We start from the raw sequence: 71,530 nt of genomic DNA, 5'->3' as shown, positions 1-71,530 counted from the left end.
CACACAGGAATCCCCAGGGGCTGTGGCGGTCACAGTCCAGTTCCACGGAGAAGAGAAACCAAAAGGCTGACTCAGGAGAAGTAACACATTCCCTGTGCCGATTCAGCCAATGGCGGACTCCGTGTACGACCACAGTGTCCCCACTATATCACTGGTACCGCCGTAACTGCTTAGTTAGTACAATCCGTGATGTTCCCACAATGACTGAACCGCCTGATACGCGTTTCTTAGAGCATGCCCTTCAGCATCACGTGACTGGACACGGCACATTGCATACATGTTAAATGACCATTAATCACTCAAGGTTGCACTTTAATAGGAAATAAAAAGGTTTTTATTTTATTTATTTTTTTTTTGTTTTTTGTTTTTTTGGGTTTTTTTTGTTTTGTTTTTTCGAGACAAGGTTTCTCTGTGTAGCTTTGCGCCTTTCCTGGGACTCACTTGGTAGCCCAGGCTGGCCTCGAACTCACAGAGATCCGCCTGGCTCTGCCTCCCGAGTACTGGGATTAAAGGCGTGCGCCACCACCGCCCGGCGGTTTTTTGTTTTTTTTTTTTTTTAAATATTATTATTACTGCAGGGAAAAGCAGAGGGCTTCACCCTGGCAAACATGGAAGCCGAGCATCTGAGGGGACCCTGCCCTTGAGTCAGGGACATCTAACCAGGAGCTCTGTCGGAACGGAGACTAGAGCTGAGCTCCAAGTAGGGATGCTTCTTTCCTACCGGGGTTGAGATTAGCACAGCCTAGAAGGGGACACAAGAAGACCAAGTTTGTCAGAGTCTCCCTGAAATCAGCCCTGGCTCATGAGATCAAACAGACCCACCCTCACCTTGGGACTGGAGTCACCAGACCAAATGCGACGATTTTCTCACCTGAGACTAGATGGCACTTTGCAGAATACAAAGACATTTTCATGGCCAGACTCACACATCCCAACCATGATGGCCTCCCCCAGAGAAAAGTGCAGAGACTTTGGCTGAGGGATAAGGGAAGGGGCTTAGGCTTTCCTGGAGACAAAGGGAGAGGCCCAGAGCTCTGCTCAGCCAGAGGGACCTGTAGAGAGCAGTGGTGCTAATTCAGCTGGAGCCCCTCATCATGGCTGCAGGCATTCCTGGGCATCACTCAAATGTCAGCACGTAATCTTGAGACGTTATCGTTGGCCTTTTTGTAAGCTTTTCTCCTGTCTGTCACTGCGATCTCAGGCTGAACCCCTGCGTAGAGGGGAGAATATTCTAGAGAGATCTTTGCACCTTTGTCTTCCCCACCAGTCTGTCACGTTATTTTTTACTTATAAAATGATCGTATTAATGTGGCCTGCCGGAGTCAGAGCTGAAGCTGGTCACCAAGGAAAAGACACATAAGGGTTCTCTGCCCTACATCTGTCAAAGGAAAGGTCTACCAGATGAAGAACTGTACCAAGACCAATCTGGAAAGAATGGGATCCTACACTCCTTAGGACCTGATTCTTTTTCTCTTTCATAATGGATGACCTTTTTTGAAGTTTATTTTTATTTTATGTATATGAGTGTTTTGTCTGCATGTAGGGCTGTGTAGCACACGCATGCAGTTCCCACAGAGGCCAGAAGAGGGCGTCACAACCTCTGTTGCTGGAGTTACAGATGGTTGTCGATGCTGGGAACCAAACTCAGGTTCTCTGGAAGAGCAGCCAGTGCTCTTAACTGCTGAGCCATCTCTCTAGCCCCCTCATAATGGATGATCTTTTAGATTTCATTTTCCTCAGCCCAAACTTGAATTTAAAATCCTCTCTGTAACGGAGAATAGCTATAGCCTAGGACCACGTCCCCCACCCAGGAAAGAGCTGGTCAATATGTCTCACGTTTCAATTTACATCAGTTTTATCTTTCCTTGGAGCTTTTTGTCAAGGATAAGGTGGTTATAAGGGTGGTGAGCAAAAATTACACTTCTTTCTTACCCCATTTTGGCCAAACTGTAAATAACTTAATTTTCCTTTGCCAATTCCTGGTTCCTAATTTCTTTTCATACACTACGGGAAACCATGGCAGACACAGGTGCTAAGTAACGTTGCTGGAGTATCGTGTGCCTGATCAGGTTGTCTGTGCCTTAAACACATCCGGAACCAAGTCACCCTCCTCATCTGCTCCCTTCCGCCCAGTTAGTCAGCATTATTTCCTTTATTAGAAAAGCTAAATTATCAGCCAGGCATGTAGTTCATGCCTTTCATCTCAGCACTCAGGAGGCAGAGGTAGGTGGATCTGTGTTGTAGAATATCAGTTTAACTATGTAAAGATGTGTTACATTTGTTTATGCTGCGGGGTATTACTTTAACTGTGTAAAGGTGTGTTACTTTTGTTTATGCTGCATTTGTTTAACGATGTAAGGATGTGTGTTTAATGACGTAAAGATGTGTGGCATCTGTTTCACCTTGCCTGCCTAAGGCACCTGATTGGTCTAAGAAAGCTGCCCAATAGCTGGGCGGAGGAAGGATAGGCGGGGCTGGCCGGCAGAGAGGGAATAAACAGGAGGAGAAATTTAGGCTCTAGAGGAACAAAAGAAGAGGGGAGGGGAGGGGAGGGGAGAGGGGAGAAGGGAGGGGGGAAGGAGGAGAGGGGAGGGGAGAGGAGGGGAGAGGAGGGGAGAGGAGGGGAGGGGAGAGGAGGGGAGAGGCGGGGAGAGGAGGGGAGAGGAGGGGAGAGGCGGGGAGAGGCGGGGAGAGGAGGGGAGAGGCGGGGAGGGGAGGGGAGGGGAGGGGAGGGGAGAGGAGGGGAGAGGAGGGGAGAGGGATATGCCCGGGGCCAGAAGCCAGGAGTCCACGAGCCAGACAGGAGAAGCAGTGTAAATAAGATATACAGGAAGAAAGAAAAGTGAAAAGCCCCAGGCAAAAGGTAGATAAAGAGAAACGGGCTAATTGAAGTTAGAAAAGCTGGCTAGAAATAAGCTACCCTGAGGCTGGGCGTTCGTAACTAAGAATAAGTCTCTCCGTTCTTCCAGCCTTAGCTACTGTCAACCGCCATCTTATTCTCTGCTCGGGAGCTTTGACAAGTGGTCATAAATACCTAGAATATGGTTGAAAAAAAAATCTCCAAGGGCTCATATAAAGACTTGGTCCCTAACACCGCTCAACTGGGAAGAGGGTGGGACCTTTAAGGGGTGGGTTCCAACGGGAGGCTTTGGGTCAATGGAGGTGGGTGCTGGAAATGGAAACCAGACAGGGGACTCTGTCTTTTTCCCTTCCATGAGATGAGCCTTGTTGCTCTACCACACACTCCCCACGGTGAAGTACTGACTCACACCGACCAATAGCAAGAGAGTATGGGCTGAAACCTGTGATGTCAAAAGCCAAAATAAACCTCTTCTGATAAGTTTCTTAACAGGCCAGTGCAAACGGCCAGTGATGTCCCTGTGCAGGGGCGTCAACCCAAACCTTCGGCTGGGTTGACAAGCTGACATGCTGACCTCTGACCTCTCTGCAGGCACCCGGGTCCTTCATTCACACATCTACAAGCTCTGCCTCATCTTGAGTGCCCTGAGCCAGCTACTAGATTTCAATCTCAGCCCTTGCTGGTAGCTTTATTGGTAAAACTTATACCTTTCTTCTTTTTTAAGAAAAAATTATTTTTAGATTTACTTTATGAGTATTTGCTTGCATGTGTTTATGTGCACCATGTTCATGCAGTTCCCACAGCAGCCAGAAGAGGGCGTCAGAGCCCCTGGAACAGGAGTTACAGGAGGTTGCAAGCAACGTGGGTGCTGGGTCCTCTGTAAGAGCAGCAGGTACTCTTAACCACTGAGCCATCACATCACCCCACCCTTTTTTTTCTTTAGTAGATTTTTTTTTTCAAATACAAAGTTTTAAATGACCACTCTTAAATACTTTGTAAAATCCTATTATTTTGCTAAGCAAAGTAACCATCGTGTGCTTCCCACCGTGCATCGTGTGGTGGGGTGGGAGCTTGTGAGAGTTTACAGGGGAGGAGCACAGTGACTGCCCCCAGCAGGTCTGTTGGGTGACCCTGTAAGAGCCTGGCAGAAAGGACAACGTTCTACAGAGAAATGTGTGCCCTTCCCCTTAACTACCAGGGTGTTGAAAGAGCAGCACTCAGGGAATTGAAATTTCCCAACATTCTCTTGCTGGGGGCGGGGAAATGTTGAAGCCTGATGCTGGCCACAGGAGAAACTTGCCTTCTAGAGAGAGAGTCTACACAGTTCTGACAACTTGTCTGACACCTTGCAGGAGAGACTGGAACCACGACAATGATAGGTCAGCGATGAGTGGGACCACACCTTAAGACTTAAGACTGCTTCGCTATCCGAATCTTCCTTGTGTTAGACCTGAACCGTGTATTAGAATCCTGAAGATGAACTTGGGGGAGGGGGGGTCCACTGGGCCTCTTTGCTTATCCCCCTTCCTGATGTGACCACACTGAATAAATCTCCTTTTTCTGGCTTTCACTATTACGTGTTTCTTTAATTGATCTATTATGGATGGGTGCCCAAGCTTAGCTTGGTACGGCTGCCAGGACCCAGGCTCCATCCCAGCAGCTTTAGCAACAATCTCACAGGAACTTTACCAACATCCAGGCTCTCTGGACCTTGGGTTTCTCCTTCATCTTCCCGTGGCTTGTCTTCTTGCCATAGTGCTCAGGGTTAAATGTCGCTCTTCAGAGAAGTCCTCCCAATTATCCAGTCTAAACTAACCTGCCTCATCATTGCTTTGTTGGGCATGTTAATTGGCACAGCCAATTACGTTAGCTGAGCTAAAAATATAGGCTAACACAAACAAACAAAACTAACAACATTTTAAAAAAGATTTTAAAAAAATCCCCAGGGCTGGAGAGATGACTCAGTGATCAAGAGTACTTGCTGCTCTTGCAGAGGCCCCGAGTTCAGGTCTCAGTACCTCACAAGTGTAACCCCAGTTCCAGGGGATCTCACACTCTCTTCTGACCTCTGAGGGCACCAGGCATACACATGGTACACACACACACACACACACACACACACACACACACACACATATACACACAAACAAACACTCCTACACATAAAAATAAATACTTTTATATGTCCTATTTTTATTCCATGGTGAATTATCCCATAAAACTTGGCCCTTTCCAAAACTGGTAGGTCTCTGTCCTTGATACAAAAGCTCTGTCATATCTTGCCATCAGCAAAGAAGTTTTTACAAGAATGAAAATAAACACACATCTACGCAGCTATAAATAAGGAGGCGCGCAGGGCCAGCTCAGAGGCATTCCAGCGTTCTGAAAGCACAGAAGTTCACCCAGCAGCTGTTTAGGGCAGCACAGCACACCCTTGACAATGAACTCACTGGGCTTTATAACTAAGTTTTGTTTTGTGCTTGGGCCTCATTGCGCTCGTTGTCTGTCAACCTGAGGCTTCACACGTCTGAATTCCTGAGGACAACACAGTGAATACCGTCTCATACTCAGGTGTAATTGGCGTTTAATTTTTGGAAAAGAGGAACATCTCCAACAATAACAACGGAGCCCTCCTCAGAGTATTTTTGGGCCTGCAAATTGGCCCTTTCCAAAGGAGTGGCCTTATTTATAGTAGGGCAGTCTGTTAATTTAGTTCCTATGCAGTGCAAGCTCAGTAAAACCACAGTCAGGTGTCCAACAAAAATCACCATTCATTGGGCTCAGAGGGCTTTACTTGTATCCTTGGGTCTGGACAAGAGAAGAAGGGGTAAAAAGTTACCAGGTCTGCTCAGTTAGAGTACCAAAGATGTGCCTAAACCTGCCCTTGTTTTTTCCTAAATAACTATTAGTGGTGTGATTCATTTTAAAATAAGCAATAAACATTGATTCTGTCTTTATAAAACTGCCTCACGATGCGGAGCCACCTAAAATCATACTTACATAGAGATAGAAACACTTTTCTAGGAAAAAGACAAGCCCAGGAGTGGATTTGATGAATAAATCATAAGAGAAATCCAAAGGCCAGCATTTCACTATGCTAATAACTTATTTCTGGATCCCAGGAACTCCTTGCCCATGTTGTCTGTTTGTGGAAGAGCAACGTACTTACAGGCATGAGGTACCGAATGGGAAGCCTGTGTTCTGAGGCTATAACTCAACTCTGTATTACTGAGTCAGTACACACAGCCATATGGTGCGTCTAAAAAGATGTTTATTTTCCCTTCAAGACAGAGGCTCACTCTGTTCTAGACGGTCCCGCGGCACACACTGTAGTTCAGTCTGCCCTTGAACCCAAAGAGATCATCTTGCTTCAGCCTCCCCGGGGCTGGGATTACAGGCACACACCACCATGCCCTGCTTAAACGGCACTTGGCCTAACCATCCCCTTCTTCATCCTCTCAGAGTGAAACAGACTTGAGTGTGAACTTCAGGAACTACAGGGGGATGCGTGAGTCTCTAGTTGTCACTTCCAATAGACACATGCACGTTCTATGACAAGACGTTTCCTGAGGAGACACAACACCCTGTGTCTCCTCACCCCAGACAGGGGACCCACAACAGACCCAAGTACAGATACCACCAAAGTCGACCTTGGTGAACCAATGAGTTTTATGGGGTTGCTGACAGGGGTAGATATGACTCACAGACAGCTGCATCCCCAAAGCCCACCCCAGCATGGGTGACAGCTCACAAAGCTGGGAACCTGGAGCTCACTGCACAGCCTGCAGGCAGATCAGCCAGATCAGAGTGTCCTGTCCGAGCGACTCTGGTCCACGTCTCTTCCAGGCAGCTGGTCTCTCTCAGAGTCCTCGCTGCAGCTCATCTCCCTTCTGTCTGAGGGGACTCTAAGCTTTGATTGCTCACTCTGGCAGGGTTGGGAGCCTAGTGAATCTAGTCAGTTTCGGGAACTTCCTGAAGCTGCTTTGAGTTGTTCACCTTCTTGTTTAAGGAGGTTCCTGCAGAGTGGAATGTTTTAATCTCAGAGGAAACTGTTTTGCAGCCGCCTGACACAGTGATGTTGCCGAATTGCTTGCAAAGCCCCAGAGACTCTCTGACATAGGGTGGTCACTTGGGTCTAGCCAATGTCATCAATGCCCCTTCCTTTTCCTTCTACTCCTCTTTTTCTTCTTCTCAATTTGTCCTCACCACCCCCACCTTACCACTACCCCTGCTCCCAACACACACACACACACACACACACACACACACACACACACACACACACAGATCTGTGGTAGGATTCAAGAAGGTTTGCCGGGCACACTCTAGGCCGGTGGTTCTCTGTTGGAGCACCCTGCACTTAAGGCTGCAGCCCACCATGACCAAACAGCTTTCTGGGCTCAGTGCAGGATGGAGGACACCCTTTTCAGCAGGACTCCCTCCCTACCTGGATAGTGTCTCTAGCCTTGGAGGCCTGACCTTATTTATCCAGAAAGTGTCCCTAAGCCTGGATGCTTGACCTATCTCAAGCGAGACCTTTGACTCAGATCCCTGCAGACCAGCTGCTCCCCGCCGCTGCCACCCATACCATACCTAGGTGTTGTGCTCCAGCTGTATGGTAGGACCATCCATGCAAATCAGGTGTCACCCCAGCTGCTGTCCCCATCCTATATATCTCCCTTACTCTGGAATAACGCTGGGATGTAACACTGAAAACTGTCTCCCAGAAAGGGCAAGCCGTCTGAACCCCACTCCCTCTTCTGCTCCCTCCTCCCTCTCAGTCAGGTGGCCAATGATCCTTGGGGAAAAGGAGACCTACAGCTCTCCACCTTCCTCATGCTGCGACCCTTCAATACAGCTCCTCATGTTATGACGACCCACCCCCGCCCTCATGGAATTATTTTATTACTACTTCATAACTGTAATTTTGCTACCACTATGAATCATAATGTAAATACCTGATATGCAGGATATCTGATATATGACCCCTGTGAAGGGATCATTTGATCCCCCAAAGGAATTGCAACCCAAAGGTTGAGAAACTCTCTTCTAGGCTCTTTCCCTTCTGCTGAAGCCTCTGGAGCTGGAGGATGAGGGAGAGGGAATGCACAGGGCTCAAGCATTGGTAACCCACTCATGCCCTAGGGATGGGTGCAATTGAACAAGGTAACTAAGCAATTCAGAACTAAGCTGCAACATGGGAGCTCAGAACCAGACTGATGGAGAGAGTCAGCATCTGCCCCTGGGTCCTCAGAGGAGGGACAAGGTGGGCAGGGGTACCCATGCCCTTTTGGCCTCTTGCTCATATTGGCTGCTGTTCTCATCAGTTGGCTTATTCCTCTGAAAACTTCATGCCTGGGTATATCATTCATCACTCTTCCATTTCTGTTAGTGTCCAACCTGGATTCAATGTTGCACCCAGAAGTTTCTGGGGTGAAGCTTGCTCTGAGCTCACTAAGAGCTAGGGGAAGATAATCTGTTAAATGTTAACTGTTGATAGTGGAAATTGCTGGGCGTAAAGTTTTATATCTTCCGATCAGCACCCGATGTCGCCTAATACATCCTTATGCAAATTGCTATAGTGTTTTCTAGCTATAAAAGAATGTATTTTAGGGAAACCCCTCACGTTGAATGGTCTATGAGTGATTTGAATCCGTGTGTTTCAGTTTCAAGGTGAGTCTAAGTGTTTGTAACTTCTACTCTGTTCTAGCACTGCTAGAACTGTGAAGTTCTTGGCTTGTAAGACAGCAGCAGGGATTGGAAAGGTGGCTCCGGGGTTTAGAGCGCTTGGTGCTCTTGCGGAGGACTCAGGTCAGGTTCCCAGCAGCCACACTGGAGCTCACAGCAGTTCGTAAGTCCAGTTTCAGGGGATCCAACACCCTCTCATAAACTCCGTGTACACCCAGAACACATGTGGTGCACAGATATGCATGCAGACAAAGCCCCTATACAGAGGACAAATCAAATAAAATAATAAAAAAGGATCCAACAATAACAGGGACTGGAGAGGTGGTTCCTCAAGACGGCCTACTGCTGCAGCTGCAGCGTAGGACTGGAGTTTGTCTCCCAGCACCCAGGTCGGATGGCTCCCAGCTGCCCGGAACTCCAGTTCCAGGGGAATCAACGTCTCTGGCTTTAGTGGGCACGCATGCGCATATGCACAGACCCACTCATACACACAGTTAAATTTAAACCCCCGATCACGGTGTGGCCGTCTCTTCCACGAGCACCTCGCTGAGGTACTGCTCGCTGTACTTTAACGTCACTTGGGTGCACAGTTGGGTCAGTCAGACAAGGGACAATAGGGAAAGCGACACAGAAAGCGGCATTCTGAGAAGAACCCGCCGAGCCCCCCCAGAACCTCAAAACTGCCAGGCTGTGCCTACTCGGGGGCAGAGGCCAGCTTTGATCTTGAGTCACAAACAGCAGCCTCCCACCCACACCCCATTCCAACCCCATCTCCACCCCTGCACCTCCGCAACCTTCTCCTCCGCCCCGTCCCCTCCCCACCTCTGTTTTCCCGCCTACCCCAGGCAACGCAATGAATGTAATAAAGGAATGCTTTCCCATTGGGAGGAGGGTAGGAGATTCTCAAAAGATGAAACAAAACAAAAACAATTTCCCATCCAATTCTCAGTGTCTCCTGAGCTGTTACCACTCCTTAAACCCTGACGGCACAGCTGGGCTTTAGGATGTTTTCACACAGCTACCTTATAGGCTAGGATCTGCACATGAGGGAGAACAGTCAAGTTTTTTCTTTCTGAGACTGGCTGATTTTGCTGAATATTACATCCTCTAAGCCCATCCACTTTCCTGCAAAGTTTCTGATTTGAGTTTGGAAGCACCGAGAAACTGGCTGTTTTTCATGCTGTTCTCATTCTAAAATGCATCATTGTTGCTGAATGAATGCACTTTCAGATTAAACACTGCCGGGCTATCATCAGGGATGTGTGCCTCCTGCAGACCACCAAGCTGGCCAGAGATGTCCAGGCCCTGGGTGGGACCAGCGATCCGTACAGTGTTTACAGTGGGCTGTGGAATTTGCAGATGTGAAAGGTGTCGCTCTATTGGAGTCAGAGCAAGAGAGAGGAGGCAGCCCTGATAGGGACTGGGGCCCTACATATAGATCATTTGGCCCACAGGAAGATGGGCAACTGTCAGATAATGTACTTCTATTCTGTATAAGATGCATATTTACATATGAGATAAAGATAATCTATAATAGTGTCTTACATAATCTAAACATATTTGAATCACTCACCTTCCCATTTACCCATTGCCCTCTCTTATCTCCCACCCACTCTCATTGATCCTCTTCTTCCCAATGAGTTTCCTCTTACTCTCATGTGTGTGTCTATGTGTGTGTCTATGTGTGTGTCTATGTGTGTGTATATGTGTGTGTGGCTCTGTGTGTGTCTGTGTATATGTGTCTCTGTGTGTCTGTGTCTCTATGTGTGTATGTGCATGTGTATGCATGTGTCTGTGTGTGTGTCTGTATGTGTCTGTGTGTATGTCTGTCTATCTTGTGTCTGTATGTGTCTGTATGTGTGTGTGTCTGTGTTTATGTCTGTCTATCTTGTGTCTGTGTGTGTGTCTATGTATTGTGTATGTGTTTATGTGTGTATATGTGTGTGTCTGTGTGTATAACTAACCAGCAGCTACACCACTGAAGAAAAAGATTCCCCTTTCTCTGGAAACCACTGATTTCCACTTGCTCCCCTGGTAGGTCAGGGTGGACACTTATGAACCCTTCTTCCGTCCCTGATGGACTGCAGATGGATCCAAGCTTCAAAAGCAATAATTTTAACATCAGGAAGACAGGGAGGAAGGAAGGGTTGTGGAGAGGGCGCTGTTATATTCTTGCCTTGAAAGCAGGAGGATCTGAGTTCAAACCTCAGAATGCATATGAAAGGTTAATACTATATTATGCTTGTAAGGTAGAGACAGGGGCGTCTGAGGGGCTCACCGTCAGCAAGCCTAGTCTATCTACTGAGTTGGGGGGGGGAGGGGAAGGGGAGGGGGCTCTGCCTCAAAACAGTGGTGTTCCTGGGAAACCACACCCAAGGTTGTCCTGTGACTTTCACACACTCACGTGCACACACACTTATGCACGTGAACATGTACACACATATACATACACTCATCAAAAAAGGAAGAACATTCTTTTTAAATAAAGAGTAAATGTGTAAATTGGAAAATGTTTTCTCTGTGAAAACTGCATTGTGTTATTTTCAACATTTCATCACAGATTAGTGAGCGTTCTGTCTGGTGCTTGGGACCTCTGACACCCAGACTTAACTAGATGATATGAGCTTGGGTACACAGGAGAGCATCATAGACGGCAATTTATCTCAGGAAAAAATGGTGGAAATGCAAATTAAGGATGAAAAAAATGGGTATGAAATGTGACTGGTCAGCTTCGGATATATTGAGAGGTAGATTGGGTAGGATGTGGGTGTTGGAGTTGAGCCATGGGAAAATGCTCAGGAAAAGGAAGATGGACAGCAAGGTGGAGAGAGAGGCTTGGGACAGTGTGGGATGCTTTGGTTTGCAATGTGTTGGCTTTGGGATTGCAGCCAGACAACCCCATAAAAGGTCTAGTAGGAAGTCAGGGTGTCTGGCTGGAGCCCAGGGAAGCAGGCTATGCCTGAGTCGTGAAATCAGACGATGTCAGTGAGATGTTGGCAGCTGGTGAAGCAGAGGAAGGAAGGGAGGGAGGGAGAAAGGGAGAGAGGGAGGGGATGAACAAGAACCTACCATTAGCCACGTGGGTGGAGACCATCAGCAGCCAAGGGTCAGGTATAGCCCAGATAGTAATGAAAGTGAAGGAGAAGGAACAGAGAAGTGGTTCAAGCCCAGAAAAGGGGGTCCGCATTTAAACCACGTGCCAGTCTTAAAAAGATAACCATCGTGATGATTCAACATTTATCTCTCCTGCACTGTGCTAAATGCCTTCCAAACCACTTCCTGTGACCCCACAGCAGCCCTATAAAACAGAGTCTATTGTTGGCCACATTTCACAGCCTAGATGCTCACATTTCACCTAGATTCGGTAAATGTGTCCATGGTGCCAGTGAGTGGTAAAGCTGGAATCCATTCTGACTCCAGAGCTAATTCACAGGTGAGGGAGTGGCCCATGATGTCAAGAACTCAGGGCAGTGATCCAGGGTGACAAAATGTTAAAGACGTCCTTGGTATTTGGCAGTTGAACATCTTAGCTCACGAGCTGGAGTGAAGTGTGCAGGATGTGAGAAGTCAGCTGCTCCCTGAAGTGGGCAGGGCCCCAAAGCATGGCTCTGACCTTGGCTGCTGCACTGTTCCCAGGGACACCGTGCATGTGGATTCCAGGGTGACCCCTCCTACATGCTGCCATGCAGCAGCTTTGAGTTCCAGCAGAACGCAAGACACTTCTTTGCAAGTGGGTCCAGAATCACCGCAAGACGCCCAAAGCCTCAGGTGCTCAAGTACCTGTATAAAATTCCACAGTAGTGCCTGGCCAGCTACACACATCTTCCCATGTGCTTTAAGTCACCCGTCATTCATTTATAATACCTAACATGGTACGCATATCGGGAACCACGACAAGAGAAAAAAGTGTGCAGCTATTCAGTGCACATGCAGCTTTGCATTCCTTTTCAAATATTCTCAAGGCATAGTTGGCTGGCTCCGTGAATGTGGAAGCCTTGGCTATGGAGGGTGGCTGATGTTCAGGGAAGGAACGAGAGTGGAGGAGAGCATCCAGAAACAAGTCAGCCTGGTTTCTTTAAAAAAGACAATTGCAACGCGTTCCCGTTCTAAGGAGGAGTCCCCTGGCTTATGTGGGGTAGAGCCAGCTTGCCCGCTTTTCTAGCGTCTTTATCAGTGGCGTTCCTTTCTCTTCTACCGTTTCCTCGGTGGAACTATGCATCCTCCAGACAACTCTCAGTGGAAGAGCCATGAGAGAAGGCAAGCAGGCCGCTGTAAGAGAGGACGGCGGGTTTGTTGGGTCAAGTTTCTGAAGACAGAGCAGCTACCTAAAGTGGGTAGAGGGGGAGACTGAAGGGAAGAGGGAGAGGCTCCCTGTGAACTACTGGAAGGGCGGATGCCGACAGCTAAGCCTATGCTCCAAACTCGTACAGTCCCTGACTCGACCCCCTCCCCTGTGACGGGGGGCACCCACGGGGCTTTCGGTTGGAGTGTACGTTTCCAGCTTTGTTTGCTTTGCTGCTTCAGCCCTTGAGGTAACCTCCTCACAACGCATTCCCATGGCTGTCTATAAGGAAAGGCAGACAGCCTGGGGAGAACCGTGCTGAACCTGAAGGAGTAGGTTAAACACAGAGTGAGGGGCCAGCTCGGCTGAGATCTCAGCTCATGTGAAAACCGGCACCTTGCTTCATTCAGACGATTCCAACAGTAACTTATTGAAGGCTTATGACATGCTAGAAAGTGTCCTAAGCTTTCCGTTGTCATGCTTTTCAGAAAATATTTAATTTTATTTTATGTATAAGAGTGTTTTGCCTACATATATGTGTACTGTGTGCATGCAGTGCCTACTGAGGCCAGAAGAGGGCTTCGGGTCCTCTGGGATTGGTGTCCAGGTGGTTGCTGTGCCACCCCGTGGGTGCTGGGAATCGAGCTTGGATCCTCTGAAAAAGCAGCAGGACTCAGTCTCTGAGCCATCTCTCCAGCCCCAAATTCACGTGTTTTTAGGAAATGGTCCAAATATATACTTTTCTATTTTAATTTTATTATTTCTTTTTAAAAACATTGATTGATGAGAAAACAAGTAAGTTACCCAGCTTCTCCATCTAGTAAATGTCAATCCTGTTTTGCAAGGTGGGCCTGCACTCTTAGTCAGTATATTCTCTCTCTCTCTCTCTCTCTCTCTCTCTCTCTCTCTCTCTCTCTCTCTCTCTCAAGTTCATTTCAGGTCCTTTCTTCTCTGTGGCATCAAGTCAAAGGTTGACATCCTGATCAATTAATCATCTCGGAATCTTGCAAAAAAGATGAGCATGTAATCTGATAGGCAGGCTCCTGGCAGCCAGACCAGATGCCAAGTGAGAGGGTGATCAGCTCTTTATAGCATGGCCCTGGGAGCCGGTGAGGATTGGTTCTTACCTAAAGTTTCTGTCAGTGTGCTGCAGAAGGTGCATGCTAACTGGATTATTCAGTTTAGGAGACATGGTCATGAAATCCACACACGTGGGCCCTTGCCCAACAAGGCCTGACTCAAGAACTGAGTCAGCCACGCCAGAGAGGCCACTCTTCGGCTACAGCCATCTTCCATGTCATGACCTCTTGTCAGTGGTAAACCTTCAAGAATAAGCTGGAGGTTTGGAGAAACATATCATTGATTCTCAATGAAGCTCTTTTAAATGTCAATGATAATTTCAGTAGCTTTACTTACTTATGTATTTATTTGAGCTCAAACTGGCCTCAAACTTGTAACCCTCTTATTTTAGTTTCCCAAGAACTGGGATTATGGAAGGATATTGCTACACTTAGAACTTGGTGTCCCCTTGGTGACTGCAAAAGAGCAAAATTTGAACATGCAGAATAATGATGGATGATAATTCTATTAATAAAAAAAATAATAAAGCACTCACAAAACTACATACCATGACTAGGCTAGAGTTTATTGGGGCACAGAGAAACACGATTATAACCTCAGTGTTAAGGAGAATTTGCTCGCCTACACTGAGGGGAATATATTGCTTACACAGAGTTGGAAAATGTTTTGAATAGAATTTTACTACTTTTGCTGGGCGGTGGTGGTGCACGCTTTTAATCCCAGCACTAGGGAGGCAGAGGCAGGCGGATCTCTGTGAGTTTGAGGCCAGTCTGGTCTACAGAGCGAGATCCAGGAAAGGCGCAAAGCTACACAGAGAAACCCTGTCTCGAAAAAAACAAAAAAACAAAAAAAAAATTTTACTACTTTTGGCATTAACATTTTTTCATGAAATAGCCTTATAATTGTGGGATGATTGCTTATGACAATGTGAACCAGGAATAACGATCATTGTGTCTTCTGATACTAATTTGGTAGTGAATTCTATACTTGAGGGCGTATTTGTCATGATTTCATATAAAGCTATGGAATAACTCAACAAATCCATAAGGCCCACCACAGGAGTCCTTCTGTCTTTGTTTCTCGGAACATCTTAGAGGCAACACATTCTCAGGTGCCTTAAAACTTACCGAAAAAATGTGGCTGCTTCTCCAGAAGTCTTCATTTCCTCATTTGTTAAAAAGAAACAAACTGGAGATGATGTCATTGCTAAGCTTCCTTCCCATCAACAACTGCTGTTTGAGTGACCCCATAGCATAGACAAAAGTGGGGTCACGTCAGGAAGAAGTGCATCGTGGGACATTGGCATAGGACAAAACGTAAGCAACCCTTCTCTGGTGTCCCTGGGTTCTTGGGCCACCCAGTTTAAACCAAGATGTACTTGTAAAGGTAGCTGTGGCCGTACCTCAGTGGTCCGAGGAGAAGCATGTCCCGCTGCTCTTTGCTTTCCCCTCCTCACTGTATCTGACTACAAGACGTTGACTTCTCCCTGACACGAACCAAGTCCCTGTCCCAAGATGTTCCCCACCCTCCTTTACTGAGGGTCCAGTAAAAGATACAGACGGGGTGAAAATGAAAACACATCGTCATGAGGGTGTGGACACCCCTGTAGGAACAAGGTGGGCACTGGAAAGCATAAGGGAGACAAGGCCGAGACCCCTTGAGGTGTGTGGCATTTGGGCATGAGGAGGACAGGTGATCAGATGGGCTGGTCAGGAGAGGATGCCTGTCCTTACCCCAGTGGCCGCTGGGCGTTGGGGTTGCATGGGGGGGGGTAGGAAAGGCTGGAGGAAGGAGGCAAATCAGGAGGGACGGTGACTCAGGTGAGCTGCCTGGGGTTAGTCTCTGAGAGGAATGGGAGACATCGAAGGATTTGGAGTCAGGTGGGCACAGTCCTGATAAGCTGGGTTTTCATACTAGTGTGGAAAGAGGCTTCCACACTCATAGAGAATCTTTCATCTCTAGGTCCTAGGTCATTGCATAAGCATGAGGTGATTTTACAGTTGAATATCTGAAGTGACTCTTACGCTGGCTTGAGTCAATGAGGAGACTTGAGAACGTCAGGTATGACGAGAGACCTCTTTGGTCCCAAGTACTCTTCACTGGAAAATCTTGGTCTGTGCCTAGGTTCTGGGCACCTGTAGACTGGATCACCTTGAGCAGACTCAGATAGAGGTGGTCTAGACCTCTGAACCCCGTGGTATATGGCATGTCCACTGGGTCCCCTCACCCCCAGGTACTGAGAAAGCCTTTCTCTGCCTCTTGTGGCATTGACCTACCATCTGATCATTTTATAAAAGACAATGAACAGCATAGTGAGGTGACCACGTGAAGAAATACCTCACAGAAGGACATGGGTTTTCCCCCTTAATTTTCTGTTTGTTTTATTTGTGTGTGCAAGCACATGTATGTGGAAGCCACGGGGCAACATCAGGGGCTTTCCTTAATCACTCTCCACATTTTTTCAAATTTAATTTGTGTGTGTGTCTGTGTGTTGTGAGTGTATATGTGTGTGCATCTGTGTCTGTATATGTGTGATGTAAAGTGTATGAGTGTGTACGTGTGTGTGCCCATGTGTGACTAGAGAGTTTGTGTTCATGTATGTGATAGGAAGAGTGTGTGCATGTGTCTTTGTGTGTATGTGAGCATCTGTGATGTGAGAGTGTATGAGTGTATATGCATATTCTTGTGATTTTGGTGCCCCCATGCCCTGGCCTGTGTGTGGCAATCAGATCTTCCCCAGCCAGTGTTTATCTTTCCACTTGTTTTAGATCAACAGTTCTCAACCTGTGGATTGTGACCCTTTTGGGGGTCGAATGACCTTTTCACAGGGGTCACCTAAGGCCATCAGGAAACAGATATTAACAAGTCATAATGGTAACAAAATTACAGTGATGAAATAGCAATGAAAATAATTTTATGGTTGGGGGTCACCACAACATGAGGGACTGTATTAAAGGGTTGCAGCATCAGGAAGGTTGAGAACCACTGTCCTAGATGATCTGATCTGTTCCAGTTTGTATAACCCAGGCTAGCTGGCTAATGAGCTCCCAAGCTTCTACTGAGTCTCCTACAGACCCTTAAATGACCATATTTGGCTTTTCCACAGGTTCTGAGGATCTGAACTCAGGTCCTCGGGCTTTGTGGGAAATGCTTTTCTGCACTGAGCCACCTCCTTATCCCTCTACCTTAGCTTTTGAGATGCAATCTGAGTCCAGTGGTCATTCACTGGCTGCAGAGGCAGGCTAAGGGGTCTGTCTGTCTTCCTCCCCTGCCCCAGGGTTCCATGAGCACTTGGCTTTTTTACATGAGTGTTGGTGGTCTAACTCGGGCCCCATGAATGCTTTCCTGACTGACCCGTCTCAATATAAGTCAAGTCCTTCTTTAGATACAGGTGGTTATCTGGGTCTGATGGGCATGTCCAGAAGGGTTCTAGCTAGGCCTTTGTCTTAGAACAAGGAAGTAACCAGAGAGATAAACTGATGGTAGCAGAAGCTGGGGTGGATCCTTAGGACCGTGGCAAAGGATGAATCAGGCCAGAGCAGAGACATTTAGAAACACGGCAGCTGCTCTGTACAATGGGTTAGAGCTTCTCTGTCACACAGCAGAGGCTTTGGGGGCCGTTTGCACAGTGCAGGCTTTTCCATGCACGCTCTGTTCACCTAGCTCTATGTATTGCTTCATGCATCACATGTCTAGTTAGTGATCTTATATCTCCACCCAGGGGTGTGCAGCTTGGTGTACCATGAGCCACAGGTCACCTTCAGACAACCCTGGAGTGTCTCTGTGACTGTACCAGTGGCTCCTGCCGTTTCTAGTCTGCCTTGGCTGGCAGGTTTTTCTCCTATGCTAATTTCGCAGCCTGCTCGGAAGGCCTTCCAGACCTCATCCTCCACCCTACTCTCCAGCCTCACTTTCATCCAGTTTCCTTGGGAAAACAAAGCATGACTCTGAGATGAGAATTGCTTCAGACCCTTCCCATGGCAGCTAGGGCGGACTTTGTGGAAACTGCTTTATGGAGATATGACTTCTATATTGTTAAATCCAGCCGGTTCTCAATAGTGAGAGGGTCTGTCCATGGATATGCATACAGTGACGTATAGCTTACCCTTAAAAAAGAAGGGAAAATTTTCACAGGCTACAACATGGATGAACCTTGAAGCTATTATGCCAAAGGAAAGAGGTCGTTCACAAGAATACCAATGCTCTTTCCCTTCCCATGAGGTACTGAACAGAGGGGAAAACAGTTGTCTAAACAGAGAGTAGGGAGTGGGAGAGAGGAGTTACTGTTTAATGAGCACAAAGATGAAGAGAGATGAGTGGAGGGGCAGTGAGGATGATTCCTCCACAAGTGAATGGACTTCACGTCACGACTAAAAAGGTGACGATGGTCGCTTTTATTTATGTGTATTTTTCTGATATTAAAAACTAACTTCAAAGCCATCCTGGCCTACAGAGCAAGATCCAGGACAGCCAGGGTTACACAGAGAAACACTGTTTCAACAAAACAAAAGAAAACAGAACAAAAACCTTAGAGGGCTAGAGAGATATCTCAGTGGTTAAGAATACTGGCTGCTCAAGCGTGCAAGCTCACATGCACACGCACATACACACAAGTAAAATTTAAAAGCTTTAAAAAGAACTTCTAAAGTGCCCAATTCAGTAGTTTCTAGAATGTTCACAGTTTTGCAAATTTTTTGCTTTGTTTTGTTTGAGACAGGGTCTTGTTATGCAACCCTAATTGCCCTGGTGTTAATGTGCAGCCCAGTCTGGCCTCTAACTCAGGGCAATCCTCTCCCCTCGGCCTCTGAAGTGCTGGGATTACAGGTGTCTGTCACCATACCCAGCTGTGACCATTGCCATAACCTCCTTTTCTAACATTTTCTTCATCCCCGTGTCCCTCCAGAAAACCCTTTCACCTCTACAAACTGGAGGGAGCTATTTTTGACAGGCCTCCACGGTGTCATCAGAGACTCAGAAGGGCCCTTGGAGATTTAGATGAGGCTCCCCGGAAGAGGTTTGGAGAGGCGTAGCAGATCAGCAAAGGCCACACAACTCGTTTGTGGCAGAGTTAGCTCTTTGATTTCTTGGGAGGTTAGCTTTTCCGTATCAAAAAATGCTGTGTCACTCACTTCCTCCCGAGTGATGCTGACAAGAGCACATGGACAGTGTTAGATGTTCCCAGGCTCCTCTCCGCAGCCTCTCCCTCCACTCTCCAGAGCCTGGGAGCCAACAGCGGAAAAGTCTGTATGTGTTCCGCAATGCTCCTTCACGCCTTAATTATGTCTGAGAAGGGTTCCAACGAGTTTTGTTGATAATAATATCTCAGCCTGTCTTATCAGAAATGCAACCAGGCTCAGTGAGTTCACTTTTGAAAGTCGTGGCCTTTTACAGCAGGGGCAGTGGCGAACAGTATCTTATAGCAGAAATGCCAAGGGCGTGGGCTCAAAGTCGGGGTCATTTCATCCCTGGAGCGAGGCTGGGGGACAGCTGGCTTCCTCCTGCCACGGTCCGCCTCTTGCCTTTTAACAGCACTCAGGTCTGGCAGAGCCATGGTCAAGGAAACTACAGGGAACATAGGTATGGTGTGGGGAATTACCATCGGGGAGTGTCTTTAAATGGTAATCCAGTATTCCTCCAGAATCTGTTGGCGGATTGAAGGTTTTCAATGGTCGGGTTGATGGTGGAGAAGGGTCCCACGGTTATTAAACACAGAGAAAGAGAGACCACGTTAGCAGAGGCTGTGGCAAATGGCGGAATCCACAGATGCTGAAACAGCGAGAGTATGGAAGCCTCACTGGGTCTGTATTCCTGTGATGACGGCCCCTAGGAGTGCATGGAATTTCTTCAGCCAGGCCACTCAAGTGACAGGTAGGTACTCTCAAGTGTCCCGTGAGTTCCCATCGCATGAGGAAAAACCTGACTGAGGAGATGGTTATGGGGGATGACACAGGCTTCTAGACAATGAGCTCCCTGCGGACAGGCACTATACAGCTCATGTTTGAACTCTCAGTGGCCAGAGAGTGCTTGCTTGCTACGTGTGTCTGCTGAGAGAGAGAATGAGTAGCCACAGTTCACGTCAGGAGATGTGTTGTTATTTACAAGATGACTGATGGGCGCCATGCATGAACTCATCTTCAGCCAACACTCAGCCCTGGAAGGTAGGTAAGGCTGCTTCGCAGGTGAGGTCACACAGTAGGTGGGAGAGGTGGTATCATGTCGAGACTGCCCTCCCCAAAGGCCTGAGATGTGAATAAGGCTCAACTGGATACCTGTGGTTTCTGCATTCTAATCCCGGATCGGTCCGTGGTAGACATATTTTTCACCTAAATCTTCCAACATCAGCACTGTATTATGCCGATTAAATTGTCATAAGACGATTACATCACCGGGCCAGACAGGGGCTAGGCCGGCAAGTGGGTGAATCCACATGCGGTCTCCGTTACAGATCTAGCATGATAGCGCTGTTGTGCCTAATGCAGTTTCTAGTCCTTTCGATGAAGTAGCTTGTAGCTTTATGGCCCCGGGTCTTCAGGAAATGTGTTCAAACATTGCCTCTGCTTCATGAGAGCCTTGTTTCTGTTGAACTTCCACGGCCTTATCGGAAATCAATGATTGCTTCAGATCTTCCAACTGTCATGTGGAGGAGACCTAAAGATGAACTCACTCACAATGGTTTGAGATTGCAGAATGTGGAGAACTTGCAATCATTGAAACGCGTGCTCCTGCACCAAGGTGTGTGCCCCATTTTAACTGTGTCTACGTCGTGCGCGAGGGAATCTCTCCATGCAAATTGTTTTCCTCCAACAATCCGCACGATCACAGCATTTCAGGACAATGGTAGGGGCTAACTCCTGGGCAGAGAGCGGCCAAGCTGAGGCGAAACAAGGGAGCTATCCTATCCTAGCAACTGTTGCTATGCGGGGGCGTGGCATCGATGCCAGCGAGGACGCCCTCGCGACCCCGTCCCCTCACCGGCACGAACTACATTTCCCATGATGCTCGGAGAGGGCTCCGTTGTGACGGAGGGAACCAGCGCGCACGGGGGCGGGGAGGGGGGGGGCGCTATTCCCAAGTCGGCTCTTGGGCTTGGGGTGCTGCCGCCGCCGCCGCCGCCGCCGCCATGTTGGGCTGAGGCGATGACAGGAGGCGGCCCGGGCGTGTGGGATTGAGAAGTGGCGGAGGAGGCGGAGAGTCAGGGCTCCGAGGGGGAGCTGTTTCCCTAGCTGAGGGAGGAGCCCCCGGAAGACGCCGCGGAAGGCAGCGAAGCGGAGGCGGCCGGAGCCCGGACGCGATGCAGCCCGACCCGCGCGGCTGCGCCGAGGCGCCCGCGGCCTGAGCCCCTCCGGCGCTGCGCTCGGCTCGGCTCGGCTCGGCTCGGCCCGGTTCGGCTCGGCTCGGCTCGGCTCGGCTCGGCGACCGGCGAAGTCGATGCCCTTGAGCGCGGCTGCGCGCGGCCCGGCTGTGCGGCCCCGCGGCGCGCGCTGAGCCTCTCGGCGGCCGGGGCCGCCCTCAGCCCCGCGCTCGATGTGTCGCCACATAGTTATCTGTGCACTTGGTCGCCGGGGCTCTAATGAGGACCTGAGTCGCGAGCGCGTGTGAATCACCGCCTGGGCCCGGCGAGGAGGACGGCGCATTTAACCCCCTCCCACCCCGCTCCATGTCCGTGTGTCACTCGGCTCCGTCCACCTGGCGCGGCGGGTCCTGGCGCTGCCACTGCTGCTGACGACCAGCTCCCCTCGCGCCTCTCGCCCCAGAACCTCCTGGGCTCCCACGGAACTTGTACTTGTTTTGTTTTCTGTCGTTTTCCTCCTTGGAAAAGCTCAGCAAGGAACCACCGATCGGAACTGTGAAGCTTTTCCATTTCCCGTAGCTCCAGCACTTCGGCCCTTGTCTTTTCTGTTTTGTTTTCTGCGTAAACCTCTGGCCCACTCTCAAAAGGCAAGATGTCCAGTCATGTCCCGGCGGATATGGTAAGTGAACGATAAGTTCTGACGTTCGGATTGCATTGTGGTTTCCAATCTGATTTAACCCGAAAACGACGCCGGCGTCGGGGCGAAGGTTTCTGGGGCCGGGCGGGGGGGAGATATGGGGGGCACCGGTGTCAAAGCCACTTGGCTTTGGGGAAGTTGTCGCTTCTGCTCCCCCCCCCTTTTTTTTTTTAAGGAAGCGCTGGTTTTTGGTGTGGTTTTGCTGCTGCTTTTTTTTCTTTCTTTCTTTTTCTTCTTCTTTTTTTTTTAACCACGGGAGTCACTGGCTCGTTTGTGTTTTCTAAGTCGCCGGAGGCAGGGAAATGCAGCTGGAAGCGGAGGAAATTCCTCCCCGATTGCTAGAAGGCTCTGAAGGCTTGGGTTTAAACGCTTCGGGAAAACGTCAGGGGCAGTGTGGGCAGAGCCGGGGACGGGCGCCCTGCTGGATGCCTAGGGCAGGGAGAGGAGATCTCGCTCAGTGACAGACAGAATCATTCGGGCAGTAGGTGCACACCTGATACGTTTCAGGGACAGAGGCGCACCTCTTTAGAAAGTCTTGCTGCGAGCGAGCCCTTCGAAAGGTCTGGCTGAAGAGCTCTGACAACCCGAGCTATTTAGGATGTTTTTCGACTCTAGGCTGATGGCATAAGAGATCCTTCCTTATCTAGATATTCCGATATTTAGCAGGATTGCATTTTAGGTTTTTTGTTTGTTTGTTTAAGCCAACGAAACATGCTTATTGAGCTGGATCACTGGGCGTCGAGAACTGGAAACAAAAAGTGCTCTTGTTTATTGAGGCTTTTCCCTTCGGTTTCTGAAGGTTAGGGTTGTGAGTGTGTTGACTGACAGTTACTTTGTAGCCTTACAGTGCTGAGGGGGTGGGCTTGTGGGAGTGTGAAGCGACACTTTGCAGTCCCGAGGGCAGACAGAATGCGTTTAACAGGGAGATGAATGATCCTGTTTATGAAAGAATTGAAGTTAATGTAATCATGCCCACTTATGTCAAGTTGACATTTGAATGTATGCGTATTTCAGTGCAAAACCAGAGTTGAACTTTGCTAATGATTACATTTTTAAAATGTCAGATATTTCTATGGAGGGGACCACTTTTACTTTTGTAAAAGAAAAATGACCCATAAACTGTGTTTTGACCTTGGCTTAAAGACATTTTGTTTGTTTGATTTTCCACTTAATAACCTATTCAGATGCAAAGGAACCTCTGGGTCTGTCTCCTGGGCGCCACACCGCACACAGCCTTTGCTTCCGGAGTCTTTAAACCCGGCTCAGCCCTTTTAGTTGTTCCTTCCTTCTTGATGTGCACAGGGGGAGTGGTCTCTTGCCTGCTAGAGTGGCTGCTGCCATGCTTCCCTTTACACTGTTCTCAAAGTTGCCTAGAGAGGTCTCTGCACAGAACTGCAAATGCTGTTTCCCGTTTGATGAGTGATCTATGGGCTCACAGCCTCCGGCAAAGATTTGCTCTTCGTAAAGCCTCCATTTTACATCATCAGCACAGTGCAGGCTACACCACCTGAGTGCCATTTACTCTGTCAGAGAAGTTGTAATGGAATAGGTTTGTGTCATTAAAACGGTGCCACTACTTTCTTCAGGCCCAGTGATAAAAGAGAAGTGGGGCGGACAGCATCAGCCACACATTGAGGTGATTTGGGGGAGTGCCTTCTCTGAAGACTGGAAGCTGTGTTGGGGCTGGGGGGCTGAAGTAGGGGCAAGGTTTTATTAATAGCTGCAATTACAAACTGTAACTACTTGTCTGTTTGAGATTGTGTGTTCAGGCCCGATGACTCAGTGGTGCTTGAGATCCCTGATTAAAGGTGATATGCAAGGGCACAGCAGCATTATGTAATAAACATAGACTGCCTGATGATGCTCTTCAGAGGTAGCCTGACGCTGTGCGGACTTCAAGCTCCAAGTGGGTTTTGTAGCTCGTCTTCATCTTGCTGGAGGATGTGATTGTTTGTGAAAACCTTTTAAACCTCCATTTTCCATTACTTCAGTTTTAGTTTTCCTTCAGACGTGCCTTTGTTTGATAAGTTCCTAGACTCCTCAACTTAAAAAAAATACTTATAATATATTAAATACTGGCTTGAAGTTGTTGATTTAATGTTTCCTAGTTAAACTCCTCGTACTAGTAACTGACAATTAGAGTTTGCGTCGGCGACTTACAGTGAGGACAGTTTACCACTTTTTCATCTGAAAGCCATCTCGTCACTCCCATCCATGTGCCCACAAGGTAACATTTCCTTGCAGCCTGACTCTAAATTGATTAGGATACAAACTGTCACAGACCTCTGAGCTTGAACTTGCAAGTGCAGGATCCCTTCCTGTTAGGTGCTGTGATGTGAACCTTCAAGTGTTGACAGCCCCTCTTTGCTGTTTAGACACAAATGTTCTACTGTCCTTTACATCTTAATGGTGCTTGTCAGCCCGAGGAAGGTCCTGCTTGGAGGTGGGGTGGAGCATGGTGTTAGAACCCCTGCTCTGTTTCATGTGCGGTGATTCCTTCCAGACGATGATAATTGCTAAATCACTTGACATGTGGGTAAAGTCTTCTTATGGCTACCATTGTGACTCATTTTGCAACCTATATTTTAACACCAGTTTTAGTTTTGTAAATAGAAGTCTCACTTAAAATTTACTTTTAACCATTAAGTACATTTTTGTTTTACTATAAAAAACATTTTTTATAATCCGAATTTAGAAAGTGCCCCCATAATGAGTGGATTTGTTGCACCTTCTATAAAATAATTTGCCAGGAGCCTTTTGCAAGGAGCCTTCTTATCACCACACACACACACACACACACACACACACACACACACACACACTCTGCCCATGTGTGCACATTCTAGAAACATAACTGTTTCTATATACAGGATATATGCATACAGGAGAAGCTGATGTTTTTCTTGTTGATAATGATAGAGTTGGAAGTACTCTATTTACTAATATCTCAGTGTAGCAACCTGCCTCTGGGGGGAAAGCTGAAGATACTGGCACAGAATTTCATTATAATATGTCATATTTAAATGGATTCCCTTTATGTTTTTAAAAACTGAGTTCACAGTTTGTGGTCTTCCTTGGGCATTAGCCATTGTTTATATTTGTGTAGTGACCTGTGAGCCGCTCTACAAAAAGACACGTACTGTGAAGACAGGACTGGGGAGGAGAGCATGCGAAGGTGTTGGAGCACATGGGCACGTGCTCATAAAACTGTTCCTTCGCTTGGGAAACCACTGAGGACTTTGGACTAGAATTGGACTGTATGACTTTAGGACGTCTGTTACGTCAAAAACTATCTGCAAACCACCTGTGAGCCGGATGTGGCAGCGCACGCCTTTAATCCATTGCTCTGGAGGTGGAGGCAAAACCTGTGAGTTCAAGGCCAGCCTGGTTTGCATAGTAAGTTTTAGGCCAGCAAGGGCTACATAGTTAAACCTGTCTCAAAAACGGAAAGAAAAAGAAACTACCTGCAAAGGAAACTGTATGAGGACAGTGGACTCGGGCTGTTATCTAACTGCTTGTTGGGTTGCTGAACAGTTACTGATCAATAAATTGTAGTCTGGGGACAAAAGATACCCTGACAGTTTTGTCAGTACATTTCATGTGTTTAGTAGAATATTCTAATTGTAATGCTTGTTTTATTTCTTCTATTCACGAAAGAAATATTTTTGGAGCCCTCTAGTGGGCAGGAAATAAGTAGAATAAATTTTCTTTCAATGTGAACTTTGATCAGTTTCCTAAGTTAAAGTAAAATGACGTGGGAGGAGGGGCCAAGCCCAGAATGAGATCCCGAGAACAGAATTGGCTATGGGAAAGTATCCGAGATAAAATACCAGACTCCCTCCTTGCTTACAGTTCCTTTTTCGTTTCCATCTCCTTCCTCGTACACTGTTTTCCAGTTGAAGTCGGAAGAGCCCTTCCAGCTCAGGTGTCGAGTGAGTACGGCTTACCAGCCTGTGTGACTTGGTAATAGCGCAGTAAGCAGCCTCTCCCTGTGGTCCTCCGGTTGGTTTACTTGACTGTGATTCCCAGTTTTTGAGCTGAAATGGATCATTCTAGGTCCAGGAGGACTTTCCCTTCTCTCCGAAACGTTTTCTTCGGCGCTTTTGTTGATGGTCTTATACTTGGTCAAGGGTGGGGACAGGTGTCTTAGATTTGCTACGTCTTCCATGATTTCTAAATCAGAATTGGTGTTTTAAAACTGACTCATGAAGTGGTCCAGTTTGTTACTTAGAGAAAAATAAAAGTGTTCCACCTCTGCTCGTAGATGGGAGTTTATCTTGTCCTCTCTGACTAGCGCTTTGAATTGGAAAGCACGCTGTTACATGTTAAAGCTTGGGTGTCCTTCTGTTAGTGAGAAGCCGTGCTGGCTCTGCTGGTCTCAGTGGGGAGCACATATGTGCTTTGGTTTTCAGGGTTCGTTTCGTTTCTTTTTTTCCGTTTTTGGTTCTTTTGAGACAGTTTCTCTGTATCCTTGGCTGTCCTTGAACTCACTCTGTAGACCAGGCTGCCTCCAAGTCACAGAAGCCTGCCTCTCCTTCCCAAGTGTCAGGATCAAAGGTGTGAGCCACTACCACCTGGCTATCAAGTTTCTTTCTTCTGGGAGAAGAAATTGAAGTGAGTTCAATTTGTAATAACCTGGGCAGGCACCTTGGGTCATTCTGAATTGGGGATTTTTTTCCCCAGTTCGTGAAGGTTGTGTTTTGAAACAGCCCAGTGTGATCGTTTTGAGTTGCTGCTTGGTTAAAATAGGATGTAGTGTGCTTAGTCTGACTTCCCTTGTTTGGGCTTTTTGAGTCAAGTACTGACTGTGTTGCCCAGACTGGCTTCCCACTAGTAATCCTCCTGCCTCAGTCTTAGTGCTGACACTATAACGTGGGCCACAAGCTTGTCTAGCTGAGTTTTGGTGGCTGTCAATTCTGTGTGAGTGTACTGCAGACACTGTAATTGCAAACTTCTGTATGCACATGTGAGGAGGCCCTGAGCTTTCTGCCCCTTCTGGATCATTGCCTTATAAAATGAAGTGAGGCAAGTCAGTCAAGGTCTGAGAGTAAGAAGATTAGAACTTGCTGTTGGTAGACTTCTGGCCCCCACAGTGTGGGTGAGCTCTCTTCCTCCTGTCCTCCCGTCCTCCCGTCCTCCCGTCCTCCCGTCCTCCCGTCCTCCCGTCCTCCCGTCTAGATTAACCGTGAATGGGGTTTGCTGAGGAAGGTGGGAGAATTGTGGGATGAGGAAGCCAACAGCAGCACTATGACGTCAACTGCTCGGAGGTTTTGTGACTGATCCGTTCCTGCAGCTAGTTAGTAGAACCTGCTGTTGACTTAAGATTGAAATGATGGGCAAAGCTGTGCTTTCAAAACTTTAAATCCCAAGTGAGGAAGTTCTTACTGCACTGAAGAATCTAGTGCTGTGGAAGGAACATCCAAGAATACATTTAGATATTGCCCATCTGTTGAGAGGCCTTCTCTGCAAACAATTCTGGGGAATTTTGACTCAGCAGAAGCAAAAGACAAAACTAGTTTTCCAAAAACTAAGAAAGACATCAGGAAAAATGAAATTTTATTAACAATATCATTAGGTGGCTAACTTCTAAGATAAACTAAGTTGATAATAGAATGGAAACTGTCGTGACTTTGTGAGCTGGTAAGTGATGTGCCCTCCTCTGGATCTGCACCTCTTTGTGAGCTAGGGTTAGGACAGCTCTTAAAACCACATGTCAACAATCCCAGCCAAAGGGAGGCTGAGGCAGGACAATTCCAAGTCGGAGTTCAGCCTGTCTACGAGACCTTGTCTGAAAACCCAGAACAGATAAAGTAACAATAATGGAAGAAAAACCCGTGTCAAAATAAACTTACCTTCTTCTGCTAGAAAACTAGTTTTAAGAACTAGAGAGGCATGTTCAGAAACAAAACAGATTCATACGTAGTTAAATATAAAGTGACTCAAGCATTTTACTCTTTTAATTTGTTTCAGTTCTGTGAAGTACTTGTGTTGTTTGACTTACGGGTGGATATACACACGTTGCAGGTCTGTGCACTGTATGGCATAGTGCAGAAACCAGTGTAGTAAGTGACCAAGCTTCCTGGGCGTTTTAGCTGGTGTTTGATATGTATTTTTCCTGAAATCAGGATGCCTGCTTACCCTTCTCTTTTTGTGGGTGTTGACTATAATTTGCAGTAGATGTAAAAGTTAAGCGTTCTATAATATAATGCATATTAAGGCAGAGCAAAAGATGCCTGGGCAGGTTGCTCAGGAGTGTGTCTTCAGTAAGGTGAAACGTCCTGTGATGTTGTCTTCAGTTCATGGTCTTGCCCTGTCTTTGGTTGTCTGTACATTTGGGAGTCTGCTGACTGGCTCTTGCTTGTGTTTGGGTTGGTGATGTTTGAGCCAGTAGTCCCCGTTACGTTGTTAAAGGGAGCCTCAAACTCCTGAACTCCAGAGATCCTCCTGTCTCAGCTTCTCAAGAAGCTGGAACTACAGGTGAGATTCCTGGTAGTGAAGAGCTAGGTAAATAAATGAATTAAAGGTAAAGTTGTAGCTATTGTTTTCCTTTGAGCTCATAGAGAACTTAAGCTTGTTGGGTCCTTGCTGTTTACTGGCGGATACTTGGTACTTTTCACGGTAGTATATCATTTGCAGAGACACTGCATAGACAGACACACTCAGGAAGAAATTGTTGGTGCCCACCTGGAAAAGACCACCAAGGATACACGTATAGTGAAAGAATTGAAGGTTTGCTTTCGCAGCAAGGACACTGCTTAAGGAACTCTGCAGAGTCTCCTGAAGCGGGGAGTGGCCTGGGCTGTCTGTGCCCGAGGACTCTAACTCCGTACTAGGAGGGACCAGGATTGACCGTCACCATGCATGAAGTAGAGTAGGTTAGTAACTAGGTCTTCCTGCTCAGAGGCAGGGGAGATGAGGGAGGCTGGGGAGACAGTGTCACAAAGTGGGAACCACTTGGACGGAAGGAGTTGTAGTGCAGCCTTAGAAAAGCTTCAGTGTGCTGCTTTTCTGCTGGTCTCCTCTGTCCTCCAGACTTGAGTGGGATTATCAGCAGAGCTCCTGCTACCTTCTTAGAGGACGAGAAACTTGAGGTCTCATAGCTAGGAGCACTGAATCATGGTGGGAATTTGGGTCTGATGGCATCGAATTGGGCGTTCTGTGCCTCCCCTTCCCAGGCAGTCACTGCTGAGTTCCTCGGGCACATTTTCCTTCTAATGCCTCAGATTCCTTCCCAGACTGTGCTTCACGTTTGTTACATGGTAAAACTTCCTGTACAGGTGCCTGTTGGAGTGTCTCATGTGTAGCACGTAAGTTGACATGTAAAGAGCTGAGTTAGTTCTACTGAGCTTTTTCCTTCTGTCTTCATGCTGAAGCTGCTTATCTGCAATGTGGACTGTCTGTTGACTGAGTCAAACCTACTAGCATTTTCTAATGGTCTCTCTTCTCTGGGCAGTAGTCCATGACTGGATTTTCTTTTTGTAATGACTAGCTTTTGAGGAAAAACATGTTCTTCCTGGTGAAGAAAACTGTTGAAGTTCGGCATTACATCTCATTTAGGTGCTTAATTTAGGCAACACTTCGCTATGTCTAGACAAAAAGCTCTTGCAATATGTTTAATTTTCTTTAGTAGAAAAGTAAATTTTGCTTTATAAATACTCATTTTTGTCATACATGCACATATTATAAGCATCATTCATACAAATAAGGATAGAACTGCACTGTAATTTTAAACTGATTCTAATAGATGCCAGTTATTTGTATATTTACATCTAATAGATGCCAGTTATATTGCGAATATAATTGTATATTCGCAAGCATCGTTTTGTTGCATTTCCTGTTGCTATAGTCTAGAGAACACATACATGCTGAAGGAGAAGAGGAGAACAGGAGGAGTGGGGAGAGGGCCTAATCCCTTTTCTAAGTCCCTACCACTCCCCATGCTACTTAGGGATGGAGCTCCTAACACCTGACTCTTCAGGACATATTTAAATCACAGCAGGAATTTAAAAGCTGTGGGAAGCCATAGTGTAAGGACTATTCCCAAACATGTCTCCTGTCTTGTGAATAGTTCTTAAAGTTCTTAGGATTGTAGTTGCTGTGCCAAAAGACATGTTAATTTATTGAAGTCATAGATGGGGAGGGTACCAATTTCATAATTAAACAAAATTCTAGCCTTCCAGATGAATCTGGCCATTTCACTATGCCTTATCTCTTCCCTCTTCCCTTTTGTTTTTGTTTTGAGACCAGGGCTCCAGTGTATCTGGATAGCCCAGGCTAGCCTGGAACTCGATCCTCTTGGTTCAGCCTTCTGAGTGCTGCAATATGCCACCATGCCTAGCTGCATTCTCTTTTTAAAAATACTTTATTTTCAGATTTACTTCTTTACTATGTGTGCATGTGTTGTCTGTATGTGTGTGTGCACCACATGCATGCCTGGTACCCGAAGAAGTCACAAGACGACATTGGATCCCCTAGAACTAGATGTACTGATAGTTATGAATGACTATGTGGGTGCTGGGGATGGAGCCTGGATCTCTGCAAGAGCAGCAAAGTGCTCTTAACTGCTGAGCCATCTCTCCAGCCCCACAGTTTTTAGGATGCTAGCTTATCCCTCACATCAAATGCTTGCATTTTTGTTCATGGAAATGGTTGATTAGCCATTTTAGTTTCTTGTAAAAAAAAAAAAAAATCTTTGGGAGATATAAGTGTCAAGATTATATTGACCTTATCAGATGATCTGGGAAATGTTTCTGAATTTTTGGATGAGTTTGTGGGTATTGATTTTATTTCCTCCATAAATGTTCCAAGGAATTCAGTAGCAGGGCCATCTGGGGTTTTCTCTGGAGATTGCCGGTACTGTTTCTTCAGCACATGCAGCACTCTGCATTCTTAGTGTGTCAGACTTTGCTTTTTTCGGGGTTCTGACCATTCACCTGAATTCCACTTCCCCTTGAATTTTTTTAGTGTCCTTGTCATTTTGATGACCCCTGCTCTCAAGATCTAGCTGCTTGTTGGTAACTTGTGTCTCCTGGTGATTTCAGGAAGGCAATTTAAAGTTTATTGTCTGCTGGTTTCTATTTGCTCTTTCCCCTCTACTTGAACAGAATTTAACATGCTGTTCTTAGTCAGTCATCGTTACCAGCCACTCCCATTTTAGTACATACATTTGTTCATGTAGGAAATCTCCTTCTAACTACAAATTAGCTCGATCACACAGGTTCAATCTATGTTCTTTTTATTATCATTTAATTCAAAACATTTTTAGATTTCAAAAAAAAAAATCAATATGGTCTAAAATTTCCACTCGGGTGTTTCTATTGACCCATGGGTCACCTAGAAATGTGTTACGTAACAGTTAAGATTTTCTACTTGTGTTTTGTTATTAACACCAGTTTGTCCTATGACTTCACAGATGGGTCATTTGTTGAAGCCTGTGTGCTTTATAGTTTCTGAAACCTGGGTGTGATGTACCATGTATATCAACTAAGTTAAATTTACTAATCATGCCAATCTGCTATATCTGTATTGCTTGCTTTTGCTTTGTGATTCTGGGGGTCACACTCAGGGCTGTGCATGCTAGGCAGCCACTGGGCTATACTTGTAGCTTGCTATCCCCCCCCCCCCCAACATTCAGTTGAAAAAAGTGCATTACAGTTTCCAGGCTTGTACACACTGTATGATCTTTCAGTCCTCAAGTCCTGCCTTATGCCTGAGGCTGGGTCATTGGCTGAGAATGAATTCATGGGTGTTCCACTTTCCTGCTGGAGCAGTCTGCTTACAGCCTTTGCCATCTTTTCACGGTCATCCTTGGCCTCTACAACTTAGCCTGGAAATAAGTTTGAGTATCGCACAGTGGCTCTGTTACAGTGTGATAACTACTGTGTGCCTTCCCTGGGTGGGTCTTCCACGCCCACCCTCAGTCCTTCCTGTTTCTGACTTCCTTTGGGAAACGTAAAGTACTTACTCTGAGCAGCCCTCAGTGTGTTTGTTACCGGTCCTCTTCCTGTCTTCGCTGCTTACACTGAAGGTGACCATGCTCTTTGCCTTACTTGGCCTGGGGTAAAGTTCCAGCCTCAATCCCAGGAAAACGGAAGGGCTTTACTACATCTTAGTCCAGTCTACTCCTCTTCAGCACTTTGCTCTATTTGAAATCCAAAGACATTGTTGTTGTTGAAATAATAGTAGCCATGGTAATAGCAGTAATGCTGTTTAGGAAGTTTGTACTTAAATTATTCCAACAATTATACTCTGGGGTCTTCATTTTTTTTTTCTATATTACTGCGTTTGCATATGGGTGATCTTCCTTTCGGTGATGCTTTTAGTGGACACGTCTCCTGGTAATGAAGTCTCCATGTCTGTGCAAACATGTGCATTTGCTTTCATCTTTAAATTTAGGTTCTGTGGCTTGAGTGCCCTCAAGGTAGTTCCCAGTGCACACGGCCTCGCTGTGCCCTCAAGTCAGCCTTTGTGCCAATCAGCCTTTGGGATGATTATTTGTCTTTGGTTTTCAGGGTTATGATTAAGAGCCTTTCCTGGTAGTTCTTGTGCAGTTTGTAGACACCTTTCCTAAGTTTGCCTTGGGCTTGCTACCTTTTGTCACTTGGAAATTTTCCTGGTGTGTTCTCTCCTTTAGTTTTTGAGACAGTCTTTCTGTGCAGCTTTAGCTGGTCTTAAACCCATGATCCTCCTGTCTCAGCTGAGTGCCAGGTTTAAGACACCCTATCTTAAGTATGTGTATTTTGTTGTCTTCCTTCCCTTTTAGACTTGAGTTATATGGGTATCTCCCCACCGCCCCCGCCCCGTGTCAGTTTGGATATTTTCTGCCAGCCTGTCTTGTGATTCATTTATCTTCTCTTTCTAGTACCCAGTGACTAAGTTTTGTATGTGGAGTCCTAAAGTACTTGTAGGTTCAGTTTCTCATGACAGGCTCATGTTTTCTTGGGTGCCTTGACAATGATAGGAAATGTTTCTATGCTCTTGTTTTTAATTATCTGATTGTTTTTCCTTGGATTGTGATGAAAAAATATAGAAGATCTGAATAACAGTCTATTTCACCAGGTAGGCTCTCCTATTCTCACTTGGCAGTTAGAGACACATTCTCAAGTGCATACATCAGTGATTGAGATATGACATGTGGCCGAATTCATCTTATTCTGATATCCTCTCTTCTGGTGTGTGGCCCTATTAAGGTCTGAGTTGAAGTGTGGTGTCTACAAGATGCCTCTTCTTAGTAAATTCTGGATTTCAAGTATAGTGAGTAAGGCTAGATGAGAGCCCTTTTTAGCTTTCTTTCTTTCTTCTTTTTTTTTTGGGGGGGGGGGCTGAGGCGGTTCAAGACAGGGTTTCTCTGTGTATCCCTGGCTGCCCTGAAACTCACTCTGTAAACTAGGCTGGTCTTGAACTCACAGACATCCGCCTGCCTCTGCCTCCCAAGTGCTGGGTTTAAAGGCGTGCACCACCTCCACTGGCTCCTTAGCTTTCTTTTTAGCATTTTCCTGCTTTCCCAACTCTCAGCTGGGTTATGTGTGATTCAGCACATGCCTTAGGGACAGAGGTTGAGTGAACGCCAGGCTTACACATCAAAAAGATGGTCGCTTTTACCTGGGGTCCTCAATTCCAGGCTACTTTGGTAGTACAAAATCCCAGGGTTTGTCTTTGTGGGTTAGGAAGATGGATTAAGCTCTCTCTGGCACCTTTCCTAGTCATTGGCAAGTGCTCGAAGATGATGACATCTTCCCATGCCCTTGCTTTCCCCCGCCCCATTTTCAAAGAGGTAGATTATCGGGGACGGGATGGTCATAGCGTGTTGTAGTTGTTTCAGTGGAAAGTTAGGTGTGACGTCACTGGTCCCTCATAGTCAGTCTTCACTGTTTCTTCTGTCAGTCCTTTAAAATTAGTTGTGCTTCTGGCTTTGTCTATTGCTAATGTAAAGTGATCTCACTTTCTTCCTCATTAATTTGGGCAGCAAACATATTTAGCTGCCACTGTGCTGGGTAGAGCCTGTCAGTAGTTAGAGCCAATTACTTTCCTTTAGGTCCCTGAAATCAATTCCCTTGCACTGTCCTTAGCACCTTTACCCTCCAGGAGACTTCTTTCTGTTACTGTATGCTGTAGCTAGAGTTTTCCTGCCTGGCCCACAGTCAGGACAAGTCTCTCTCACCTGCTAGTCCCACAGCCACTCAGACCCAACCAAGTAAACACAGAGACTTATGTTGCTTTCAAACTGTATGGCCGTGGCAGGCTTCTTGCTAACTGTTCTTATAGCTTAAATTAATCCATTTCCATTAAGCTATACCTTGCCACATGGCTCGTGGCTTACCGGCATCTTCACATGCTGTTTCTCATCGTGGTGGCTGGCAGTGTCTCTCTGACTCAGCCTTCCACTTCCCAGCTTTATTCTCCTCCTTGCCCCGCCTATACTTCCTGCCTAGCCAACGGCCAATCAGTGTTTTATTGATTAATTAGCAACACATTTGCCATACATCCCACAGCAGTATGCCTTCCATCCTTTCTCCAGGTTTGCTTTTTGAAAGCTTCTTTTATCCGGCTGTTTTACTTAACAGTGGCTGGTCTTCATTCCTAGCTAATGGACCAGGCTCCCAGCCAGGGAAGCATTCAGGCTCCAGCACTGGGCTTCCAGGCCTGTCTCATGGCCTGCCGTCGCCCTGCTTGTCCACAAATCTTGCCCTTTGCTGGTTGCTTCTCTTCCTTTGCTTCTCTTTCCTCCTCCAGGCTAGTCTGCCTCAACTGTGCCTCTCGTCCTTTGCAGTTAGCTCCTCCGTGCTGTCTGTAGTGTGACCAGGCAGCAGTCACTTAGTAAGCCACATGCTGGGAACTGTAAACCAACCGAGACAGTTGGTCAAAGCTGTCTCCTTGGAGCTGTCTCCTCGGAGAGACAAGAAAAACACCAGAATGGCAGGATGGCTTTTCCCTTTGGTATAAAGCACCCGAGGGACAGAACTAACATTCTGCTCAGATGTTGACATCTTTGGTTCTGATGGTTCAGGAATATGTAGGGAGCAGTCACAGTATCACTTGCTGTGGAAGGCTGTGTGAGCCAAGTCCGGCCTGCAGAGAGAAGGCAGGTTCAGGAGTTGATAAAGGATGAGAATGTTGCTCGTTGGTCTAGAATTCAGAGTAGGCACCACAGAATCGGTTGCTCTCATAAATACTGCTACCTCTATTCTCTCAGTTATAACAATTGCTGTTTGCACACCAGCAGACAGACATGCTTTAAGGACGAAGATGGCTTATCTTTCTGTACCGCTGCCTGTGCCTAGCACAGTACTGTTAATCCCAAAGATCTGAGGAGAAAGACCACCAACCCAAATTATCATGACCAAATTCATTAAAACAAACAATTAAGTAAAGCAAGCTTTTTTATTACTATACAATGGTTGCTTCCCCCTAAGGTGGCGTTTGTGAGGTCAGCATTGGATGTGTGGAAAACAAGGCTTATAGCTCAGGAGTCAGGGGTTTCCAAATGGAGGATTTGGTGGGCAAAATAGGTGGGTTACAGGAGCAGAACATAAGCGTAACAAGGTAGTCCTTCCTGAAACAAAAGATGATTGCCAGGTGGTCATAACAAGGTAGTCATAGCAGCAGGTTGTCAAGGTAGTCATAACAACCTTCTGAAACAGAGGTAGGTTTGCAAGATGGTCAGTACAACTTTCTGAAACAAAGGCATGATTGCCATTCCTGGCAGTGCAAAACCATTTGTAGTTAAGGTTACAGGTACGGTACAGCCCAATCCTTGAGAAACAGGTTTAATCATAAACAGGGATGAACCTAGTTTGCCTTATTAGAAGATGGCTTTCAGGCCTAAGATGGAGGCAGGCTGGTTTATCAGTAGTACCTAGCACAGTGAATGCTTAAAATGTAGACTAGCCCTGTAGCTCTGTACAGTAAGCTAGTCACTAGTGGCCTGAGACTGTTGAACATTTCTAGTTTGGCTAGTGTAATGGAGGACTGTATTTAGTTAAAGTAAAAATAGGAACATGTAGCTGGTGGCTGTTTTGTTGGACAGGGTAGTAATGTGATTTATACAATTAACCTTCATAATGAGGTAAGTGGACTTCTGTGACTTTTTTAAAAAGTGTGTGTTTGTGTGTGTGTGTGTGTGTGTGTGTGTGTGTCTTTTCTGTGTCACAGGCTAGGCATTCCATTGTTCTCTGTGGTCAGTTTAGTGGAGTAAGGCAGACTCTAATGAAGCTGGTGTAATCAAATGCATATCTCGTTAGTAGGTTAAGGCAATGGCAAACATTTCTTAGCTTTTTATCACAGATCCTTTTCCTATCTACATCTCCTTGCCTCATGTCACTTTCAGCAGTTAAATACAATTCAGTGAGCAGGTATTGATGGGCCAGGCCAGCACTAGTCTAAGTGCTTTATACATGCTATCGGAAAAGTTCTCTACAGTTCTCTGAGATCAGTATTACCCTATTTTACAGGTAAGGAAGCTGAAAAGAGATTTTTGAGCAATTTGCTGCTGCCTGATGAAGCCAGGATTTAAACCCAGGCATTGTTTGCAGAACTTGATAGGACTCAGGGAAGGTGTACTGAGCTATTTACTATGGGCAAGAAGGCAGCATACAGGCTTGGGTGTGGTGCTGTCCACCATGACCTCAGCACTGGCATCTGAGCAAGGAGGACTGAGAGTCGAGGGTTGGGCTGCATGACCTGGTAAGCTCTGTCTGGAAGAAGGAAATCAAAGCAGCAAAGACAGCATTCATGCAGCACAGAAATGGAAGCATTACAAGGGTCAAGTCGGGGTCTTCAGCATGTGGTCAGTTCACTGCACATAGAACCTAGTCTGCTGTTTTTAGTGCTGCTGCTGTTCATAGTGAAGGCTTTGGGACGGCGGCCCGCAAATAGAGTAGAAAAAAGTTACACATATTTTTTAATGTTAAACGAAGTTTCAAATAATAGGACCCATGAGTGAAAGTCTCATGGGTCGCAAAGAATGTGGAACATCTGTAATGTGGCTGAGGGCCCCTCCCTGAGACCCTGTGGATCCTGGTATACCTCATTGTGGGTCACTGACACACTACTGTCACTAGGAACTTGATAGAGCTTTCCACCCAAGGGCAGAAAGTAGCCTGGGTTAGTGCTGTGAGTTAAGTAAGAGACCTTTATCTCAACACTGGAGACAGCCTTTAGGGTTCTCAAGGGTAAACTGACATTCTATCCTTGTAGTTTCCGACAGAAAAGTTTGGGAGTGGGGATGCCCTTGAGTTATCCTGTGACAGGTCTCAGATCTTGTCCATTCCTTGACGTTGATGAAGGTTGGTTATTAATTCTTTGTGAAAGCACATCCTTGGATTCTTTCTGAATTATTTCTAATTTGCCAATATGCTCTTTTCTAACTTTTTTCTTTATAAAAAATGGTGACCTTACTGATTGAAGAATAGTTTTGAAAAAGGCACATAAAAGGAAACTGACAAAATATATGATTATATAACTACGTTGTATTTATTTTCAAAACATCCATAATCCCTAATCATGCCTTAAAAATCATCAGTATTAATATTATCAAGAGTTCAAATCCAAAGCTTATATAGTCACACTTTCTGTTAGCAATTTGAAAGGAAGGCTTTGAAAAGTGGAGCATTTGAGATTGTCTTTAAATGGCTTTTATTGGAAGCATCGAAGAAGGGGGAGAGCCTTACAGAGGAAATTTCCAGTTCTTGGGTTTTTATTGAGTCTGCTCTCTGAGTGTGCAAACTGTTACCTACTGCTGGTGTTGACCACGGACACATTTGTTCCATACATGATGTATGGAATAAGCACTTTTAAAAATATGGTAACTTTAACAGTTACAGAAAGTGCATCATTGTTTAGAAATAGCTCTTGGTCAGAGAAATATCTTTAAAGTGATTGATTGGCTTTATTTGAGAGCTCATTAGGCCTCTCTCTGCCTGTTTATTGGCAGGAAAAGGAAGGAAGCACACAGTGTTTATGCTCTGGTCAAGTGACCTACCCCTCTTTTCCTCTGCTCTAGAAGAGACTGGCTGCTTCTTAATAATTGATGTGAAGTGTCTCTGAATTCCTGTGGTCTGAAGGCTTTACGGATAGTAACTTTCTCTTCCTGACTGAAAAGGATGCGTGTGATAATATCCTTTCCCCTTAGTTTAAATTTAGATGTCTTGATCGTGAATAAGAAAGCTTGTGAGGGGTGATCTGGGCTTGTTTTCTTACTTTTCTTCCTTGCCCCAGCTAAATGGTGGAGTAGGGCAGCGTTTGGGCGGTGCGTTCGCACATACTATGTGCTGTACTGGGGACCTGCCATGAGGATCGGAGATAGTTTCTGAATGAACCACAGTCATTTGCTAAACTGGCAGCTGTGGAGGAAGCATTGAACACATACAGATTCACACATTCATTCATACATGTATGTGTGGATTTGTACTTAGATATTCCATTTCACAGACTTGATTCTAGGATTGATCTGATGATGATGTGATTTTTAAAAAGCATCTATAATTATGCTCTACTGTAAGGCTTGGGGTGCAGATTATATTTTTTAAAACAACTGAAAGACCAGCCCAGTAGCATTGATGGGGCTTTTGTCTTTGGGGACTCACAGCATGAAGCCAATAAAACTTGAGTTCTACCTCTTGGAAGACAGGCTAGATGATTCCAGTTTACAGCAGTCTCTGCTCTCCAACAGCAAAAACACAGACTTTTGTAACCAGATTTATAAAATACACTCCTAGAGGTTATCAGAGGTCAACGTGGAGTGTGCTTTTTTGCTTTTATTTTTGACATACTTGCTGATAGTTTAGACATTAATTTAAAATTCAGCCCATCACAAGAGCTTTGCAGTTTATAGTCTTGACAGAGAGCTTCTGTGAGAATGGTTGCTTCCCAAGATAAGTACTCCACAGTCCATGGTTGTTTTCCTAACAGCATCCTCAAGGCCAAATAGCTTTGAGAGAAGAAAGGGACTATACACAAAATAGCATAGTAGAAACACTAAAATTCTTTGCTAATACGAATGCTGTTGCAGTGTTTACAGAAGGCCCCACAGTTCAAATGATTTCATTCATATTTACATATCATTTATTCTAAGTCAACCCTGCTGAGAGTAGGGGGAGAAATCCAAAAAAGTTGGCAGGGTACACAGCCAGCATCCTGAAAGTGTAGTAGAAATATCCTAAGTGTCTACCTGCTAAGGACTGGGGTCCTCATTGCATAATAAGTGATAGTTCCTCTCAAAAATGGTAACTATGGGAGGATGCTGAAATTATCCATATTACAAATGTGTAGCTTATTGAGCTTGAGGTAGCCCCAGAAAATAAAGTAAGTTCAGTCCCTTCACTACAGGAAGGAGGGGCTTCTAGACGCTTTTTGGTAGTTTTCTCTTTGGACTGTAATCTGCTACATCAGAGTTATTCAGTAGTTGGAGAACTCATCTCAAGCCTCCATGTGGTTTTAGGTGTGGAAACCCATCTGAAGCCTCCATGTGGGTTTATTTGTATGTAATCTGAGAATTACACAAAAATTCCCCCCAGATGTTTGACCCCCACAAACATCGCCAAATGCTGTTTGTGGTTGTAGGCTGAGAAAACAGCTTGTGTTTGGGGGCTAAAGTGGCCTTTAGATGAACAAAAGTAAAATGAGGCTTTTTGTTTTTTAATTGTGCTTTGCGAATATTCTTTGGCTTCTGCGCTTTCAAATTTTCTTTTTTCAGGATGTTCACAAATGTCAGAATGCATGAACTTGGGTAAAGTAATTTTTGTGTTAGCAGCTTTGCCGCATAGTAGATTCATGGCCATTTCAAATCCTGTGTTTTCGTTTTCTAACGTTCTGTCTGTAGGCTCTCAGAATCCTCCTTGCCTTCTCTCAGCAGCTCCTCTTGGGAATCTATCCCCCTTGAGGAGCCCTTTTCCTCAGGGACTTGCTGTGCTGTGTGCCACAGTTAGCACAGCTCGGTTTGGTTCTTACTCACACTGCAGCAACATAGCAATTGCTCCTGAGCTTAGGGATGGGCCACACTATGTCATCTGGGAACTAATAGTAATATTCTTTAAATATTTATTCCACATGTATTTAATGGAGGAGGAAGAAATTGATTTTCTTTTAATAACATTTCTGTGCAGAAGCAGATGCCTTCCTGAGTCGTTCCTACCTGCCGGTGCCAGCCAGTTCTCTAAAATAGGCAAGACAGCTCCCAAAGGCACGGCAGTTTGTTCCCTTTTAGTTCATGACTTTCCCGAAGTAGACTTTGAAATTAGGCACTAAATGTATCTGGTGAAAACTGTATTGTTCAGTCTTGGGACTTTGGCTGACCGCTAGCACATGTGACCAGTTATCCCAACAGTGCTCACTGTCTGTCATAGAGCTTTATTTGCAGACAGCAGCCCCTGCAACCCTGCGTCACCAAATTTAGGCCATTGCCTCTGGTCCTGACGACACAGGGTAGAACATGAGTATGCCATTCTTGAGTCCTGACCTGGGACAGTGCTTCAGGGAGGATGACGAGCTCACCCTTGTTTGACTGGCTGTTGAATGTCTTGGTCTCCTCTCCTCTGCCCACGTGCAGTATTTGGCCTGGCGCCTCAGATGTGAAATTATCGTTATTTTTCATTACGCACTTGCTGTATCTCTCGCTGTGTAGAAAATGGTCTCTTTATGTGAACAACAGGAGTTTCTGTTTTATTCTTAGCACTTTTACATTGCTGCCATGGATTTCTTTTCTAGATTAAGTTTGCTGTCTGGTAGAATCTGTTTGTTTTTCTTGATAAAATCTAAGAGAACAGGCAGTGTTAGGTAAATGCTAAAGTATGTAACTGTTGAAAAACTTCATTGCTTGTAATATTTGAGGAACTAGGTCACAAAGCCTGTAGCAAAATTACATATTCTACTTTTAGAAACATCATAAATGGGACCTTAAAGGTACTATTTTCTCTTAGAGTAGGCCCAGTTACTCAGAATAGAAGTTAATCTTCTTGAACATATAACTAATTTTCTACTTCTGAGCCTCATTCCATTAGCTCCTCAGAGAAGTGTCACTAATTCTGTGATGTCTTTTTCTTCGGCATGCTTTCCTTGAGATTCAAAAGGTGGCTCCCATTCAGCACTGCGCTGACTGAAGGCTCCTTTATTCTCATTGAAAACAGTACATTCAAAAACAGTAACTTGAGTTAGGGACTACAACTTTTTATATTTTATCAAAATGTGTTTGCCTTTGTCTACATTGGTTTTTAGTGTTTATCCAGATTTTGGTTCTTACTGCCAGTAATTTGCTTCTTTGTTTAATAAAAAAAAAAAAAAAAAAAAAAAAAACTTGAATTCCCAGAAATTGCTGCTGTTGCCTGTTTCCCTAAACGTGCCAAATACCTCCTTTTCTAACTTGAAGTCTTCACAGCCTGCGTGTGATGTTGTGCGGTTGCATCTCCCTTCTCTCCTGACTTAGAGTTGCCTACAGAGACTCTGCCCAGCTTCTCCAAGTGCCCTCTTCTGGAAGGCTATGGTTGCCATTGGAACATTGGACGCAGTTGCCTGGCTCAAGGCATGCCTTCCCTGCCACAGGGTGATGGTTTTTTGGGGGCGCTCTTGCCCCCAAGAAAAAGTCATGACACACGACAGAATTCACTAACAAGGGGTTTTATCAAGACAAAGAGAAAGGGATAGATGTGATCAGGCCTGTGGAAGGACACATGCGAAAAAGTGGGGGGGGGGGGTCATGGAGCCCGCCTTGTAAAGGCCAGGACGCACTTGTGCACACAGGCCCACGTGACTATTCCACGCATGTGCATAGATCACATGGTCACACATGGTCACGTCCAAGCGGCTACTGGACCACTGTAATCATGGGGCATAGGTCATGCAGGATGTATGACCCAGAAATGACTAGGCGGAGATGACTAAGTGTCCCGCCAGGCAGGCACGACCATGGGGGTGTGGTTGGAATTCCTATCACAGGGCCACACAGTGAGTTCCATGTCAACAGAGGCTTGTGGATGCTTCTCATTCTCTGTTCCCCGTGGGTCTGTCATAGGTGCTGCAAAGAACTCCTGAATGAATGATTAAGACTTACATTATCTTGAAGAACAGTTGGTACTGAGTTAAATATGATACTGTGTGTTAGTGTTCCTTAGGTAATTGGGACCCCTTTTTTTTCAGTGCTGAGAGTTGAACACATGCTAGGGAGGTGTTCCGCGATGAGCCAGGTCCCAGGCTGTGAAGAAATCCATTTCTTTCCAGTTAACATTTCTGATACAAAAATACATGTCTCCTAACTTGCGGTTTTACATCTAGACATAACTTTGGAGATTGGAGCCACTGCCTCCTTCGTAGTCCCAATAGAAGTATTTGGTGAGTCCTCTACAAGCCGAGGAATGAGAGGTGTTGGTGTCCCGTGAGCTAATATTTATATAGATGTCTTGTATTGCATTGAGTGTTTCACTGGTCTTGTTCCATTTTAGGGGCCAGTGAGGTGGCTTAGTGGCTAAGGTGCTGGCCGCCAAGTCTGATGACTTTGATTCAGTCTCTAGGACTCATATGATGGAGAGAGAACCAACTCCTGAAAGTTCTTCTCTAACCTCCGTGAGTGCCCTGGCATACACATGCCCTCAGACATGCAAAAACACAAACAAAATGTAGTTTTTTCAAAATCATAAGGACTTTGGGAGGTGATTGTAATGGTCTAGCGTAGATCATTACTGACGGCCTTGTAAGTTGGCGTTACGTAAGTGGCCTTGCAGCACTACGCTGTGATCGCGGCAGACATGACGGTTAATCACAACTTACTTACACCGACCCAGAATGGCTTCAGGATCCCATCCTTAATGGAGTAGTTTGTTGTGTTGTGTTGCTTTTCTGGGAGCTATTATAAGTCAGTAGGAATTGGCAGAGTGCTGAACCCTGTTTTCCAGCCTGACAGTAGGTATTTTCTGATTATTTTCCTTTTTAAAAAGAATAATGTAAAGGTTAATGAGTCAGTCAGTCATTCTTTGTACATGAAAACTGTCATTAGTGGAATACTTGTTTTTCTCCGTAGCAGTTTATCCATTGGATACCATGTATATAATTTGCTGATAGAGAAAGTGTGCACAACAGTTTATTCTAGAAGTGTTTCTAGTGCCCATAGTTTTCTAGAAATCTTTACACATATACACATACATAAAATTATAGTATATGTGTGTGTGTGTGTGTGTGTGTGTGTGTGTGTGTGTGTTGATGTGCACATGTGCTCAGGTATACCTGACTCTTGTGTGCAAGCAGAGGCCCAGGGGCAGCGGTTGCCCGGTGTCTTCTGTCAGTCTCTGCCTTACTCCTGAGGCAGTCTCCCTCATCCTGAAGCTCCTATTTTTTGGCTGGGCCGGCAGCCGGAAAGACCCCACAGCACTGGGTCACGTGCTTGGCTTTTCAAGTGGGTGCCGGGCTCTGAACTCGTGCTCATGGCTGCACAGCCAGCACTTCCCTCCACTGAGCCGTCTCTCCAGCTCCGTCTTAATGTCCCTATCATTCCATATAGTAAATGTGGGGAGACAAACTTCTAGAAAGAGCAGTGAAGTTCTTCGTGGTTCGTCTAGTTGCACTGAGTAGGGGAGATTCTGTAGGTAACTGTTCTTTTGAGAAGATACAGCCATGTTCCTCATGAGAAGGGTGGGCCAATGGAGTAAGCACCCATTTCCAAGGATTTAAATACCTTTAATCATCGAGTAGCCACTTTATAGAGTTTTGTTTATAATAGTTAATCTGCCTTAAATGGTCCCATGTTTCTGATTCAGATGGTGGTTTTACTATTTAATTTTCTGAGTCTTCCAAGTTAGTTCTCATGCCCTAAAATCCAAGATTATGTGTGACTGTGTTGTATCTATTGGACATGGGTATGAAGCCATATATTCCTACAGTCAGATCATTGTGATGTGGACTGACTTACTGTGCCATAAGCTCTGTTTCCATAATCTATGGACGGAAAAGTACATCAGCATCATTGTAGAGACTTTGGGAAGAAAAGGATAAAGCAGAAGTCTGAACTCACATATCCCGGCTGTCACCAGTTTTATGCTTTGAACTTTAAGGTGACTACTGTGAAATGATCATGTTCTCAGGATAGCATTCATGCAAATTAAAAAAAAAAAATCTCCCCTCTATTGTGTAACAGCCCTGGCTGTCCTGGAACTCACAGAGATCCCCTTGCCTCTGCCTCCTGAATGCTGGAATTAAAGGCGTGTGCCACCATCTGGCTCTGGTTGCTAATTCTTATGTCCAGAGTGTAAAATCTCTCCTCTTCAGCCTCCAGCACATGGCCATCCATTACCTTTAGGCCTCCGTATTGATGACACAGTGAGCTGGAGTTCTGCTGCAGTTAGTTGGCAGGCTTGGGTATGTTGTCTGCTCAGCGTTCTCATCAGTTAGTTCCTAAAACCAGGAGTTAGCTATTGTCACACAGGTTGTTGACCACTGAAAATGTGTCATCTCCTTTTACTGTGGGGCTCACATGTCTCCTGGCAGTTGTGTGGAATTTCTTCTGTCTTCCAGTGTGCTCACCTTGAATACATGTGTCACTTTATTGTGATTATATCGCTAGCAATCCATGGAGTCTATTTAATGAGCAAAGGAATTTATTTGGGGGTTAACTCACAAGACAGAATAAAGGATTTGTCACTGCCCTCTGCTGTTCTCTGGTGAGCTGTGCCCTGGTCTGTTACAGCATCCAAAACCACAAGGTAGCAAAGAGAGAGCACGTGTGTGCATCCCAGGTCTTAAGGGTCCCCCAGCAGCCACGCCCCAGGGGCATGTACCTTAGGGTCATAGGCAGGTGTAACAGTTACCTGCTACCTCACTGGGGCAGTGCTTTAGGGCATGGCTCAAACAACCACCCACTACATCTCCCCCTTTGTCTAAATAAGAAAGTTCTAACCTAACACAAAACTATATATAATAGATACAGTAGGAATGATTATTAAGTATTGTCCAGGAGAAATAAAGGGTAATGACATAAACAAATGGAACCACCACCACCAAGAACATCAAACAAGAGACACTAAAATCCAGAGATGTCCAGAACATAGGTAAATGGTATGTTAGAGAGATTATTCCAAAAGCTGTCCTATCCTGAAGAATCTGAATCTAGTACTTAATATGTTCTAGCTAAGACATGAGAAGATTGTAACAGTAACTGTTAGTCTTCAACCCCATCAAAGACCTGAGAAGGAATATAATAATACCTGAGAAATCGGGAAATGCATGCAAGCATTTCAAGAATAGACAGAGACATCTGGCAGCCTAGATAGTCACCTAAAGTTTCTCAGCACCATTAGGGCATCCCATTTGGCTACAGGCCTAGAATATCTGACAGACCATTTTCAGAAGCAGGAATTTTGAAAGACCATTTTACCCTGTCTTGGCAGAGTTCAGTAGTCGCTTTTCCTTGTGTCTCGCTCGTCCAGAAAGGACAGCATTCATACTGTCAGCAGTAGAGACAAGGGCAGTTCTTTGCCCAGCAGGTCATTATGCACCAGGAAGAAGACAAACTTCCATATGGAGTATCTTAAAAGCACAACATTCTCTCGGAATCAGATTCGTGCTGCCATGAGCAATCGTGTCTCATGTCAACAGAATTCTAAGTTACTTAAATGCCATATTCTCTAGGTCTATGAAGTATTTGAAGATTACCTGTCCATCTGACCTATGTATCCGTAAATCTGGACAACCTAACTAACATAACTATAGAGATGACAAGCATGGGTGACTATAAATCTGTAAGTCTTATCTACCTAAATAACCTAAGGACCAAGGCTTCATATAAACAAGGTAAACCGTCTGTAAGCAAATGTACAGTAAAAGGACAATGACTTCAAAATTGTGACAATGCACAAAATATCTTAAAGGTAGAAATGTATAGTACAGTATGCAGTATGACAACAGGCTGAGATTGAGACACTGTCTTTGCTAAGGAATGTGAACAGAGAAGTAAGGCTGTAGGGGTGGTTAAGTGGCTACTTGGTGGTGTTTACCTAGCATGAGTGCGGCCCTGGGTTTGAGCCCCAGCACCCCACACACTGGGTATGGTGGTACACACCTGTCATTGAGGACTTGGGAGGTGGAGGCAGGAGGATCTGAAGTTCAAGCTTATCCTCAGCTATGTAGCGAGAGAGAGCTACGGTGAATATTCCACTGTGACAGATGCCTAACCTCACTGAAACTGGAATTTGCTAACCTTGTATAGTTATAGGCAACAGTTTCAAACATGTGGTAAACAGTAAGCATTATTCCTGCTGTTATCACCACCAATTCAAATATATCTATTATTTATTTATATATTATAATTAATATATATTAATTATTCAAATTACTAAAATGATGAAGCGTGTGAATTTTTAAATGGATCCTAACACTTGGGGTTTTCTTTACAGCTTATTTGATAAGATGTGCCTTCAGAAAACATTTTTACTAATTATTTGTCAGTAATTTGTAATTGACATGCCACTGTTTAAAGGAAGGAGACACTGAGCTATGTTCTCTTTCTACGATACATGTTCCTTCATCTAAGGGTTTTCTCTAACATCTTTCTTTCATTTCTCAGAATCTGGAATATGAAATCTGGGAATACCAGTTGAATTCAAAACAGTACCCAGTAAGAGATTAAAATAAATCTGCAAATGACACCCCTTACTCATGATAAGTAGTAGTCTTTATGTAATGGTGTGTTACAGCAAGTGAAACCACAAGGAGCTTTTGCCTTCTGTGTTTTCTAACTGTATGTGCTTCGTGAATGCTTATTCACACTGAGATGGTCTAAGGGACTAGTCTAGACACTGGAAATGTAGGGTGCTGGTAGCTCCCGAAGAGGACCTTACGTGTTTACCATGGGAACTCAGCTGCTGAGGCTTATGGGAAGCCCAGTCTGCCATGGCAATCATGGCATTTCCCTTCCTCTCTAAATGGCCCCTGGTGGTTTTATTGACGCACTTTAGGGAGAACGATCAGCTAGTACAGTTCTTGTTTGAGTTTTCATAAGGATATTTATTGCCTACGCTACCACAGATACTGTGGAAAACTGGCTGACAGTGGGAAGAAGAGAAGGGAGCAAAGAACCAGGAGTCCAAGGCCTTGAGATTCTGCCCTCATGGGCTTGGCAGCCTAGTTGTGGAGGTTTAATGTGCATGCATATTTAATTTGCACTGAGAGGTTTTACAGGCCTAAATGTATGCTAGACCATGAGGGTCGGGTAGGAAGAGGACTCGTAAGGCACAGCCATTTTCATTGACGCTAATTACTCTTTGCCAAATCTAGACTCACACACTTTGAAGATGTAGACTTAAGTTTTTTTGATCTTTCAGTAGGTACAGTTACATAAAGGGCTCCCAAGCACATGTGGCTAGTGTGTAATGTCAACGTTGAGACTGTGACAGAACATTGCTTCGCTCACTCTAGCACAGTGGTTCTCAACCTGTGGGTCAAGACCCCTTTGGGGGTTACAGATAGCCTGCATATCTGTAGCAACACAGATTCATAACAGTAGCAAAATTACAGTTATGAAGTAGCAACAAAATAATTTTATGATTGGTCACCACAACATAAGGCACTGTATAACTGTATTAAAGGGTCACAGCATTAGGATGGTTGAGAACCACTGGTCTAGGATTAGAATCGTTCTTTCTCCACTCTCCTAACCAGTGGGAAGAAGTACATTGGGAGGCTCAGCTAAGCCTGTCGGACAACAGCAGCACACAGAGACAGTGCACTTCCTTAATGCACGGGTCCTCTGATCCACACAGCTCTACCTGACTGGGAGCGTGGCATCTGATTCACTAGAGTACCTCGGACTTGATTCTCTTTCACCCTCCCTTTATCTGACTGAAGGAGTGGAGTTTTGGTGTCGAGGCAGAAAACAAGAAGTAAAATATGGAGAACAAGAAAAGTACATTAAAATATTTTTCTTTGCAATTTATTTGATAAGGTGTGTTTTCAGAAGACATTTTTACTAATTGTAAGTAATTTCTAATTGATGTCACTGTTTGGAGAAAGGACGCCAAGCCGTTTTCTCTTTCTATAGTAGTGTTCCCTCACATGATGGCTTTCTCTAATGTCTTTCTGTATTTCTCTAAATCTAGAATATGAATTCTGGAGGGTACTAGTTAAATTCAGAACATTACCCCGGAAGAGAGTAAAAAGAATCTGCAAATGATACCTCTTCCCTGGAGTAATAGTATTCAGAACAAGTTATGAGAGTGATGTGAGCAGATCATTTGTTATTTTATCTAAGAGTTGAGGCCCTGGAAGATGGGAAATACTTGAAAAGATGTATATTCTAGAAAATTCAAAGTGCTTGTATGTACAGTCTTATCAGAAAACATGTGTCTTAAGATTCAAATAAAATTTGATTCAAATAAAATCAAGTAAAAAAATAAAAAGATTCAAATAAAAAAATCCAAATTAATCAGTATCACAGACAAGTTTATGGATTTCCTTCAGTCAGCAGAGAAATTTGTGCCTCTGTGTATTTATGAGCATGCACAAAGTGGATATGGTTATGTCCCTGTGTGTGTATAAATAGTTGTTCAAGGTGAGCACCACTCATGTCAAAGGAACCTTTGAAAGATTTTTCATAGTTTTATTATAGTTGTTGGAAGGCTTGATTCTGACAGTTTCCCGGCAGCTGATAATCAGGGTCTTGTCTGTAGCAGGGAAGACATTGTTTAGGTTCATGGCAGGTACTGAGGAACCTGTTCTTTTAGGGAGGGAGTCATTGGTATAACAGCTGTACAACAGCTGGTTTGATTGAGCAGGCAGGAGTCATCCTTATCGCAACAGGTGTCCTGGATTCTGGAGACACTGTAGCAATCTAAGAAGTCCATAGAAAAAGCCCCTAAGTTATGATAGAATTCTTTTCTTTCTAGAAAAACGTCTTTTACTCCCTGGAAAATTATCAGCCACCTTATAACAACAATTTTAAATTGTTTTCCTTGCAGAAAGTTTCAAGTATTGTTAGAAGTGGAAGAGTTACTGTGACGGACCCTTGTCTGTCACCTACAGTTACAGCACATACTCTTAAACCTGTTCACTGTCTCCCTCCCAAATTAATTGTTTTTAATTGGCTATTTTAAGAGTTCTCATCTGTCTTATCATTTTACCCTGTCATCAGATAAGACATCCCCAACAAGTGAAGGTGTGTGTGACCTCTGCTTTGTTACCGTGGTCAGGAGAGTGGACTGCACACCGACTATGCCTGCTAAGTCACAGTGACTGCAGGTGTTGTCAGAGTGGCCGCCATTACAGCCAGCAGCGTTTGGGGGGAGTTTCCACATGTGTGCCAACTCTTGTTTGCCCTTCCTTGTGATCGCAGCCTCCCGCTGTGTTTGCAGTGGCTCCTCCTCATGCCCAGGGCCTCTCCTTGTGCTTACTGCTCAGAGTACTTGCAATGTTAAACCAGCAATGGACTGCTGTCTCCCTTAAGGTTACTGTTGCTGTGATGAAACATGACCAAAAGCAAGTGGAGGAGCAAAGGACTTATTTCACTCACAGTTCCATGTAACAGTATACCATCAAAAGCAGTGAGGTCCGGGAACTTGGAGGCAGGAGCTGATGCAGAGGCCAAGGAGGGGTGCTGCTTACTGGCTTGTTCCTGCTTTCTTATAGAACCCAGGACCACCAGCCCAGGGATGCACCACCCACAATGGGCGGGGCCCTCCTCCATATATCACTAATTAAGAAAATGCCTTACAGGCTTGCCGGCAGCCTGAACTTGTAGAGGCATTTCCTCAGCTGAAGCTTCCTTCTCTCTGATGACTCTAGCTTGTGTCAAGTTGATATAAAACTAGGCAGTACAGCTATTGATCTTACTTTTCAGTATGTTTTCAATGCTGTGTTCACTAGAATTTAAGATCTACCGTGCTCTTAAATTTAGTTTATTACATTGGAAAGAGTCATCAGGTAATTGGGAAGATTTGGTCAGATCATTAAAATATCTGAAAAGGAAATAGAATATCAGTTTATAATTGTAATTCAAACTGTAATTACAGCTGTCCTTTGGTGTAGTAGTGGAAGTTTCAGGACCCCCAGTGGGACCCTGAAACCTGATGAATCCTATGAGATGGTGTGGTACTTGTGTGTAACCTCACACGTTCTCCATGCACTGGCCTCCCCTTAGATGCTTGTGACAGCCAGTTCGACCAAGTGTTTGAATAACTGCCGTACTCTATTGTTTAGGGAGGAACGACAAGGGAAAGTGCCTGAGTGTTCAATACAGATGCAATTTTTCTCTGAATATTTCGGTTTACCGTTGGCCCTGTTCATGGGGTGTGACTAGCTAAACAAAGACACTGATCAGTGATAACATACACAGACGTGAATAAAAACAGCGCTAACTGTAAAACTAGGACTGTATTAGAGTTTATAACTATTCTTTTGTAAGTCGGGCTTTAATGTAAAGGAACAAAATCAAGAAAGACTTGTAAGTGGCTTTTTTTCCTGCACAAAGGCAGCCTTGGAGCTGTTTTTCGTGTTGCCTCTCCTGGGCCTGTTCTGCCCTGCACCTCCATTTGCAATGTCTCTAGTTCTTCTCTTCTGTCTTGCTTGGCTGTCTTAAGAGCTGGGGACAACTCATTTCTTTTGAACTAAAATGTTAAAGCTATTTCTTTTAGAAACAAACACCTTTCCTACTTAGCATCACTCACAAAATGTGCAGAAGTGATCCTAGATACTGATGTTACAGTCTATGGAACAAGTTATTCACGCAGAAGTGTGATTTGAAGACGGCAGCATGGTCCACAAAGGGTTAGACACCGTTTCCAGAGAGACCGATTGTTCTGAAGCCAGTGCAGGTGGAGGTGGCCGCCCTAGTCTGAGGCTCACTGTCCTCACAGGGCATACCCTTCTGCTCTTGCACTTCCGGGTGGGAGTGGAGGTTGAGGGGCAGATTTCCAACTGAGCTGTTGTTTGTTCCTCCTAGTCAGAGGGCAAGCCACTGCCCCGCAGTCCTGCTCTTACGTGGAGTGGTTCAACTAGAATTACTGGCCTCAGTTGTCTGCAATTCAAGGGGTCAGTCAACAAGTGATTGACACGTCGCCCCTGTGGTCTCCAGAGACCCTGTTCCTTTTCACTTAGAGCACTGTCTTCATGTTTTCCCTTTAGCCTTCGTTTCAGAAAGTCTGATGTTTACAGAAGTAGGAACAGCACTCTGATAGACTCTCCCTGAGGTCTCTGTATTTCCCCTCTTGGAAACCATCTGCTGCCTCCATTCAGCTCTGCCTTAGATGGATGTTTTTAATGCTGCTGGGTTTGTCTGTAGCACGCATAGCTTAGGATTCGGGGATCTTGAAGTGATAATATGAAGCAGTCCCTCCACTCACCTGCACCAGTGCTCATGCTGGGCAGCACTCTTCGGTCAGGAAGCTCCCACAGACTTACGCTCTGTTTTCCCTATTACATAGCGACATTGATGTGTCCATTATTCAGTTGTTCCTGTCCTTGTTTGTGTCTTAGGAGCCCTCCTGCTAAATAATTTGTTATGTCAACCCTGAGTATATTTGGGTTTTAAATTTTAGTTAATGATAATAAACAAACACCATTGTATTAAAGTCAGAATTCATGAATGTTTCAGAGACGTTAATTAATAAATGAGAGCCTCAATATTAAGAGCCCATGAGGTCATAGCTATCTGGGGCACCACTGAGTGACAGTATCACTAGTCACAGGTTGATGCAAATTGTCTGTGCAAGCTGAATAGGACTGCAGAGCGCAGGCAGCATGAAACAATTGTTTTCTTCCTAGCCAGACAGAACATCTTCTTCATAAACAGGAGTGCTTGCTAGCACTTTGGAATAATGAGTTGGCAGACATAATGTAAAGAATTAGATGTTTTTTAAACTTTCTTTTCTTCTGGGAGCAACTGTCTTCTATTATCATTGTGGTCTTTATCAGAATTTGCATTCCAGAATGCATGTAGAATAATGAATTTGTTTTTACCTAATTATGCTTAACAGCAAAGTAGAAACATTATTTTCTTAGTGATTTCTAGTAGATTACTTTCTGCTTATACATAAGATGTTTGTCACTGAACTGTTGACACTGAATCCAGCTGCAATCTGATGTACCCTGGTCTGGTTATTGATTCATCCTTCCAGTCAAAAACTGTGGTGGCGCACACCTTTAATTCCAGCACTAAGGAGGCAGAAGCAGGTGATCTCTGAGTTCCAGGCTAGCCTGGTCTACAGAGTGAGTTCCAGGACAGCCAGGCTCATACAGAAACCCTGTCTTATTTTTTTTTCTTTCTTTCTTTCTTTCTTTTTTTTTTAAAGCCTTCTCTTTTAAGGCAATGATTGTATGGATTATTTTTAAGTGCATTATTTCCCTATTTTTATCTAATAGCAAGATTCAATCAAGAAACAATATGGTCAAAGGTACCTCATCTCTAAAATCCATGATATATGTGATAGTTATATTTGGTGCGACCAGAATTAAGTTTTTAAGATTGAGTTTTCAAAACTGATACACTAAAAAAACAAAACAAAAAACCTAAACTTATACTTTTCTAGATACTAAGTCGTTTCTGTGAACTTCTCCGGGCTCCCTCATACACTGTAACACCAGAGCGTGGAGCCTTCACTTACTCCACCCCGTTTTCTCCTGTTCCCTTTTCTCTAACTCTCAGATTCTGTCCACTGTTGGTCTCTCAGCCCAGTCTGTTCTGTAGAGTACCACAGGGTTCAGAATTCACCAGTGTGCTCTGAACATGGTTTTGAAGAATTATTCTGTCTTAGTTAGGGTCACTATTGCTGTGATGAAACACTATGGCCGCCAAAGCAGCCTGGGAGGAAAGGGTGTATTTGTCTTATACTTCTCATTCATCATTGAAAGAAGTCAGGACAGGAACTCAAGCAGGGCAGGAACCTAGAGGCAGGAGCTGATGCAAAGACCATGGAGGAGTGCTCTTTACTGCTCCTCATGGCTTGCTCAGCCCACCTTCTTATAGAACCCAGGACCACCTGCCCAGGTGGGATGGAACCACCTACAATGTGCTGGGCCCTCCCCTATGAATTACTAATTAAGAAAATGCCCTATAGATTTGCCTACAGCCCTTCTTATGGAGACATTTTCTCCTCACCAGTGCCTAGCTTGTGTCAAGTTGACATAAAACTACCAACACACAAACTTAAAAACTAATTTCTGATAGCACTAAGTATAATTATCACATTTATATCATACAACGTGGCTACAGAAAGATTTTGGATGAGGTGCCTTTGACTATGATGTTTCTTGACTAAATCTTGCTATTTGGTGACCCCTTACGGATCAATTGATTGGAAAGTAAATGTAGGCAGAGTATATCTTGCTACAGTAACTGATATCATCTATGTAGGATCATCTTACAACTTATTGTCTAAATTGAGGTACTTTAGGGATTTAAGGCAGATCTGCTCACAGTAGGGAGTGTCTGTGCACCTGGGATTAAGCTGAGGGCTGACTTAACAGGCAAGCACTCTACCTCTGAGCCATAGCCACAACTGCAGAATGTTCTTTTTAGAAGTAGGACTGTCAGAAATAGTGATAAAAGGTACAGTTTATTAAACACACAAGCCAGTACGTAGTAGTTGAAGGTCATTATCCAGCATTATACGCTGCACATAATTGTATGTGCTACACTTGTGTGTTCCTGACAGCACAGTGACATGTTTACAGGAGTGTCGTCACAGTCATGAGGAATTTGCTGTGCTGGTGGATCTGCCATCACACGTGATTGTCTTTGAACTAATTGTTGCATTGTGGGTGACTATTCCAAATAAGTAGCTTATCTTTCCCGTGCACTGTTAGGAAAATATGAGGAAATGGTTCAGACTTGATACTATAGTTTATAATTAACTTGTAAATTGTGATAAAATATGCATAAGACAGAATTTCACAATTTAACCATTTATTGATATTTAAAACATTGGTAATGATGTTTAAGGGATCACATTTCTAAACCTCTTTTACAATAAATAATCCTTTTTCTCTCTTAGAATCTATTCCTCTGAAGTTCCATGGTTCAGAGAAATGCAAGACTAGTTTTTAGTTTGTATGTCGCAGATAATGCCTCAGAATTTGTTTTCTATCCTAAGAGAGAAAAAAGCAAGCCCTTTGTGTGCCTGAAGAAGACTGGGGTCAGGTATTGAGGAAGTCCTAGGGGAGTGGGGAGAGGGGCCTGGCCTTAGTCGCGGAGCACTGGAGCACACGGTCATCTAGGAGAAACCTGGGGGCTTTAGTATGCTTTTCTGTTGAGGGCTGGCCTCTCAGGACCGCAGTTCTGTCCTTCCTGTCGGAACTTGAGGAGTCAGTTCCGAAAGTCCATGTTAAATAACTGAGGTCCCAGGATCTAATGCAGTACTGCAAGCCTGGTGATGATGTGAGTAAGTAGGAAGAGACAGTCACAGAAGGGCAGACACCCCAAAGGAGTAGTGTAGAAGATCCCAACAATGGAGCAAAGCCAAGACAACTTTAAGCTCTATCCCGTGCCATGCCAGGATTTACCTGTGTAAGTAGGTGACTGGAGAAAGTACAACACAGAGGTGTTGAAAGACAACCTGCTAGAACCATTGGGGACTCAGAAGGAAAACCTCTGCCAGTCGACAGTGCTTGATTTCCCTTCCTGTGACTTCAGACTGACTTAGGCACAAACTGGACTGCTGTGTTTCTTCTAAGAGGAGGCAGGCAGGAGAAAGAGAGCTGTCCCCTTTCTGAAGTACATGACTGTGTGACGGGAGAACGCCGCTCTCGTCCCCGGGGCCTCTCTACTACTGTGCTTCTGCCAACTCCCTTTCTCCTGCCTGTACTTAGTCCCTTTAGTTTCTAGTTGTCAGGGACAATTGTCCTGAATGAAAAGCCCTTCTTCTAGTGAGCTGAGGGATGTAAGAATCCTGTTTAGAACCAAGACTTCACACACACACACACACACACACACACACACACAAATGTATATATGTATGTATGTATGTATATGTATATATGTACATATATATATGTATGCCCCTCCCAGAACAGAGCAGGTACTTTAGTGTTACTCACATCTGTTCCTCAGTTGACAATGTGTGTAAGAGCCTTGCATATTAAAATCAGTTTGAAGCAGCTAGTTGGTATCCTGTGTGCAGATTTTATATAGTCAGGCTTTAACACACTGCAGAACCAGAACTTGATTTCAGAAACATACAAGTTTATAGCATTTGGAACTTCTAAATTTTATATTTTCAATGTTAATTTGCAAGAATTTCTAATCTTTGAGGTAGGGAGAGAGTAAAATACTTGTCAGAGGAGGCATAAGAGGAAGTTAGGCTCTTGACACACTCCCAGAACTGAGGAGCTGTAGACAGGCAGGCTCACTGACTGGTCACGCAGGCCAGCCTACCCAGTGAGCGCCAGGCCAATGAGACCTGACCTAAAAAAGGAGGCAGATTGTATCGAGTCTTTCTCTGCCCAGCCAGCTCCCAAATAATGAACAGAGACTTCTTATTAATTATGAAAACTCAGCCTATAGCTTAGGCTTGTTTCTAATTCTTGTAACTTAAATTAACCCATCTATATTAATCTATATTCTGCCACGTTGCTCATGGCTGTTACTTCTCTTCCTGCACATTCTGCTTGCTCTGCATCTCCTGGTGTCTCCCTGTGTGCCTCAGTTATCTCCTACTTCCTCTCTCTGCTGGGAAGTCCTACCTATACCTCCTGCCTAGCTATTGGCCGTTCGGCTTTTTATTAAACCAATCACAGCAATACATCTTCACACAGTGTGCATATATCCCACAACAGAAGATGGCACCTGAGGAATAACCAGATTGTCCTCTGACCATCAACATGTTCCTACACTACTAGTTCATACGTGCATGCTCTTGCACGCGCTCTCTCTCTCTCTCTCTCTCTCTCTCACACACACACACATACACACACACACACAAACACACACACACACACACACGAATACCCAAGCCTATGCACTGTAGATCTTCTCATAGAGTTTTAATTTTACCAAAATTCCCCAAACTTATTTCAAAATAAATGTACATTATAAAGTACTTAAAAGAAGAGTGTTTTGTAGTAGTGTTCAGTGACTTGCTAGGCTGATTATGGTTATTACAGTGTTCAGTAATTTATGATGTTAGTTGATTACTATGTGACACATTTGATACTTTGTATATTTTGTACTGCATATATTGATTCTAAACTGAACTTATAAAAAAAAAAACCTGTGCTCTTTATTCTGGTAATAGAAAAATAAATCTGCAAATGAAAGCAAGTAAGGTAGCCACTGTTCATCTTCACGGCTTCCTACCTTCTTGTTTGTGTTGTGATTGGAATTGGGTTTTCTTTGTTGTTGTTGTTGTTTGTTTACTTGTTTGTTTGTTTTCGAGACAGGGTTTCTCTGTGTAGTTTTGGTGCCTGTCCTGGATCTTGCTCTGTAGACCAGGCTGGCCTCAAACTCACAGAGATCCACCTGACTCTGCCTCCCGAGTGCTGGGATTTAAGACATGTGCCACCACTGCCTGGCCTGGAATTTTTTTAAATCAATAAATAGTTGAACAATTCAGGAAATATAAAATACTGTTTGGAATGTGGTTCTGGAAATACACATTCCAAGTAAGTGGGAAAATGTAAAACTTTTCAGAGCAGTGGTTCTTAACTTTCCTGATGCTGCGACCCTTTAATACAGTCCCTCATGTTGTGGTGACCCCAACCATAAAATTAATTTCATTACTACTTTATAACTGTAATTTTGCTACTGTTATGAACTGTAATGTAAATATTTGAGATGCAGAATATCTGATATGCAGCTCTGTGGGGGTCATGATCCACAGGTTGAGAACCATTGTTGTAGAGGAACTTTAGTTAGAGACCTTTCTGATCTTTTATCTTCACTTAGTGTAGGCGGATGTTTCTAGACCATGAAACAGGGCACCTCACTGAGTGAGTGTCCCACTTACAGGGTTTAATATGCAATGTGTGATTAGAATCTATATCACATAAGGTGCTAACAGAGTGTAGAGAAGATCCAGTCAGCAGGTTTCAGTGTGGTTAGTCATCACTCCAGGCCTTAGTTTACTGAGGGTGAGTGAGATCATAGGCAGGAACGCAGGTATATTTTGTGTAGCGTAAGTAAATAAACTGCTCGAATGTTTTTGCTGCTCCTTTTCAATAGGAAATATAAACACTTACTTGTCTTCTCCAGTTCCTCCTCGAAATTGTTTTCCACAATGTAGCTTTAGTATTTCGTCTGCAGTGATTGTTTTGAGGCTGGGTTGGGTATAGCCAGTGGAGTCTGGCAGAGCTGTGCACTGAGATTTAGGTGTGTGCATGGGGTGGAGATGGCAAGCATTCCAGTACAGGATGGCCCGCGTGGAGGCTTTGAAGAAAGTAGGACCTCGGCAGCTTCGAGGACTGAGTGAAGATGCCTGTGCTTTGAACAGGTGGAGTGATTCTGGAGACTAAAAAGCAGGGCCGCGGGGACCGAGCACTGGGAAGCACTGCCTGCAGCCACTCCCACAACTCTGAGTGGGGCTGTGGCCTCTGCTTTGGAGTGGGCACGATGGGGTGGTTAAACACCATGTGAGGTGTCTCAGTAAGTTGCACACTGTAGCCTTTTACTTTACACTCACTGTGCTGTGCTGTGTTGTGGACTCAGCCCATGAATGCTTCCTCTGGTTTTTATTAAAACTCACTCAACAAATCCTTATTGAGCATTTCTAATTTTATATCCTAGACAGCCCTCCTTCCACTGTTGGCTTGTTTGTGTGTTTCTTGTCTTCAAGACTATGACCTCAGGGGCTGGAGAGATGGCCCAGTGTTTAAGCACTTGTACCACTCTTGAAAAGAACCTCTGTTAGGTCACTAGCACACACATCAGGGGAGTCACAGCTGCTGGAACTCCAACTCCAGGATATCTGATGTCTCTGGCCTCCGTGGGTACCAGCACTCATGTGCACATACTCACACAGACACTTAAATACATATAATTTTAAAAAAGTCTTTTAATGAAGATTAGGAAGTCCTATTTTCATACTAAATTTTTCATGATGCAGACACAAAGCCGTGTGTTTCAGATGTTTGAGTGGATGGAAAATGAATTTGTTAAATATATGGTTCTCATATTTTAGTGCTATAAAAGTGTTTCGATAATTTTTATTTTAAATCAGTCTTATATTCTCCCTCATTCTTTGTTGCTTTTATAAAAGCATTAACAAAACTCAAAATCTGGCGTTTATTAACCCTCAGTTCTAGGAAAAGGAAAGCCACATATCTATTTTTAATTTCCTCCATTGTCTTAGTACAAGTCACTGGTAGAGGCTTGTATCTTTTTTTTTTTTTTTTTTTTTTTTTTTGGTTTTTCGAGACAGGGTTTCTCTGTGTAGCTTTGCGCCTTTCCTGGAACTCACTTGGTAGTCCAGGCTGGCCTCGAACTCACAGAGATCCGCCTGGCTCTGCCTCCCGAGTGCTGGGATTAAAGGCGTGCGCCACCACCGCCCGGCGTATCTTTTTTCTAAATTAAGTAGTTATTGAAATAGAATGTATACTTTAAAAACATATTGTCGTCTTCAAGTGGAAATAGGAAAAGTAATTAAAATAGATGCATGTTAAATCCCATGTATGTGTTTAGGAAGTCGGGCACTTGTGTTATTTGTTGTTTGAGTTCTCTTGAGCAATCACCCAGGCTGTGCTCCACTCCACTCACCTGCCTCCCCTTCCCAAGGACAGGCAGGACTAGCTGTAGGCACCACCACCATGCCTAGCTGAAGAAGAACCAAAACTCCCCATGCACATGTAAGAAATAACAAGTCCCAGGTCTCCCTGATGATAGCATCTTACATAACTATAAGATCACAACTGGAGTTAGATGTTGGTAAGATCCACAGGCTGTGCAGACTTGCTTATGTCACGGGGACACAATAGATGTGTGTACTTAGTTCTGTATAGTTCTGTCACATGTCATTTCCGGGACACTACCACATCATGACACAGAGTAGTTGGATCCACGGCTCCCCCCGCCCCACTTCCATAGATACAGCTCTCTTCCCCTCACACTTGCCCAAGGCTGGCCTGCTCTCCACCTCCAATCCTGTAAGTTTAAGAGTGATGTAAGTATAGACCCTTTGGGGGTGGCTTCCATCACTCAGCGAAATTCCCCTGAGCTGTAATGAGTGCCTTTTAAAGTGACTTGCTAAGAGGTTATCTAGGGCCTCCACTCACCAGTTGGCCATGACCATTTAGCAAAGAATGGTGGCAGGGTAGGACACATGGGACCTGGAGACACACAGCACGGAGGCAGCGGTGTTTCTGCTGATCTTGTTCCCCAAAAGAAACTCGGGAACATAGTCCAGGCCTTTGCTGCTCGCCCCTTCAGGCTTTCAAGCAGGAAGTGTGAATTCCTTTTCTGTTCAGCATGCTGGTCTCTTGGTAGACAAGAGCCAGGCTTCCTCTTAAAGGGGGTTCTTGTCCACCTCCATAATCATCTCATTTCTAACAGTCCTCTCTCTAGTCTGGTCTGTCTTCCATTCTTTTGACTCCCCTGATCTTTCTGTCCTGACCAGCTTAAACAGATTATATGATTAAGTTCTAAATGTGGTGTCTCCCAATTTTTTTTTCAATTCTTTTTTCAGAAAGAGGGATGGTGGTTTGAAAGCCTGGGGCCTCTTGATCCATTGCAATGAGTGACTGTAGGCCATGAACAGTAGTCACCAGTGGTCATGGTCATCTTGCCTTGCTCTGCCCAGGAAATTGTTCAGCATGTAGTTGGTCTGGAGACTCTAAATGCCATCTCTTAGGAATCTCAGTACAGTCTGCTCCGTTCACACCAAGTCATTTTGTCCTGATGCTTTAGAGAGGAGTTTTTACTCATTGCTGGGTGAAGGACCCTATTACCTCCCAAGGGGGTGGTTGTTTCTGAGTGGATTCTTACTACAGTGCAGGAATGGTTAACTGCTGGCCAGCCTGTGTGCTGTGCTCATCTGAGTGGTTAGAATTCAGTCTTTTCCTCCATTGCTGTTAACAACCCCAGACTATCCGGCTGTGTCCGAGGCAGGTTACACTTCTGGTGTAGGACCAAGTTGGCTGTATTAATAACTCACTCTCTCTTCATTTAGAAGCTAGGTCAAGTACGTGGATGGTAGCATAGAAGAGGCTTTACTTTGCAAAATATTCACTCGGTGACAGCATGTAGACTAACTGTGGCATGTTACGAGCTCTGAGGACTACCCATGCATTCATACTACTACCCAGAAGCCATTGTTCACCCCTGTGCTCCCTGCTGCACAGTTCAGTGGGGTACCAGTAAGTGAGGCATGGCTTCATGCCTTCCCTATGACCTTTCCAGTTTGCATCTCCACGTGGGTTCTTAACACCGAAGGCAGGTATTGGCCGACCAACTGGCTAGATGCCCAGCATGTGCCAAGCACCGCAGGAGTTAGTTACTGTCTGTAACTCAGTGCTGACGTTGTTGTCCCAGTTTTGTTCTCACTTCCTTGAAGCAGCCGCCCGCCAGCAGTTCAGCTGCTTTTAACTGTGGGACCCATGAATCCCGGCCTTGGAGTTATCCTACTCTCTTGTCTCTCATGCGAGGCTTTGGAAGATTGAAACACCATACTTCTGTAGTCCGGGGCCACCTTCAGACTCCTCCAGTTTCAGGGGTTCTCTGGAGCCAGGCAGGACACCAGGCTACGATGACAGCCTAGATGGGTACAGAGGGGTTAGTAGGGCTGTGTGACCGAAAATGTGTATCCAGCCATAAATATCAAAGAAAAGTAATTCTTTTAAGATGATGCCGAACACATGTAAAGGGCAGAAGTTTCTAGTGCTGGGACTAGATAACAGACAGATGATGTTTTTGTCTGTCAGCTGATTGGTTAACGATGGTTCAGGTTTTAAATGGGAAGTGCTGAGGACTTGGCATGTATCTGTGGAGTAGGGTGTGCATGTGTGTGCTGTGGTTCCTTGAGAACTTAGCATGTATCTGTGGAGTAGGGTGTGCCTGTGTGTGCTGTGGTTCCTTGAGGACTTAGCATGTATTGGTGGAGTAGGGTGTGCCTGTGTGTGCTGTGGTTCCTTGAGGACTTAGCATGTGTCTGTGGAGTAGGGTGTGCATGTGTGTGCTGTGGTTCCTTGAGAACTTAGCATGTATCTGTGGAGTAGGGTGTGCCTGTGTGTGCTGTGGTTCCTTGAGGACTTAGCATGTATTGGTGGAGTAGGGTGTGCCTGTGTGTGCTGTGGTTCCTTGAGGACTTAGCATGTATCTGTGCAGTAGGGTGTGCCTGTGTGTGCTGTGGTTCCTTGAGGACTTAGCATGTATCTGTGGAGTATGGTGTGCATGTGTATGTTGTGGTTCCTTCAGCCAGAATGGTCAACTGAGGCTCTGTGAAGAGTCTTCAGAGGACACCACGACATCTTGTAACTTGGTGTACATTTCTATATTCAGAAGCATAGCTCCTTTTTTAAAGAAAACAAAACAAAACAAAACTGAAGAAGAGTTTGAGTTCCCAGCAAAATTAAGGGGACGACACAGATTTCCCATGTGTCCCCTCTTACATTTTAACACACACACCCAGAGTGTGGGGGGCAGGTGGGGGTCAGTGACAGCTTTTTACTTTTCTAGTCTCAAGAAGAATGTCTTCTTAGGAAAATGCTGGGGATTAAACTGTTTAAGTCTTGCAGACGGCTACCTGAGCTTGCTCTGATGAGAAAGTTTCTGCACAACATGGGTTAAGAGGACCCATGATTGGAATGGTTGGGGCCAGAGGTATTTCAGGTTTTGAAGCATTACTTAGACTTGTCTTGTTGAACATCCCTAAGCTGAGAATCCACAGTTGGGAATGCATTCAGAAAGGGTTAGGATTAGGAATAGGGGGTATTCAGCATGAGCTTCTTTACAATACTGTGACTCATTTCTCTCCCTGTATTAGGATTTTTTAGTGTAATTTCATTTTAAAAGTAGCTCTAAATTCTTACTGATATAGTAAAAGCTTTTCCCCTGGAATATAGAGTTCCTTTTTCTCTTCTGCTGAGTTATCCATACAGTTGGAGTACAGTACGTCCATTCTGTCTGATAAGAATCCAGTTGATTCTGCATTGCTGGTGAATATCAATTCTCAGCATATTTGCTTCATGGTGAGGGAGCAGGGGTGGTGTTGCCATGGCTGATTAAAAAGGGAAAGCAGCGTAGTGCAGTATTGTGGTAGTGCTGATATTGACTTATATTGTGCTTATATTGACACTGGGCTCTAGAGGGCTTCTGATTGCTTTAATTTTAAAAAAGTACGTATTAGTAACTGAAGAGGAGAGAAGGTAACCTGGGCCTTGTCACAGTTTGCCAAGATACAGTGACATTCTCTGGCCATATATAAAGAAGCTAGGCTAGATTGTCTAATACTCAGCTGGGACCAGACCCAACTTTTTAGTAAGGTCCTTTTACAAAAAGAAAAAGTGTGTGTGTCCAGAAGAAGGCATCGGAACCTCAGGAGCTAAAGCTACAGGCAATTGTGAGTCATCTGTCATGTGTATCAGGGTCTAAACCTGGGTCCTCTGCAAGAGCAGTATGTGCTCTTAACTGCTGAACTGTCTCCAGCCCCGCTAACGTCTTTAAAATACAGACCTGAAGATGTTGGAAACCATACCTATATCTATGGCTTATAGGGAAATGAGTAGATACAGTGAATTTAACAACAGTGATAAAAAAGTGAATTATGGAAGATAAAAATTTTAAAGTGGACTTTTCGGAATATTTGCTTAGTTGGAATACATATTGACTTGCAATGCAAAATCCAAGAGATGTAGAACGAAATTGTTGGATTCTTCTTGTTTGCTTTCGTGTTTAGCCACAGGCCCTACAGGGCTATTGTTTTTTAATAAGTTTTGAATTAAAGCAAATTCTGTAATAGCAGTCACAATCTGCAGTTTAGTTGCCGACCTTGTTGTATATTCAGAAGCATAATGACTTTGGTTGTGTGTGTGTGTACAAGTGTATGGGTGTACATGCGCCTGTGTGCATGCCGAGGCCAGAGGTCGGTGTCAGAGGTCTTCCTCCAGCCCCGTATTTTTTGAGACCATCTTCTCACTGAGCTCTGACTCATCATTAGGTTAGACTGGCTGGCCAGCAGCCCAGGATCTGAACCTGGTCCTTATGCTTGCTTGCTTGCTTGCTTGCTTGCTTTAAAGATTTATTTATTTATTATGTATACGGCATGTATGACTGCAGACTAGAAGAGGGCATCAGATCTCATTACAGATGGTTGTGAGCCACCACGTGGTTGCTGGGAATTGAACTCAGGACCTCTGGAAGAATAGTCAGTGCTCTTAACCTCTGAGCCATCTCTCCAGCTCCGGTCCTTATGCTTTCACAGCAAACACTTATCGCCAAGCCGTCTCCCCAGGCCCCATGACTTTGGTTTTCTTTTACTTACAAAGGTATCTGCGCACGCTCGCTGTAAATGACAGGAAATTAAAGTTATATACCAATTCCCATTGTAAAAACTGCTTTGAAAGAACTGAAGTAAGTGCTGTGACGTGAAGTAGAAGGGGACGGGACTATTGGAGAGGAAGGAGCCCAGCTAGAGTTTCCGGGAAAGGCAGGGCGGGGCGGGGGCATTTCAGCAGGAGGCTGAATAAGAAAGCAGTATAAGGACACGTGTATGAAAAATGCCATAATGGAACTCTTACTGTCTGATGACTTAATAATAATTCAGACTTGAAATGAAAACACCAGTGGCACCGACACTGGAAATGTGGTGTAAGTGAAAACCTGTGCCAGTCATTGTGCTCTCCAGTTGAGATGTCTGTTGAGAGCATCTCTGTCTGCTTTCAGATTAACTTGCGCCTCATCTTGGTGAGTGGAAAGACGAAGGAGTTCCTCTTCTCCCCGAATGACTCCGCCTCCGACATTGCGAAGCATGTCTACGACAACTGGCCCATGGGTGAGTGCTGGCTGCTTGGTTCTTCGTCCCCACTTGCTCCACACTCTCTGAGGAGGTACTGAGACCTGAGACCACTTAACGGGCTCACTACCCTAGACTGTGCCTTTCTCACCACAGACAGCGAAGGCGCAAGAGGCCACGTTTGCCTTGGTGCCAGTAGAGTATGTCCAGTGCACATCCGCTTCCGTGGGAACGAACCTTCAGACAACACTGAAGGAGAGAGACTTAGCCTTACCACGGCAGCAGGCTCTGTGGGCTCCTCTGCGTGGGGCCGGCTACAGAAAATGAAGCCTGGAACAGGCTTGACCTGCACTTCATGGTGCATAAGTTCTGTGAACAAGGTCCAGGAAGAGTGAAGTCTCTGCATGGTGCTTTCAGCTACTCCCCAGTGAACACTTTGGGGGAGTTTATGTGGGAGCTCCCCCCAACCCCACTGCCTCCCTATCTAGTGAGACTCTGCCTTGCTTTAAGTAAGTCCTTAGTTTTCCCCATCACGATTTCCACGGCATGTGCCATCTGGTAATACTGCTTTGCCCATCTCATTTATAAAGGATTGAACCCAGGGCCTTGTGCATGCTAGGCAAGTACTCTATTACTTAAGCTGTATCCCTTGCTCCCTGTTTTAGAAAGTCTTGCTAAATTCCCCGGGCTGCCCTCAAATTTGCAATCCTCCTGCCTTAATCTCTCCAGTATCTGAGATTACAAGCATGTGCCACCGTGCCAGCTCTATATAGTACATTTAACAAAGTCAATTCTAACCTCTTTTCTGTATGGATTAAAGTTACTGTCACTTGTCTATATAGCAAAGGAATGCTTGGCCAGACATACTCTGTAAACAATGGTTTTAAAGGCAGTGCATGCAAGTCATTCATACTGGAGCAGAGTGGCTCACCTGATCTTATCCAGAAGAGACAGTGCAGTCAGAATTCCCAGGAGAAGAGGGGGCCTGCTGGGGTGGGGGCAGGCATGGCACAGGTGCCTGGGAATGAGAAGAGTCACTCTCTTGTGCTTGAGTTGCTGCGACAAGGGGATATTGTCAAGTGCGTGCACATACGTTGTTCTGAACATCCAACAAAACCAAACCACGGTAGAGACTAGCCTCCCTTCTTTTCCATCACTCACTTGCAGTGACTGTTGTTGTTGTTGTTGTTGTTGTTGTTGTCCACTATCTCCTCCTGAAAGCAGAACCTAGGATTTTGAGAAAGGTGAACAGGAATTCTCAAATCTTAACTAAATGCAGAGCTCAGTTCTTGCAGCAGCAAGCTGAGGGAGCTGCTGCAGTGGAAGCATAGCCTGCCTGCACAGCAGTCTGTGAGCTGAGGTTTCCAGATGGTGTCTGCAGTAACTGCTGGGCCACCCGTACCACAGCTATCCTGTTTGTCAGTGGGCCTGAGAAAGACGTGACAGTGCACCCCGGCACTGACATGCTGAGCTAAGGAAGTGTCTGTGGAACTTGTCACTGCCCTGGAGCGTGCATCTCAACAGTCCAAGCACTGGAACTATAGTGCTCCGCTAACTACTGAGAACGGAGTGATCTTCAAATGACAGACCCTTCCCGAGACTATTCTCCAGCCCACTGTTTCACGGCAGCAGCCTACAGTGGGCACTCTTGATCTCTGAGAGGCAGGCAGTCTTTGCAGCTCTCCTGCTGCTTCTGAGGAGGGGGGAAGGAAGGAGCGAGGGCTGCAGTGCCTGGGCGGTGGAGGCTCTGGCCACGCCCTCCCTGGTGGCCTCTGGTGTGTGACCTGCACAGCCCTGTTGTGTTGCGGGGCCCTAACCAGTTCCGTTTCTTTCAGACTGGGAAGAAGAACAGGTGAGCAGTCCAAACATCCTGCGCCTCATTTATCAAGGCAGATTTCTACACGGAAACGTCACGTTAGGAGGTAATTGACGTCCTCTCCTGCCAGTCCTAGGCTTTTGTTTGTTTTCAGTGACAGTGCCTTTGTGCTACTGAAAAGCAGACTGAGACTCTGAGGTCCCCTGCTGTGGGTGTGCCCTCTCCCTGTGAGAGAAGCCCCAACCCAGTGTGCAGTCCTACTGTGTTACCGGTGGAGTTCATTGTGCTGCCCGATGATGTAGTCTAGATGTGATGCTTGCTCCTAAGTGACCCCCCCAGACTAGGGCAGCCATCACAGCAGGTTTCCACGAGAACTGGGAAGCTGCTCATTGTGTGAAGGTAAAGCAAACAGCTGCTGTGGACGCAGCCTCCTCACTCCAGCATAGTCACCTTGTCCTCTAAAGCTAAGGTGAGGTCTGCAGTCTCTTCTTCCTCAGGCAGACTGTGTGTTCATTCAGTTACTGTGTGTGTATTGAGCTTTCTTCTGCTCTGCACTGATAAACAACGCTCGGCAGACAGCGTTGAACAGGACCAGATGCCCCCCCCCCCCTTCAGGTTACTCTGTTACGGGACAGCAGAGGTCACTGTAAGTAGACTTGAGTTGAGGGTTAGAGCTGGTGACCTCAGTGACTGACAGTGTCACATTAGTGGGCAACTTCAGAGTCTAGACTCACATGTAGCCTAGGCTGTGGCAGTGTTAGATCTGGTCTGAAAACTACTGTAGTCTACAAGAAGTAACTGCCATTTAGAGGTAGAATTATTTGGCTTGCTTCTCTTCTAGTAGTTTTGCCTAATTAGATGAGGCCTCTGGTAATGTGGAAGCTGACTGTTAGCCTCCTGGATGTTTTGTGCCTATATTAATGTGAAGCCATCCTTTTTTTTTTTTTTTTTAATTTCTATGGTTCAAACAAGATCTTGAATTAAAATTAATAAATAAACAGCCAGGCAGTGGTGGCGCACGCCTGTATTCCCAGAACTCACCCACTTAGGAGGCAGAGGCAGGCGGATCTCTGTGAGTTTGAGGCCAGCCTGGTCTACAGAGCGAGTTCCAGGACAACCAGGGCTACACAGAGAAACTCTGTCTTGAAAAAAAACAAAAATAAAGAGAACCAGCTAATTGTTGGTTGGATTTGCTCTCTTGACTGTGAGTGAGTCTCTGTCTCCCTCTGAACACTGGTCTGTTGAGCAGTGCCCACCAGCCCTGATGCCCCATGTCAGATTAACGGCCACAGGGTTAGGGTTAAAGTCAAGGTAGTTCATTCATTCTCACTAAATTAGAGAGTTTTTTAAACTATTTTTTAAAAATTGTTTTAGAATTGTCAGCAGAATGACTCATCTCATTATGACAATCATGTGGCTGTCAGTCTTTTTAGAAGCAAATTAAAGGACTTCCAGCTTTCATGATTCAGACAGGTGGTGTGGAGTACAATGGCCCTTGGTTGGCCAGTGCCACCTGGGACTTGGTTAGACTGGGTACTAGTGCCCCACAGTCCAGTGCTGCTGGGTTCCTGGTTGATCCACATGCTAGCGCTCCACAGTCCAGTGCTGCTGGGTTCCTGGTTGATCCACATGCTAGCGCCCCACAGTCCTCCTTCCAGACCGCAGGTTTTCTTTGTGGTCTGTGTTAAGGAGATGGCACCCGCATTGGCAGGTGTTTCCAGTGTTTGCATGCCTGCTCTGAAGGTGGGCTTCCTCAGTAATCTGTGAAGGAGCCTTAGACCTACAGCTACGGATCAAAGGCAGAGACACTTGTGGGTTTCTAATAGAATCAAGAATATCTGACAACAGTATTTTAACTTGTTTACTTTGTTACCATGAGGGACAAAGCACAGGTATGGAGGACAGGAAAACTTCATGGAGTCAGTTCTCTTCTCCAGCTTTACCTGGGCTTCAGGATCGAACTCGGTACCTTTGCCTGCTGAGCCATCTCACCAGCTCAGAAAAAAGAATGGCCCAGGATGGGAACAAATGGAGCCCTTGTGATGTTCGAGCTGGGGGAGGGGAAAGTAGTGAGGATGCAGACAGGTGGATGGCCTTCCGCATCTGTGGGGCCTGGGGCGGGCAGCCAAAGTAGGAGGTCTGGGCCTGCTCATTCTTCGTCTCTCCCCACCCCCTTTAAGACCTGGTCTCACTGTGTTGTGCAGCTTGGCCTTGCACTGTTGGGCTCCAGCAACTCTCCCGCCTCAGTCCCTTGAGTAGTCAGACTACAGGTCCACACACTGCACCTGGATCTGTCATTCTGTGAGATTCTGTGGTTCGGTCAGTTTCTAGTCCTTGGGTCTCTTTAAACATTGTTGAATCCCATTTTGAGTTGTAGCCTTGTTAATCAGGAGAGGCACAGTGACAGCTCCACTGGAGAGGATGATGGTCCGCTGACACTGTGACATTCAGTGGGGTCCAGAGAGAGTGGGGCATCACCCAGAGCACTCACCTCCATTCTCGTCCCCTCACGTACTTGTGTGGCTAGGAGTGCACCCCAGGGCCTACGGCATGCTGGGCAGGCCCTTTGGCTCTGAGTCAGCAGTCCAGCTCCAGCCTGACACTCGTCTACAGTGCAGACTTGCCACCAGTGTGACTTCGGAGGTCCAGGAACAGGTGAAATCCTATCTTCTGGACGTCGCCCAGTGTGTAGGAGAGTCTTCCATGGAGGAAGGCATGCCAGTTTCTGGCTTCTCCTTCACCTGCTGCTGCCGGCAGCCATGCCTGCTGTTTGCTGGAGTCGGGAGCAGAAGAGAAGTGCCAGCCCCGCCTGCTAGAAGGCAGCTTCTAGTGCACTGCCGGCTGTCTGGAGTGTCCCTGCTGCTGTGAACTGTGGTGACATCATCGCCAACCAGCAGTCAGGAGGTCACACAGCATGACTGGAAAAGCAGGGGCACACTTTATAGAAAGCTGTGCTTTCTCTCAGATAAGACGGCATGGCTAGGAGAGTCCCCCGGAACTACTGTACACTTCCCTGTGGGAGGGAATGTCTCCTTGTGGAGGAGCCACAGCCTGAAGCCATTCAGAACCCGGCAGCCTTTAAGTGCTTTCAGCCCTGGCTGGTGATTTTACAGAAGGATGTGTGTGTAACAGATTGTCTCTTCCTTTTCACACAGCATTAAAACTTCCTTTTGGCAAAACAACAGTGATGCATTTGGTGGCCAGAGAGACCCTGCCAGAGCCCAACTCACAAGGTAAGCCTTTCCCTGGCAGGCGCCTCATCTGAGCCGTCAAGACAGGCATTCATGGCTGCCTCCATGTAGACACTTTCTGAAAAGGAAATGCAGTACGTGAATTGAACTTAGAGAGCAAGGAACCAGGTGGTTCTTGAAACATGCCAAGGTTAGATTCCTTGTTTACAGGGTTGTCATTTTTCTAAAGCAAGCTTTGAGCAAAACTCAGGCTGTTCTGACTATGCCTCTGCGTTTTGCCTCTCCACTCAAGACTCCGCGTGGCTGAACCAGGCTGCCTTTGTTTCCCCAGGTCAGAGGAATCGGGAGAAGACTGGAGAGAGCAACTGCTGCGTGATCCTGTGACACGTCGCAGCACGTGCTGCAGTCTGTTGATGCTGCTGGGACAGAGGACTTCAACAGCACCCACACCTGTGGGACAGCCACACCTGCACACCATGGGGCTGAATTACTCGGGAACTCTGTCATCTCTTCTTAGAAAGTAAAAAGAACCAAGAAGACTCTCACCTGGTCCTTTATTCCTGTCTCTCTTGTCTGTGTTGAGCACTCAGAAATGCACAGTGGTCTCCAAGGGAAGTCACCTTGCTGCCACGAAGACTCATCCACAGAAGTCAGAAGTCAAGTGTTGCAGTACAGTTTGCACTACAAAAAGACAAAAGATCATCGTTATTTTCCTCATCAGCAGCAGAATCTGCCAGCGCCTGTGGTGCCCAGAAATACTCCTGTGACAGCCCACACTGGAGGACACTCGGCATCATTGACGTTCATCACCAGGCCAGTCGCACAGAGGAAATGGGAAGGGATCTAAAATGCTGGGTGAATTCTACCAAAGTCAGCCACTGTGGCTGTCCTCACAGGATATCAAACTGGGCGTGACTGTCCTCCCTGCAGCAAAGAAAAAGCCATGCCTGCTGCTCACAGCACTCTGCAGAGGGAACCTCTGCTGCCTCAGCCCTGACTCCTCCTGGCAGGGAGCTCATCCAGACAGCACAGAGGGCAGCAGGCAGCAGTAGACCCTAGCCTTAAAGTAGAGGGCCAGTCGCTCGCTCGCTGGCTTGCTCGGGGGCGTCATTGTGCAGAAGCGGTAGGAAGCCTCAGCAGCAGATCCGATTGTGTATTTGAGTATCAGAAAATTGAAAACTTCCACCACTGTCACTCATCGTAACCACGCCCTGCATTATGCTTACTCACTAGGACAGAGGAATCCTTTTAAAAAGTCTCCAGATACTAATTTTGTTACTTTATGTAGTTTGCATTTGGAATCAGTGCTTGCAATTGTATTAAAATCACAAGCTGGTTTTTAAGGCATACATGATTAGTAGCACCACTCTTATTTTTACCAGTAATTTAAAGATTGATATGCTATAAATAAACAATTTGCACAGCACTAAAGCATGAGCTAATTTCATCTAAACCTGTAAAAAAAAAGATTTTATATTTTTTTCACTGGGAAGAAATCTTCCTGGATGAAATTACAAATATGTGTAGATTATATTTAATAAAAAGACATAAAATATCTAACTTTAGAACACAAATATAGATTGGCGTGTAGCATATAGACAGTATTCCATATCGATAACTTTATGCAGCCTTTTTAAAGATGAAGTTGCAGACTGCTCTGGGTTCTGTATCTGATGAGGGTTCTTCACTCTCAGCAACATTCAGTCAATGGTCTCAATGGTCATCTTTGTTTAAATGCAATCAGGTTACTTTATTCATTGTTAATGCGTTGATGAAGAGGCTTTATATGCAGTAGATCTACGAAAATATTGTTCATACTGATCAGAATTAAATTTGTATAGAGCAGAGTTTTAAAATGAATGTAAATAGCACTAAACCTTTTCTTTCTGCAGCCTGTACTTAATAGATTCCTTCTGTAAACTAAATAAAAAAATTGTAGTGCATTCATTTTGTTGGTGATTTAAAGGTCAATAACTGTTTAAGCGTTGTTTCGTCTATTTTACAGTTAATCTTCTGCTCCCCTGGGTCTTTTAAAGTTGGCTCCCTTACCACTCGGTGGCTGCTTGGGAATGTCCCGGTGTCTTCCCCGCTGACCTGGTTAGTGTGGGAGGCGCGGCAGCTGGGGTTCTGTCTCGTCATCACTAAAATGCGACATTCAGAAGATGGCACACATCCATCTGCTGTGTCGGCATGGACTAGAGAAGAATCCAGCAGGTGGTTAACTGGGCAGTCCGTCATAGTGACTGTATTCTTGTGGGAGTCAGACGGTGTGTTAATCTTTTGTAATAGTTTGATTCTAGTCACTCCCTGTCTTCCCAGGTTAGAGGCTTTCAGTTCATTGTGATTGTGTCTGGGACAGTTACAAATACTCTATTGGCCTTCGCTCATTAGCAGAGAAAGAATGCTCTCACTCAAAACCTAATACCATACTTGTACCAAATTAAAAAGAAGCAAAATTCTGTACCAAAAACACCAGAAACTTAGTGTATACGTGAAACTGCTGGACTCTCCCTTTAAAACAAAACCCCGTGGACCACTAATGGCTGCAGTGGGGTTGATCACACTCAAGTCTGAAATCAGAGGTCTCTGCCTAGACTAGCCACAGCTTCCCTAAGGGTGAGTGGTGCATAGACCCAGTGACCCAGCCTGTAAAGAGAGCCTGAGTCATGGGCCTGACTGCCATCTGTCACCTACAGTGTCCTAGACTTAAGTGTTCTGCACAGTGGGGCCTTTTATGTTAAACCTCAGCATGCCTTCCTGGTTGGAACCATTGGCTGTCTTCAAGAGA

The 71,530-nt window shown here is 45.3% G+C and overlaps 1 protein-coding gene across 2 annotated transcripts; it reads left to right on the top strand.

The window, feature by feature from the left end:
* Window positions 1–19,740: 19,740 nt before the first annotated feature.
* Window positions 19,741–69,287, top strand: Ubl3 (ubiquitin like 3). Of its 2 annotated transcripts, none has more exons than XM_059248858.1 (5): window positions 19,741–19,778; window positions 63,666–63,774; window positions 65,571–65,657; window positions 68,707–68,784; window positions 69,074–69,287. In XM_059248858.1, exons 2-5 carry the CDS (start codon window positions 63,771–63,773, stop codon window positions 69,124–69,126), a joined length of 222 nt encoding a protein of 73 aa, XP_059104841.1. In that variant the 5' UTR covers window positions 19,741–19,778; window positions 63,666–63,770; the 3' UTR covers window positions 69,127–69,287. The 2 variants fall into 2 exon arrangements, with proteins under 2 accessions (XP_059104841.1, XP_059104840.1); XM_059248857.1 differs by lacking the exon at window positions 19,741–19,778 and adding an exon at window positions 21,376–21,880.
* Window positions 69,288–71,530: the final 2,243 nt, after the last annotated feature.

This window comes from Peromyscus eremicus, chromosome 23 (genome assembly GCF_949786415.1).
Source record: "Peromyscus eremicus chromosome 23, PerEre_H2_v1, whole genome shotgun sequence".
In the NCBI taxonomy this organism is placed as follows: Eukaryota; Metazoa; Chordata; class Mammalia; order Rodentia; family Cricetidae; genus Peromyscus; species Peromyscus eremicus.
The sequence above is the reverse complement of the archived record's forward strand: the minus strand, read 5'-3'. Positions and strand labels throughout refer to the sequence as shown.

What these genes read in the sequence shown, in the direction of transcription:
- Ubl3 (XM_059248857.1), top strand. Translation starts at nt 21,854, where the DNA reads ATGTCCAGTCATGTCCCGGCGGATATG. An exon ending in CTACGACAACTGGCCCATGG is followed by an intron (nt 63,775 to 65,570) that starts GTGAGTGCTGGC and finishes CGTTTCTTTCAG; the next exon opens with ACTGGGAAGAAGAACAGGTG. An exon ending in CGGAAACGTCACGTTAGGAG is followed by an intron (nt 65,658 to 68,706) that starts GTAATTGACGTC and finishes CTTTTCACACAG; the next exon opens with CATTAAAACTTCCTTTTGGC.